We start from the raw sequence: 72089 nt of genomic DNA on the forward strand, positions 1-72089 counted from the left end.
GGCTATGAACGGCTACAGGGCAATAATATCCTGAGCAGCTGGAGCCAGAAAGAGGATTTAGCTGCATTATGAAGGAAATGTGGCTGAGCTATTTATCCACGTAGCGGGAGATCCATTTCCAGCCTGGACCCGGGCAAGAAGTGCGCCTCTCGCAAGTAGCACTGGGTAGAGCATATAGCTCACTGTATAGCAAGAAGCAGCAGATAGATAAAGCAGCCACTTAAATATTCCCATCTTGGTTGTATATATTATATTACATATAATATTTTATAATGTACTCATTTGTTTAAAATTTGAAGTATGCTATAAGCACTTATACTGTATGTTGCATCATGATTTGGTGATTGAAGAAGCTCTGCAAGGATGTACAACAGATGCTGAGACTTTTCTGCCCTCAGAAAGGGGGCTTTGGCCCTGGGGATCTTGGTAGAGATTGTGGATGGATGAGCTCGAGGGGAACACTCAAGGCGGTGCCCGCTGGGAACAGAATGACCAAAGGGCCGGCTGGCCTCCCTCGGAACAGAGCTCGCTTTGTAGAGTTCTGCCTGCCCAAGGCGCTTCACCACCTCCACTGTGAGGACTCAGATGTTGGTGACAGGAGCCTGCCCCCTGTCCTTTGTACATTCCTGCTCACCCTTCTCATTCCTGACATGAGGATGTTGTCATGCTCAACAAATCCTCTTGCTGCCTTCAGAAAGCCCCAAGTTAAAAAGTCTTTTCAGGCCTTATAGATACACACGTGAACCCAAGGCCCCCTTTGACTACTGCAGACGCTGGGGCTCAGGGTTTGCCAGCTATTTTGAAGTTTATCCAGTTCCAGAGGTTTATGTTCTCCAGGTCTTATCCATGAATTTGTTACTATACACACTTGAACACAATAAAATCATAGTTCTTTAAAAATTTTCTGTGACTCAAGTTTTAGTAAGAAAGACTGCTCTTGCTGAACAGTAGTTGGTGTGCTCGGAAGGGGTATTTGTCCGGCTCACGGGAAGGCCCTGGGGAGTCCCGCAACGTCAGACAGCAGTCAGATCTTGGGGTGGGACAGGCTTAAAGACAAGACAGTGCTAGATCAGGACAAAAAATAAACAAACAAAACAAGTAAAGGCAATCCCCTTGGGAAGGAAGGCAGGGACTGAGGGAAAGACAAGAGCATCTATTCAATACTTACTGTGTACCTAGCGCTGTAGACTTGTTATCTACTAGAGTAATTTGTGACAAGTAAAATTTCCTCCACAAAAAATTAACTCTGCCCCTCTTTCCAGAAACATTGCTAGCTTAAGAAAGGACAGAAATGCTGGAAAACTGTGTAATATTATACGGAGTCACTGGCCTTTAGGCTGTATACAAACTTGGTTTGCTCTGTGTTAAGGACTGAATGTTGTATCCCTGAAATTCATGAAGCCCTTGCCCCAGAGTGGCTGTATTTGGAGACAGGGCCTCTAAGCAAGTAATTAAGGTTAAATGACATCATAAGGGAGGGGCACTAATCTGATAGGATTAGTGTCATTGTACAAAGGGACATCAGAGAGTTTGTTCTCCCTGTTCACAGGCACCTAGGAAAGGCCACGTGCGCACACAGGACGAAATAGGCCATCCCCAACCCAGGGGTTGAGCCCTCACCAAGGTGCTTGCTTGCACCTTGATCTTGGACTTCTAGTATCCAGAATTGTGAGAAAATGAACTTATGTTATTTAAGTCACCCAGTATCTGGTATTTTCTTATGGCAACCTTAAACAGCCTGATACACTTAGCAATCTCTATTTCCTAAAGCAGGAGTTGGCAAACTTGTAATGCAAAGGGCCAGATAGCAAATATTTCAGGTGTTGCAGGCCATGCAGTCTCTGTGTCAGCTATTCAACTCTGCTGCCGGAGTGTGAAAGCAGCCATAGATAACACATAGATAGATGTACATGGGGCTGTGTTTCAATAAAACTTTATGGGCATGAACATTTGAATTTCATATAATTTTCCTGAAATGTCCTGAGATATTCTTCTTTTGATATTTAAAAAAACTTTTAAAAATGTAAAAACCAATCTGAGCCTGAAGCCTATACAAAAACACAGGAGCAGGCCGGATTTGGCCAGTGGCTGCAGTTTGCTGACCACTGCCATTAAAAAAAATTCTTTATGCTAAATTATATTAATAGCTGCATATGCCAAATCAAGCCTGAGGAATAATAAGCCTTGAGGGGAGAAAAAGTGAGCTTTAGAATAGAAATCTTTAACCCTAACAACTCTTGATAAACAGATTGTCATCTATAAACCCAAATGTTTATGTACAATTTCCATGCTGGCTGACCTGTTTTCAGAGTATTGAATGGATCAGAAGGTAAGTTAAATAGCTTGTTTTCCAAATCCTAACTCAGAAATTTCAATATATTCAGGATTTTCATGAGCTAGAAAGGTGAACTTGAATCTGTCAGACAGCTGCTGAGACACAGGTCCTAGCAATTACCTTCATTCTTAGCTCGGCCTGCTTCAGACGTAGGAGCTAATAGTAGTAGGAGCTTGTGGCATGTGTGAAAGCTGGCAATAAATTTTTAAGTCATCACATGCACTTCGTGTACTATTTGCATGCAACGTTTCCTTTCTGTGCAGAAACCAAGGCATCCCCCGTGTTGCACTCAATGGGAGAGGCACCCTGAATGGGATTTCCGTCATTAGCCATCTTTTCCATTTAGGAAGCATCTGCCCTCTCAACATCCTGAAAACCAACAGGCTTGAAGAGACTGCAGACTTCACTGTACAGGAGACCGTTAGTAAAAGGAAAAAAACTTAGCGAAGAGAGGTATGGAGGAAGTTGGGGGAGGAAGAAACAAACTTTTGGAGTTTCAGCTTTCATTGAAGGAAAGCATTGAAAATTAAAAGCATTTTGATTTTCTTTGGAAATTAAATTGCCTGGGTGCCCACGTGATATGTGAAAAGCCAGCTCAGGGTTCACCTACCACACCAAACGTTTTGTTTTCCCACCAGCCATCCAATCTTTCTTTGATGTACAGAGCTTTCTCTTAAGTAAACAGTTAAGGCCTAATTGGATCATTGCTGTGGTGTCACAGTAATTAATGCACAGTCTGAGCAGTACCAAGTACTGCCGGGAAATCAGAGAGGGGCCTGTGGGATCCAGCCAGCAAGCCTGCTGCTCAATTGTTCTTGGTGATGAGGAAGAAATAGCAGGAATATCTCCAGGATACATGGTGTATTATACAGAGATTTAAAAAAAAAACCTCAACAATGGCTGACTAGTGATTAGGGCTTTGTCATCATGCTTAGCTAAGAATAGATGACAATGATCCCAAAGAGAAAGCACAATGTTCTTATGATTTTATGTCTTGTTCATTGGCTACGACTGGGATGCAGAAACCAACTTGAGTTAGTTTAAACCTAACAAAGAAATTCACAGTAAAGACGTGGGGGTGTTTTGCTGTAATCCAAGAGCAGAGGTACAGCTAGACTTCTGGAAAGGAATGGCCTCAAAATAGGAAAGCTTGGCGTACTCTCTCCACACTGCCTGTCTCTGTTTTCCACAGAGCCATTGCCACAATTTTTTCCCTTCTCCCTGTAAGTTTTCTCCACTGGTGTTCTAGTGAATGTCTAACACCCAGCTCTCTGGCCATAGAAATGCCTTGATTTGGAGTGGTTGCCGATTTCTGTGGTGTAAATACTTTCACCGTGGCTGATTCAAACGTGAAGGCACAGTTGGATGAGATGTGTCGTAGCACACTATTACATAGTATTCCCATCTTACAGATTTATGGATGTCAATAATCTCAAGAGCATAGATAATAAGAAAATGTAGTAAAATAATTAGAAAGTGATGGGTTTTGAGTTCTTAATGCTTTTGTTTTTAATCTAAGTTTACATAGTTTAATTTTTAATAATGGTTGTGTTAACAACTTTGTTTTGCAAAATTCCTGATAATCTAATAACCAGCCCTTGGGAGCCGGTACATATGAGCTGATTCTAGCACACCACGTTGCATCCCCACTGCAGGGCATAACACAGGCAGCACCGGCTGCCCACAGCTGCCTCTCCCAGAGAGACCCCCTACCAGCCTCGGGCTGAGTCCGCATTCCAAGGAGAGAGAATCTGGTTGGGTGAGGCTGGGTCATGTGTTCTTGTTTGGCCAATCAGCTCTCGCTGGAGGTGGGCTGGAGGCTTTTCTCTCCCGGAAGGGGCAGGGATACCGAATGTGTTGAAAGCATTTCCAGCAGCTTCCATGTTGTTGGGGAATATTTAGAGGGTAGTGTTTGTTCAGGATTTGTTATGTATCAGGTACCTCATAGATGTTTTCTCGTTTTATCCTCAGGATTCTGTGATCTGGGCATTATTGTCCTCATTTTACAGATGAGGAAACTGAGGCCCTTAGTGACTGACATGAAGTCACACTGTTAGTCCTTTGCAGAGCTGAAATTCACATCCCGGCCCATTCATACCCTAAAGCCCTCTTGCCACCGACCGGGTTTTCTCTCTGTCAGAGATAGCAGGCAAAATGGGCTCTTGACCTACAGTAATAAAGTTCCTGAACCTGTAGAGGGGCTGCAACAGTTGGGAGGGAGGAAAGGAGGATAAAGAAGAGCATCTGAATAAGAGAAATGAGAGCAAAAGCTCGCGTGTTATTATTTTTACTCAAAAAACCAATCTCGCAGCAGCTGCCTCTCTTCCTTCTTCTAATCTCTGGGGGTGAGAGGCAGATACCGATTTCATCGTAATTTAGGGTTCTGTTGCAGATCCTGTTGAGTTGAATAGGGGTGTGGATGCTCATTTTTACCTTATTCATTGTTTGCCTTCCCGGTCACTTTTGTGTGCTTCCGCCCCCAGGTATTGGGCTCAGTTAATTCTTCCTGCAATTAGTATTCATGGTCAGCTAAGCAGAACTAATGCAACAACCGTTTTTACTTTGAAGGTTATATTACATGTTTCCAAGGTCCTGTGGAAAAGGCTCTTTATGAGTAAGATATTCTTGACCATCTCTAGGAATTTAATTTTCCCTTTTCTGGATTTTCAAGACCACCTATTGAATTCTTTAATGTGATTTCCCAGGAAGCACCCAGAACCAGACAGACAACAGGATATAGCCAAATTGTTAGTATTTAAAAATGTTTCCTTCTCTGGGGGTGCAAGATCAGAGTACACCCCTGTGTGTCTTAGAGTGGCTCTCTCTTCATTTTACTGGTTCCTCTGTTCTATGTATATCATCACTATAAATTGCTCAGAAAAGAAAAGCCCACTCATTGAAAATAGATACAAGGAGGGGGCTGAGAATTCTGACTTCTCATTATTTTACAACTATATGCAACTATTGCAGGTAACTTCCCATATAGCAGAAGCACCAAGAAATACCCTGTAAAAAAATCCTTTAAATTTTTTTTTAGAAGATCAAAGTGAGACTTTTTCATATTGAATGCATGATACCAATTAATACTTTAAATGGCCCAACATGGTCAGGAAATTCATTTAGCTGCTTTAGAAAAATTCCAATGACTCCAAAATGATGGCATAAATCAGCAAATTTGGAGTCATTTAAATGTGGTTCAACACAGCAAACACATACTTTCCCCTGGTTATTCAGCTTTTAAGATGTACTGACTATACTATTTTGTTCTAGTTTCTTTCTTTTTATCCCCCTTATACTTAAAAATAGCATCAGAGTTTCAACTGATGATCTTCAGAGATTTATATTACATGAAAAAACAAAATTTAGGAAAGAAGTAATATCTTACTTTTTAAAAGATGCCTCTATTTCTTAGTTTCTGAATCATATCAGATTTTTTGTTTACATTTTTTCTTTTCAAATTAAAAGATTTTTTCTTATTTTAAAATTTACATTTTTGAAAACAGTGAGTCTTATGTCCACAAGGTTATGTTTCCCATTTTGCTTTGACCACTAGGGAGCTCTCAGACAAAATTGTGGCTGGCTTGTAGCAATTTATAGGACCCTGTGGTGCTGAACCAGGTGTATAGACCCTCCGCACCACCCTCGCTTACCCTATTCTCTCTTATTTGTTAAAAATTTTGATTATGAATTTCTGTAAGTCACCTACCTTCCTCTTCTACCTTTTAAAAAGATAAGGTAAGATAGAGTGTGATACTAAAAAATTGCTCACTGAGAAAATGGTGAAGGATTCCCTAGACCCTTAAATGTCCTCATTTTTCTGCTGGGTTTGACCCACCCAGGCATCTCTGCTTCATTCACCCCACCCTGGTCTCTCACCTAGAGCCGGATCCTCCAGTGCCTGGAGGGGAGGATGGTAAAAAGACACAGCAGGGATGATGAGGTGGCTGAGGAGTGCTTAGCAAGGAGGCCCAGCAAACTCACTCTCTAAAGAGTTCTTGAACTTTTTTTTTTTTTAACTTTCAAAATATTATGGGTGTACAAATGTTTTTGATTACATGTATCAATCTTGTTATGCTTGAGTCAGGGTCATAAGCATGCCCATCACCCAGGTAGTGTTCATTGTACCCATTAGGCAGGCCCTTGCCCACCCCCTCTCCCTCCTCACCACTGCTTGATTTCCATTGAGTTTTACTTCCCTTGGAGCACTTTGTTTTTCCATTCTTTAAATACTTCACTTAGGATGGTGGTCTCCAGTTCCATCCAAATTGTTGCAAAAGGCCTTAATTCATCCTTCTTCATGGCTGTGTAGTATTCTATAGTATACATATGACACATTTTGTTAATCCACTCATGAATTGATGGGCACTGGGTTGATTCCACATCTTTGCAATTGTGAATTGTGCTGCAATAAACATTGATGTGCAGGTGTCTTTTTGATAAAATGACTTCTTTTCCTTTGGGTAAATACACAGTAGTGGGGTTACTGGATCAAATGGTAGGTCTGCTTTTAGTTCTTCGAGGAATCTTCATAGAGATTGTTTTCCATAGAGGTTGTACTAATTTGCACTCCCACCAACAGTGTATAAATGTTCTTTTCTCTCTTCATACATGCCAGCATCTATTGTTTTTGGACTCTTTAATAAAAGCCATTCTAACTGGAGTAAGATGATATCTCATTATCATGATTTGCATTTCCCTGATGATTAGTGATGTTGAGCATTTTTTCATATGTTTATTGGCCATTTGTCTATCTTCTTTTGAAAAGCTTCTGTTCATGTCTTTTGCCCACTTTTTAATGGGGTTGTTTGTTTTTTTCTTGCTGACTTGCTTGAGTTCTTTGTAGATTCTGGTTATTAGCCCTTTATTGGATATGTGGCTTGTGAATATTTTCTTCCATTCTGAAGGTTGCCTATTTGCTCTGTTGATTATTTCCTTAGCTGTACAGAGGTTTTTAATTTAATTAAGTTCCATTTATTAATTTTTGTTGTTGCTGTGATTGCCATTGGGGTCTTCGTCATAAATTTTTTGCCTAGGCTGATATCTAGAAGAGTTTTTCCAGCATTTTCTTCTAGAGTTCTTATGGTTTCATGCCTTAGATCTAAGTCTTTTATCCATCTTGAATTAATTTCTGTGAGTGGTATGGAGAGATATGGATCCTGTTTCATTCTTCTGCATGTGGCTGTCCAATTTTCCTAGCTCTATTTGTTGAATAGGGCTTCTTTTCTCCAGTGTATATTGTTGTCTGCTTTGTCAAAGATCAGTTGGCTGTATGTAGATGGTTTTATACCTGGGTTCTCTGTTCCATAGGTCTATGTCTCTATTTTTGTGCCAATACCATGCTGTTTTGGTTACTATAGCCTTGTAGTATAGTTTGAAGTCTGGTAATATGATGCCTCCAGATTTGCTCTTTTTGCTTAAGATTGCTTTGGCTAGGGTTCTTGAACTTAATGGGAGGCAGCAATTCTGCCATCTGAGAACGAGGTCTTCCAAGTGTCTTGATTGTGGCCTTGGCAAATGAGACGGGCCTTTCTGGCTGGCAGGTAGGGGTTCTCAACCCAGTTCAGAGGTCAGAGTCTGCAAACCCTCCTGTGATGAAATGTGTACATAGAAATTTAAAAATATCTCTCCCTCCTCCCTCTTTCTTCCCCATCAGTTCTCAGGAGGTGGTTCTCTCCAGAGATCACATCCACTTCAAGGGAATATTGCCAAGTTGTGTCTAGTACCCTTGTCTGGTCCATGCAATACGTTTCCCTCAGGGGAGAAATGTCTTGTTTGAAAATACCCATTTTCCCTAGAGGACTCACTTTAGAAATGAAATAATCGTACAGCTGCTTCTGCAAGAAAAAGTAAAAGGGGAGTTTTCTCTCCTAAAATCTGTTCAGTTAATAAGATTCCTAAACAAACACATACACACATAAAATGCAAGGCCATTGTTTGCTCTGATTAAACATAAAATCCATTCTCTTTCAACATACCAAATGATCATGGCTTTTTTCCCCACTGAGGATGCTGGAGATGTGTAAACCAGTCCACTGACTGTTCATTTCTAAAAAAAAAAAAAAAAAAAAAAAAGTCTGTTGATGAATTTTTTTTTCTCAGAATGTGTGGTTAGGACAGCAGAAATTTCTGACAAGTCAAGTACAGGTGATTAAAGCTTGCAATGTAAATCAGTTAACATCTGTAATTTTCCATGTTCTCCAATGCTATTAGTTATTTCAAGGGTAAAAAAGGATGTTTTACTTAATTTTTTTGAATCTTACTAGGTACCCGTAGCTTAACTTAATGATTTGTATAAGTGATAGTAATTGCTGGGACTACAGTTGAGTATTATTAGCTATAAAATGAACATGGTTATATGTCCAACAGAACTAGCAAGGGACAGAAATGCAGTTGTATCCAAGAGAAAATAATTACAGCAATAATCAGTGTAATTCATGATAATGGCTGAATTGAATTTCACACCATAGCTCCAAGCACTTACATTTAATGAATGTAGTTTGTGCTTGTTTACTAAAAAGGTTTTTAGCAGAAAATCGATAATGTAACTTCAGTGTTTCTAATTGCAAATGCAATTATTTTTTTTAAAGTAGTGGTTCAATAAGGATTTTGTAGAGAAAATTGAGGTATGTGAGTGCTGCAAATGCTGGCGCTTTAATTAGTTACCTGTACATTAGTGCTGTGGTGCCTTAATATCTATTTATTACAACATATTGATTAAAATGGATTTGTATTCAATTTTAAGGCTAGCTAATGTAATGGACATTGAAACTTTTCTGGAAGCATTGGCTGGGATTACAACATGTCACTGGGTAATGAGGCTTTCTTCAAGGGGTGATTTCAGAAATCATTTTACAAACCCAGTGGTGGGACCAAGGAGCGGGGGCCTAGGACACGCACCAGTTTCCATGGAGCCAGTGGCAGGACGAGCGTGGCCTTCAGTAAAACAGGAGCTGTGTATATTAATACAGTCCTTACAGATTCTTGCTTACTTGAGTTAACTTCTGTTTGTATCTTTTCCAAGTCTAAGATGTGCCTAAAATGCTTATTCTGGAGTCGATGATCATCTCCAGAGTAAAACCCTTAACAGACGTCTCTGAGTTTGGGGGTCCACAGTTAGTTCAGCGTGACCCCCTTATTCTGAAGGAGCTGAGGGAAAGTGCGTTGTCTCCGGTCTCAGGCCTTTGAGTAAAGCAGTCAGTGAACTCTGTTTAGGTGCTGCGTGATTCACACTGATGTTAGGTGGACTAGCATTCCTTGCCTAACTGGATCTCTTGCTCAAAACTAACCCTGAGCCTAACCTTCCTTTCCCCGTGCTTACATAGTCATTGTCACCATCACACCAGCGTCACCATCCTCTTCCTTGATGTCTCATCTCCATGGTGTGTGCACTGGATGAAGGATATCGTCTTGTTGAGTATTATGAAAGCTTTATCCCAGCACAGGGGATGAAGATTAGCTCTTGATAAACTGAAAATCCCTTAATAGCCTACACTGTAAATATACATATTCATTGGGCAGAGATTTCTAACCTCACTTTGACGATATCCTGGTGGCATTATCTCAGAACCAAATTAATCCTGAACTTGAGTATTTTGAATAGGGGGGAAGGAGTGGGATTGTGTATTACAAGTTTATAAGCAACACTGATATGCTCTTGAGATCCAGAAGGCTTTGCAAAGAGTCCCCGCTGCCAAGGGCCAGCTGGACACCCACCACCTCCAGGAAGCCTTTTCTGAGAATGCAGGGCCTCTGGGTCACTCCCTCTGCTGGCATGTTATGGTACGTCAAATGGGGGACATGTAATGGGCACTTCCTGTATACCGGGTACTGTGCTAGGTGTGTCATACAAATCATCTCCTACTTTTATAACAACTTTTTGAGCCAGGCAGGGTTGTTACTCCTGTTTTCTAGATGAGGACACGGACGTTCAACGAGGTTAAGCCAATGGCCCCGATACAGACGGCTAGGAAGGCAGTGGAGGAGCTGGGGTTCCAGTGCTCCCCCGCGCACCTCACTGACTCTCCAGCGCCTGTCCTGTATGTTCAGCATCAACCCTACCTCCTTTTGTTAGGTCACACCATCAGATGTATAGTTTTCTCATTTCTGGACTAAAAACTAGATTTCTCTCTGTCCCCCCTTCCTCCCTCAACACCTGGTACCCTGCTCCTAAATCAATAAATGTTGGGTACGTGAGTGATGTCAAGATGCAGGTGAACCTGACTTGGTTATGTCTCTCTTTGCTCAGAGAGGATGCTGCCTTCCATGTGGGGTGTGAACTCCGCACTGTCTCCTGGAGTCTGGAGGCTGAGGCGTGTGGCGCGGAGCTGGTACACATGCCCGTCTCAGCATGTCGAGACAATGTTGGCCGTGGCGTGATAGCACACGTGTGTGACTCTCATCTTCACAGGCACCTCCAGGAGAGTAAGCGAGATGGAGGGCCAGGTGCGCAGCAGGCATTTGTTCAGAGCAGGATGATGGCTGGGAAGAAGGGTCCCAGTCCCACTGACACACCAACCATGTGCCCCCGGGGAGTCCTGCACTTCCTGCAACCCATGTGCACATCTGCGAAGTGGAGCTAACATCCCTGCCCTGACTCCCTCCTGCCCTTGTTGACAAGGCTCACATGGAATCGTTTATTCTTCCTGCATTTTGGAAACTTTAAAGTACTTGAAAAGGGTAGGGGATGCATCTAATTAAGGAGGAGGATAAACAAAAGCCACCAGAGGAATGGGGTTTCTGGTATCTGATTCAGTCCAATCCATAGGAAAATAGCCCACAAATGCCCCATCCTTTGCCACTTCCAATGAGGAAACCACCCAGTCCTTTGACAGCTGGAGTCATTCATCTGTGGATTAAAAAGCGAATGCCTAGCCTGGCTTTCTTCATCCTTTTTGGCACCTGGCATACGGACAATATGGCTCCATGGAGCCAACCAGGAGCCCCTGCCTGGCAGAGCGATCTCTCTGCCAGACTGGAAAAGACACACACTCCAACTATTTGACCAACAAATGTATAGAAAATAGTGGCCGGTAAGGAGCAATTACGTAATAATCTTATCCAAAGAAAATGTGGGCTCAAATTAAGATGATTTCACTGGGAAAACATTAAGGTATACAAAGAGTTCTTAATAAATAGAAATCAATAGTGCAGGGTTTGCGCCATGGTTATTTTGGATGGTTATCTGCCCTTGCCACCGCTGCTCGGGCTGCATTTTCCATGGGGCTCAGCACAGCATTTTGCTCAACGAAAACAACTAGCTCCTTTCCAGCCAATGATTACTTGTAATTATGCTTTCCCCTGCTATTATTCTAATAGACCTGTCATGTTGCTCGGAGGACTCTGGCGTTTGGAATATACGACGGCTTTTATGGATGGACTGCTGGAACACTTAATATAGCTCTATTTTTGAATTATCAAGTTCTATCCTTTTGAAGTCTGTGTTAGTGGAACTCCTATTTATGAGATGTGCTGTGCTTAAAGGTTTGCTATTGATGAAGAGGTCCAACAGAGCCTTTATCGTAAGTACGGCAGCATTCTCCCTGAGAGATAAATAGCTGTGCTAAAAGGTATGGTGTGTACCTAGGCTGCAAATTACTAGCCAAGTACCTCATAACAGTATACTTCAAAAATACCTTTATGTTTCTTGTTTGTTCTCTTTTCCATAGAGATGAATGACATTTCTTAAAACATAGGGGGTGGAAGTATGCTGGTCATTGTTGGTCATCAACATTAATTGGGTTTGAGGAACATATTTGTTCTGGTACAGGGTGTCTGAGTAGATGCACGAATGTGGCTCACATCCCCTGAGCTTGCTGCTTTGAGAATTTGTTTTTCTTTATGTTCCTTAAACCTAAGGTGGACATGGCTGGATTCAAGCACTTTTTAGAAGGGAAAGAGATTTGTGAAAACAGGTAATCCAGGCCGTGGTGCCTGTTCTGGAGAATCCAAAAAATACCGCTGGGGGGAGAGCAAGGGCCTGCAGCTTCAGGCGGTGGTATGTGCAAAGAGTGGGCTGTGATGCTCTGCTCTGGCAGAGATCTTAGAGAGGGGTGGCCTAATGCAGAAGTTGTCATCAGAAGTGGTCCCCAAGGGTCTGATCCTCTGGGCAATTTGATGGCCAGGAGGTTGGGTCGGAGTGTACCTTAGCAACCAGGTTGTTCTGCTGTGAGCCCAAATACTCTAAGCTTCTAGCAAGCATCCCAGAAGCAGACATAACTCCCTTGGCAACCAACATTGCAAACACAGAGGCAGGACCATGGAGCAGCTTTTGACCATGTGGCAAGAATTTATATTGATTCCTAAAGAAGGCAGGCTGTTGCTCCGGAGTGTTTGCCTGGTGTTTTCCATTTGGAAACTTCATGCATCAGAACCTTGACTGCACATTCCCTGTCTAATTCATCTTCACCCATACATTTTACCATTACAGATAGCCTTCCCCCTAAGCTTGTCTATTTACTAGCTGGTGTGACAGATGACAGCAACTCTGAGCCATGTTAGATGGCATTTGTATGGCCCTGGTGCCAGCAGCATTCTAAGCACCGGTGTTGCATATTTATTGATCTCCATATTCCCAATAATCTGATGCCCGTCACATTTGACAACATTATGTGGAGAGGTCAGCTAGATGGGGCTAATGAAACTGTTTCCAAGATGGATGTTGTTTTCCACAACATTACCCTTGCAAATAGCTGTCAGTGGGATATTTCACTGTCGGGCTAGGCATTTGAGAACCTTTCTTTTTTTTTTTTTAATAGTTGACGTTAACATTAAACAAAACCCGAAGCTATTAAATCTTAGTATTTATATACAATAGAAAACATGGAAGCCCTGGCATCTTTCCAAATGAAAATCTTATTAACAGACATGGTGCTTGTGGCAAAGTCCTCAGCAATTGGAAATTGGCTTGGCTGTCTAAAATGTTTGACGAATTAGCCTGAGATGATGTGAAGGACCAAATGGGAAATGGCTGAAGTCTGGAGGATTAAACTGGCAAATAGAAAGGCTGGCTGCAGTCCGGAGGCGCACAGCGTTTGTCTGTTTCCGAGCCTCCACGCTGCCGTGAGCAGCTGGCACAGAATGCAGTTGGGTTTAGATAAAGCTTCATAAGAAAAAAGGAAGGAAGGAAGCAAAGAAGGAAAGGAAGAAAAGGAGGGAGGAGGAAGGAAGGAAGGAAGGTAGGAGGAAAAGAAGAAGGAAGGAAGAAAGAGAGAAAGAGAAAGGATTTGCAAAGGGGATCCAATGTGTTGAAATGCTGCATGTGAATTAAAGACACTGGAAATGCACTGGGAGCAGTACTGAAAACGTTACAGACAGATTTTCCACACCTGAATCCAGGGCCCTTCGAAAACCCTGCAAAGGGGCATTTAGAGACTTCCCCATTGTCTGTCCCAAGGGCTACCATGTTGAACATGGCTGCTTCTCATGAGTCCATCCTGGTTTATTTCCAGGTGGACATTTAATTGGTAAAAATTCATCGAGTAGTTGTGAACACCTATGTGCCAATGCAGTTTTTGAGAACCTTGTTGCATATCTTGATAGGGCCACTGAAGATTTCGAGTCCTTTCAGCAAAGCATAGCAAGTCTTTAGTTTGAAATGCAATATTTTACAAAAGCAAGTCCATTTAATGGGCTTCTTTGCAGCAGTGTTCCTCTTCCAACTCTACCCTAGAGCAGACACAAACAAGAGTACATAATGGGATTAATAATACTTGGCTACTGGCTCATCCAGAACTTCCTCAACAATGAAGTCATTTATCCAGTGCTAGTATTTAGGAACATTAATTCACTGCACTGCTCACAGTCACAAAAATGGAAGAACTTCTTGGCTTGTTTATTTTGTAGGGTTGAAGGAAGGATGTCAGAGAACAGATGATTAACCATTGTGCCTTTTTCTTTAGTGGATCTCAGTACCTCTTCCCATCACGTCCTTTCTCAGGTTATGCCTTTTGCATTGTGTTGAACGAAGAAGTAGAAAGAATCGTTGAGTTCAAGAGCAGTGAAATTCAGTGCTGGGTAGATGCTTATGTTCTTTTCAGATGGAAAACTTGTTTCTCTTTCATTCCTTCCCCACCCCACTCTCATGGGAAAAAATATATATACTATTAAGAAAGTATGTTTTCTTTTTGATGGATACCTAAAAGTAATAAGGGAAACAAAGTCAGGCAAAGGCAAAAGTCAGCTCCAAGTACAGTGGTGGAGTGGCATGGCATATTACCACAATCCAAGAGACAAAATTCTCATTAAAGAAAAACACCATCAAACAGTAATATGTGAGAGATGCAAGTTAAAGTTACCCTAGGTAGCTTTAATTTAGGCATGAGCAAATTATATGGATAGTAGTTGCTATAGTAACTAGTAGACAATATGGTGTTTATGTTGCTATTGAGATATCTTGTACTTTAGCAAAATAAGGAAAAAAAAAAAAAAAGACTTCCAGGAGCACGCCAACACTACATACAGGGAATGCTTCTCATAAACATTTTATTTCTTCCATCTTAGTGTTTATTTATAATGAGATGAGTATCTATAATTATATACAGCCCGTGGGGTGGTTTGGTGTTATTAATATTTTTCCTAACTGAGATGTCCCTGTGAAAGCCCAGTCCCTGTGGCGTAGCTGAGGGCCTGGGCCGCCGTCCGGGCAGTTTCAGGAGGAGAGCTCTGTGGGGTGATCGACATGGGTCTGTTGAAGTCAGATCTGCAGACCGAGAAGGCTGGAGAATTCAGGGCGGGACAGATGCTGCGAGGGGTTGTGATTTGATGCCTTTATGATGTATTTGGTAGTTAGCACAGTTTTGAAAAACGTTTGAGGTCCTTTCTGGAGAGAATTAAGATGTTTCAAAGGCGGTTTGTGCCAAAATGCAGTTGTTTCACATATGAGGCTGCGGCCGAGGGAGCCGCAGTGAAGAACACAGTGAAGCGGGCGATTGACATTTTGCCACAGGAGCTTGGCAGGTGGCCTCACATATCTCAGGCCCCAATTTGGGTTCTGGGGCCTGGCAGTGAATTCCGTAGCAACTCACCCACCGGTTGCTCTGCCTTTCCGCAGCCCTGGAGCAGCAACTCCAAATCTGGTCTGGGCACGCTCAGGGTGCTTCCGCTCCTTTCGCATTCTTGAAGCAAAACTGGTGTATATTAATTTAATTTAAAAATTTATGCCAATTAGGACTTCTTGGATTTGTGATGAAAAAGGGGATTCTTAAGAAAGGGAAATGCAGAGTTGGGGGCCCACCAGCCCTACACGATGGTAGCCATGGAAACAAAGCTCGAATGCACTGAGACATCTTGCTTCTGCACACACCTTTCTTAGCAAAAATTCATATGCAATTTTCTCTCTACTAGGCGACATGGAACAGAGGAGCAAGCATTACTGTAGAGCTAGAAAACCTCAGTTCCAGTCCTAGTTCTGCCATTTCCTAGGTCTGTGGCCTAAAGGAAGCAATCCACTGATATTTCTCATTTGCAGAATGCTCTTGGCTGGGCGTGGTGGCTCAGACCTGTAATCTCAGCACTTTGGGAGGCCAAGGCAGGAGGATCACTTGAGCCCAGGAGTTTGAGGTTGCAGTGAGCTGTGATGATGCCACGGCACTCTAGCTGGCGCAACAGAGCAAGACCCTGTCTCAAAAAAGAAAAAAAAAAAGAAAGAAAGAAAGAAAGAAAGAAAGAAAGAAAGAGAAGAAACGTGTGCAAAGACCTCTGCAGTCTTCATGGTCAAATGCAAATCCCTCTTCTTTTCCCGAATATGGAGAGCTATACAAATGAAAAGTTGGTTTGAAATGAAGTCATGTGTATATTACAGACATGGCTTCTAGAGCTGGTAGAAGCAGAAGACATCATCAATTTGAGCACTTTGCTTTTAGGCTGAAAATGTGTTTTAATAAACAATTGAATGCTTTCCCAGAGTTTGTGACTAATGCAAGGCCTCACGACCCTCCGTGCCTTGGTTGCCTCTACCTGCTGTACGTTTAGACTCCAAGAGAGCTCATAAGAGGGCTGTCCCAAGGAAAACGTCCAAGGGGTGATGCCAGTGAATCTTTTAAATAAACACCGTATCACCAGAGAAGCAGACGGTGGCTGAGAACCTACAGGAGGCAGGGGAGGGCGGGGGAGGGAGAGGGGTCGAATTGCTTGAAGAACATGATTTTGTCACCTGATCCATAATTCCAGCCCGCCTCCGACGCCCTCTGTCCTCGAGACGCTTCAGAGCTTCACCCGTGTGAAACTCATTAGACTGTGAAGTAAGTCAAGTAAGAATCAATTTTTTGTCTAGCCCCAGAAATTCTTTGGAATAATATGTCAACATGGTTATCTTCTGTTGAAATTGGCTTGAAAATATCAGAATTTCTATGGATATTTATGGGATTTCCACGTACTGTCTGGCTCTCTACACGCGAGTGTGACTACACAGATGCCTGGGGAATGCATCAGCAGCCAAGTGTATTTATTCTTACAGAGGGTAATTATACAGTCTCTCTTCCCAGAAAGGAGCCTTTTGTTTTATGTTTTCCGAGAGAACTTGTGAAATATTAAGATATTTTACTGCCTTAATGTTCTGAATTGTTTGCCCCTCTATATTGCAATCTAAAACTCATTAGCAGTTGAACAATTTAATCAGAATGAATCAAGTTGTGAAATGGATACATGGGCAGTTCGCATAGCCATAAAGCACGGCTGAAACTTTTCTGAACAGCTTAATAAAACTTGGAAGGCAGCTAGCAATAAATGATTACCCTGTACGATATCAGGGTAAACAGAACCCGGAGCCATGAACTTGGTAATTGTTCTTCTTCACTCAGCACATTTGCCATGGCTGGGTCTTAATTCATAGGAGGGACCAATGATTATAGGGATTTAAGCTGCCAGTTCTCCTGAAAATATTTCCCTTTATAATGGGCACGATCAGGGCAGCAAAGTGAAAGTAGGTCCCTTATGCCTGACTTTAATTCCAGGGGTTCCTCCACTAAAGCAGCCCCCAGGGATGCTGGGAGGCTCTTGGGGAAGACTTCAATTTCAAGAGTGTCCTTTTCATTGTGCTTTAAAAATAGTATTTATCCCAGAATTCTCTCTGCAGAGGCAGTTAAGTGTGTTTTGTGAAAGTGAGTTCCAGTTTCATTTGGGCTGTGCACACATCAAATACTCCAAATTCTCCAGCAGACTCAGCTGTATTATGTGTTTGAATTCAAGGCCACCAGTAGGGCCACCAACTTGGATTGTGCAGAGTCTGTTTTAGCACTGAAAGTCCTATGTCCTAGGAACCCACTGATCTCAGGCAAATGGGATGATTGCCTGAGAAAAGTCCCATGGCCCAAATATTTCCAGGCTCAGCTCCTTCCCAGAGCAAGAATTTTGCTTACAACTTCTTAAGCAGTTTATATAATATCCACAATAATAATCCAGAATTATTATATATTTCTTTGTTCATAATTTTTATCCCATCTTCCTCTGAGAATGAATTGAGGCATCTATTTAGATTTACGGCATATGCTTGGGTATTTGAGGTTTCCTTATCTCTATATGGTCCATGAGATATTAATTCTTAATTTCTTAATATTATAAATTCCACTTGCACCTCCTATACCATACCCCTTAGTTATTTTTGTAATTTGCACCAGCAAAGCACCATTCCTATCCTGCACGGGCTCAGGTAGCTCCAGACTGAGAAACTCTACAGTCTTGTCACTTGCGTTTCTCTCTTGTAATCGAGATTTGCCTTCATGATTGGGTTTGTTCAGACAGACAAAGGCTTCTCAACACCCGCGCTTCCTCTTTTGACTATTCAATGAGCTCCATCCTAACCTCACCACCTCCTCACTGTGTCTTGGAAGGCAAACACAGTTTCCTCATTCATGAAGTGGCAATGGGAAGACTGATGCTATAGGGCTGCCATATGGGTAGCCATAGGCACAGCCCCTAGGAGTTAAGTGCTTTGTTGTTTGAGAACACGCCTGGCCATGGGCAAGGGCCCATTACCTACTGATCAGAACATGCTGATTCTAGCGTCAACACAAACTCTTAATCCATGATTTCAGGGGTACCTCATGGCTCATGGCCAAAGAGGCACCACCAGAGAGAGGACCAGCTGAGTTCTTTATGAATTATTGCCGGGCTATGGAATGTTTCAAGTTCAAAGTCAAGTTGATTGTTGTATAACAGTTTGTATGTAGAATAATTTCTTGATTACCTTGCCCGAGATTCTGGTCTACCTGGGTTTACTTCTGATACCTTTTCTAACTGCCCTATGTTGGATTAATCAAAATTTGGAAGTGATATGTGTTATTTGTTTGTTTAGTGGCTACTCTTAACATTTTAACATGTATACTTATATTAACAAATAAAATTTCTCAGTTCCTTTATCCTTCTTCTAAACAATATGAGGTTATTAGAATGTTACAGATCAGCCAGCAGTAATAATTAACATTATTGTAATGTTATTTCATCCACCTCTCTCATTGTTACTATTATTACTGTTGCTGTTATTATTATTATGGAATATTTTATATCAAATCCCAGATATCATATCTTTCCACCTAGAAATACTTTAGCCAACAAGAACTTTTTCGCCCTTAATATAACTACTATGCCATTATCATAGTGAACAAAATTAACAATTTTTAATATGATCTCCTAGCCACTTGATGTTTAAATTTCCCCACTTGTCTCAAAAATCTCTTTTACAGAGGGCTTGTTTGAATAACTACGCAAATAAGTTTCACATATCACGAGTGATATTTTCCTAAGTACATTCGACTCTCCTTCCTCATTTTTAAAAAGCCACTCATATTTTGAAGAAAATGTAAAATGACCATGGTCTGAATTTTGCTGGTTACTTCTACTTTGTGTCCTATAGCTTATTCTTCTATGCCCTGAGGATATTGTAAACCCGTGTTTAAATTCAGGACTCTTTGGGTAATAACACTTTGGAGATGTTGCCCTGTACTGACTACACCACATTGAGAGGCACAGAAATGTCTGTTGTTCCACTTTTGCTGATCAGTCGGGGTTTGGTGGTATCAGCTGAATCCCTCATTCTGAAGTCAAAACTTCCACTTAATGCTTTCTTATTGTAAAATATACATGAATATATATAAAATATACATTACATAAAATTTACCATTGTAACCATTTTTAAGTGGATAGTTTAGTGGCTTTAAGCATATACACAATGTTGTGCAACCACCACCACCATCCAACTCCAGAGCTTTTTCATTACCCCTGCTATGGCTCGAATGGGTCTCCTCCAAAATGCAGATGGCGTTGCTAATGTGATAGCACTGGGAGATGAGGTGATTAGGTCCTTAGGGCTCCTCCCTGTGGATGGGATTAAGGCTTTTGTAAAAGAGGCGTCACACAGCACTAGGCTCCCTTGCCTTTCTGCCCTGTGAGGACACAGCACGCCTCCCCTCGGAGCATGCAGCAGCAAGGGGCCATCTTGAAAGCAGAGAGCAACCCTCACCAGATAATTGAACCTGCTCTGCTTTGATCTTGGATTTCCCAGCCTCTACAATTGTGAGAGAATAAATCTCTGTTCTTTATAATTTACCCAGTCGCAAGTATCTTGTTATAGCAGCACAAATGGACTAAGACAATCCACAACTGAAACTCCATACCCATTAAATAACTCTCCATTCCCTCCTCCCCGCCAGCCCCTGGCAGCCACGATGGTACTTTTCATCTATATACATTTGACTACTCCAGGCACCTCGTGTGAGTGGAATCATATAGTATTTGTCCTTCTGTGACTGGCTTATTTCATGTAGCATATCTTCAAGGTTTATCCATGTTGTTGCCTATGACAGGATTTCCTTATTTGTTAAGGCTGTATAATACTCCATTGTATGTATATACCACATTTTGTTTATCCATTCATTTATTGATGGACACTTGGGTTGCTTCTACCTTTTTACTATTGTGATTAATGCTGCTATCAACAGGGGTATACTCAACCTAATGCTTTTATAATTCACTGATATTTGTCTAGATCCATTATTTCATTATGAGTTGCAAAATGGTGATTTTCTAATATTTTCTCTTTATCAGTTTTCAGAACAATAAGTTGATGTACCAGCATTCTCAAAGGTGACCTAGGAGGTGCTTTTTTTCTTGGTTAGGTTTCTTTCTTTTTTTTTTTTTTTTTTACCAACTTTCTTTATAACTCTTCAGGTTGATTCCTATGTCGTTTGACACAACTCCAGTAGCCTTTATCACTATTTTATTTCTGGCATAAAAAGGTATCCCAGATTAATCTTGTACATTTTCTACCCATGTCTGAAATCAGCCATTTTTCCAACGAGACCTGATTCCTTTGGGACATGGTATTTAGAGACTACAATCTGGGCACTCGGTGTGCTCATTATTAGTGGATTGTCATTATTTCTAGGCTTTTCAGTAAACCGAGCTAAAATGTGTATTTTTTTAAAGAGAAAACATTATAAAGTCATACTGATATTTTAAATTCAAATTTAGTATCACAGTGTTTCTACTTCTTTGATTTTATATTGTCCCTCTTTTATAATGAAAATCTTGATTCTGTTAGAGTAACATAATTATTTTATTCTAGGCGTTATCACTAGTGGCTTCAAAAGAACCATAGCAATATTTATATGATAAATAAGCTATTGAACATAGTTTAAGATTTCAGTTCTTTTTGTCTTTAGGTTATATTCCATTAGGCTTATACGGTCAAAACATTGTGTTTTAAAGTCAATTAAATTGCTTTGTGTGTCTATTCCACACACAATTTTTCTTTTTAAAATTATTTTTAACCATGGAAAATATGCCTATGGCTCTAAAGTGAAAACCAAAACCAAAAACCTCAAACTATATAATAGGGTCCATACACAGAGTCTTGTTTCCATTTTTTTCTTCTCTATTTTGTTTCTTCCTTCACACACACTTTGTCATTTCTTAGACAAAAGACAGCACACTTTTTAGTGTTCATGGTACTGCACTGTGATACCACTCTGCGTGTTGAGCATTTGAGTTATTTGTACCATTTAGCTGTTATAATCAATCCCAAAATCAATAGCCTTGTGATTACATGGCTTTGTATTTTTGCCAGTGTATCTTTGGGATAGATTCTTAGAAATGGGATTGCTGGGTTAGGTGGTAACGCAGGGTGACTTCTGTAGAGCTAGTTCCCCTCTGCAGTGGCTGTCTCGCTTGCACCTCCCAGCCCCCCCGCCCACCCGCCTGTTTTCCCACATCACCGTCATCATCACCAGAGTATAATGTGGCACTTCTGTAGCTACTGGAACGGTGACAACATTAATTGTTTTGTCTTTAGATTCCTGTACCATGTGGACAGTACAAATCTGCACACCTCAGCTATGCATGCTTGGAGTTTTGATTTCTTAGAGGATGGGGGATGTTTTTCCCCACCCAGAGTCTCCTTGGATGACATTACTTCTTTGCTGTTTCCTGAGGTGGGAATTTTCTGGTCCTATTCTGATGGAGGGGGCAGCCTTTTTAGGGCTCCCCCGCCATGCTGTGTTCCAGGGTTCCTTTCGGTGTGGGCCCAGGCCAGACTCCTGTCCCACCTGGATATCCTGCCCTCCCCTGAGCTGTGGAACCCAAGTCCGGATCCGAGGCCCTCCTGGCCCGAGCTGCCTGCTCCGGTGCTGGCCATTCTGGTGTGGAGTGACCTGTCATTCCCAGCACCTGGGCATTTCCCTTGCTTTCTTTCCAGCGTATCTGTGTTTACATTTTTGGGAGGTTACATTTATTCAGCATTTCTATGTATGATCAAGGGGAGGAAGTTTTTCAGAATCTTGTTGTCTTCTTCTTAGAAGAAATGTGACCCAGATCTCCAAAAGTTATACAAAAAGGGGGAAGTAACATGGGAATCAAGAGTGATTATTTGCTATGCAAAGGCTTCCTGTAAGGAAGCACTTCTCCAAGAGTGTGAAACAAAAATTTTTCTTTAACCAAAATTGTGTTTGTTAAGTATTGCACAAAATGGAGTATTCCTGTTTTGCGAAGGGGCCGTCTCTGACCCGGACGTGAGGCGTCTGGGCCGTGGGCATACACATGTCTGCATTGTAGGCTGTGGAGAGAAACGTCAATCACTAAATTATCCTTTTGGCCTCATTCCAAAGTTCAAACTCCAAACACACCACAAACGTACCATACGAGATAGGCCTCTGGGAGGAATAGATCATGAAGAGAAAAGAAACCAGGATTATCCCTAATGGGATAATTAGGAAAATCCTTTAGTCAATACTGTTTAATTTCCTTTCAAATTCCTAGTTGCCCTATTAACAATATAATCAGCGCCTTCTTATATTTTCTAACACGACCTAGAATTGACCTTTCCCCTTTCAAAGTCTTTGGTTTTCTAAAACCCCAGATATTTCTAAATGGTGGGCTGCTGGCTATGGTTTTGTGCCAGAAAGCACTTTGGTCTGGAATTGCCCCGCCTGGTGGAGGATGGATTATAATGTTGAGGTTTGCTGTGGTCCAGGATTAGCTCAGCTGAGCCTTGTACGCTGCCGAGGGTAGCAGCTTGTTGATGATTCATTTTATAAGCAGAACAGGTTTTGGTGTTACCTGTTGTTGCTCTGTCCCCCTTCACACCTGCCAGGGTGTGCTCTGTTGGCATGGAACTTTTAAACTTGGCTTCCAAAGAAGAGTTTTTGGAAATCACCTCTAGCCTAAATGACTCTGAATTGGTTTTCCTTCCTTTGATTTCTCCCATTTTTACAACATCCTAAATGAACAGGTCAAAATGAAAACTCAAAGTTTTCTAAACAGAGACCCTATTTCATCACTCCTCTGCCTAAAACCCTGAGTCCTCTGAAGAGTTGGGTCTAATCCCTGGCCTGGCACTCAAGGCCTCTGAATGGGCTGGATGTCTCCTCCTCTTCCGGCCCCCATCCCTGCCCACAGCTGGCAGCCCACATGCCCCACGCTCTCTCATTCCTCCCAGGCTTGGTCTATGGCTCTTCCCTGGGCTGTGACACCCTTCCGATCAGAGACCATGCAGTCAAGCCTTGACATGTGAGACCACACAGGGAACAAGGACAGCTGTCCCAGGACTCCTGACCCACTGGTTTTGAGCTTTACCCTGTGGTGACTGTGACTTTACCTCCCATTTGTACAGACCTGCTTAGCTTTTCCAGCTTGACTTGACTCTCTGCTAGGATTGGACCTTTCTTCCTTTCTTTGCTGTGATGGTTAAGTTTATGTGTCAACTTGACTGGTACGGGGCACCCAGATATTTAGCTAAACATTATTTCTGGGTGTGTCTGGGAGGATGTTTCTGGATGAGATTTGCACTTGAATTGGTGGACTCAATGGAGCAGATGACCCTGCCCAATGTGTGTGGGCTCCATCTAGGTCACTGAGGGCTTGAATAGGACAAAGGTGGAGGAAGGGAGAATTCGTCCCTTCTGCCTATTGAACAGGGACATTGGTGTTCTCCCCTCAGACTGGAATTTACACCATCAGCACCCCTGGTTCTCAGGCCTGCGGATTAGACTGAATTACATCACTGGCTTTCCTGGGTCTCCAATTTGCAGATGGCGGATTGTGGGACTTCTCAGTCTCTAGGCACCAATCGGTATAATAAATCCCTTCTATATATCTCTACATAGTTGGCCCTCCATCTGTGTGGGTTCCACATCCGTGGGGTCAGCCAACGGTGCAATCAAATATACAGTATTGGAGGGCTGGGGAACCCGCAGGTATGGGGGGCTGAACTATCATAGCTGCCGGGTCCACAGGGCTGATGCCCAACTTCAGCATCAGCGGTTTATTACCCTCACCCTGGCCTGCTTTGCCAAGGAAGTTAGGCTGGTTTCCTAGACTAGAAGTATCAGAGGGTGGAGACTGGAACCTCTCAGTGTTCCAGAGGGGCATTTTTTCCTATCAGAGAAGATGCTGAGTGAGCTGATGAAGGGATCAATAAGAGTGTGTGAAGGGACCAAAGAAAATCCCTTAACATGATAAAAAAAATAATCTATGGGAACCTCTGGAAAGGATCTTAGGACGTCCATGAACACAACGGGCAACACAAGATTATTCCATTCTTTGAAAAGAGGTTGAGCTGAGCTATGTGTGCAAAAGGGACAACTGTAGGCTGAGTGAAAGAGGAATGGAATTAAGAGGCCTGGGTTTTGCTACATTGTGACTTTAGGCCATTTGTATCCAACTGTATAGCTGCCCATCTGTCTATCCATCCATCCGTCTATGCAACCATTTATCTACCCAGTCATCCATCTATCTTTCCAGCAGTTCATCTGTCCATCTGTCTATTCATCCATCTACCCCCCCCCCCGTCCATCCATTCATCCATCCTTACCAAACACCCACAGTATACTAGGGATTGGAAACCCAAATGTGACAGACTCTGTTGCTACCTCCCTGGAACGCAGTGTGTAATGGAAAGAATGTCATCCAAACAATCACTGTGTAATAAGATAATGACTCCAGAGGAGCACTCTCTCCTCTGTGCTGTGAGTGGGAGCACTTACATTTGCCTAGAGTCAGAAAAGGCTTCCCAGAGGTGATGGTGTTTGAGCCCAGACCTGAGCAAGGGAAGGGGGCCTTGTTACCTTGGGCCTCAAGTTCTATACTTCACCTGTGCAAGGCAGCGATGGGGCCAAATGACATCCATCTAAAAATGTCTGTAATGTCATGAGTGGTAGATTCGGATTCCATATGGGTCACCAACAAGATGTATGGAGGGCTGGTGGGGAGGCAGAGCTAGTAAAAAAAAACTAGGCTGGGCTTGGGAGCCCTCACCTTTGAGGGGCCCCCATTCCCTGTACAAGAACTGCCTGTTGCCCACAGGAGCTGGAGGAAAACTGCTGCCCCCAGTTACTTGTTTCCTGGGACAAGAAGTGGGCTTTCCAGGCCTGTTCAGGGCCCAGGCCCATTGTCTGTAGTGTGACAGGAGCCCCATGAATTTTAATAGCTTCCATTCAGAGTTATTAAAACCTTAATGAAATTTAATTATCTTGATGTTAAGCGTTTTGTGTTAAGTTATTGCATTCTGACCACTCATTGTTCCCTGCAAGCTCAGGGCAGCTAACCCTACCTCTACCTTAATGGAAAGGAAAGTTGAATATATTTAAATGAAATTTCCCCCAAAGTAATTGCCTTCAATGAAACACCAAGTAGGCGTCAGGATTGCATTTATAAATCGGACGGCCGTGGATGGGAGCGACCACATTTGCAACGGTTCTCATTAATCCAGGGGCTCCAGAAGGAGCGATGTGAAAAGTTCAGACTGTAAGTGACAGGTGTTTATGGTTCGCAATTGCATTAAACAGGCTCTTAAATGCAGGTTAAAGGCCTCTGTGAAATATAGAATATACCTTAAAACGTGGCCTAAATTTTTGCCATTTTGGGCTTTGCATTACTTACCCACAGAATTAGTAGCGCTTTCGGTTCATCAACTGTCAGCGTAAATTGCATCTGAGCGAAATGCTTATAAATACCGGCAAGCGCCGTTCGCTTTGGCCTGTTGCTTTGTTTTTTTTTTTTTTTTTTTTCCCTCCTTCTTCCCCTGGGCCTTCCGAAGGCCTTCAGCTGATGGAGAGCTTTTAATTTCACATTTTGGCCCCCACCGCAGGTGATAAACAAAGGTTTCCCCGCTGCTCCGGCTGGGGTCAGTTATCCGGCCTCCCGTCAATCCCACTCCCCGTAATTACACACAAAAGGTGCCCGAGCTCCGCAGCTAATTTGCGGCCTCTGTTTAGCAGAATTTAATAGCAGGTATTACTGCTGCCTCGGTAATTAAGGACCTTTGTCAATAAGACGGAATGGATGGCCACACTTGGCTGTAATCAGTGGGCTCTCGGCGCCCCAGGAGCGGAAGGGGGAGAAGCCATCCATTCCGCCAACGGCGCCCCCTCCCTCCCAGGGCGGGCGACGGAATAATAATTCCCCAGGCAATGCAAGTACAGGAATAAAAGTACTTACCCTCCAGCCGGTGATTTTTTTTTTGACTTTTTATTTACTCTACTGAGCTTTCTTATTTGCTCCAGGCTGCATTTGATGAAGTATTGTTTAAACAGCACAGAGCAAAATGGATGGAGGGAGCTGGGGAGAGGAGGAGGAATTTTAACCAGGTGGCGAGGGAGGCGCCCTCCTTGAAGGTGGATGGCCGTTCGGTTTATCAATTATTTCTCTGGGATACAAAAAAAAAAAAAAAAAATGACAAAACCAAGTGGCTTCATGAAGAGGTGGAGGGTGTCATTTAGCGCCGTCTCTGAACATAGTCATTCAGCTCTAAATGGGTCGCCGGTAACAAGCGAGAAGTGAGCTGGGCCCCCGGCCTCCCCCCTAATGCACAGCTGAATGGCCCGCAGAGGCCGGGAGGGGCAGGGCTGGCGGCCACAATTCAAAGACACCATCAAGGTGTGTGCCCCTCGCTGTAATTGGAGAGGAAGCTGCCTTTCCCTCGCCAATTCCCTGCCTTTTTACTGGTTTTAACAAGCATGATGCTTTTAATAGCGCTTTGAGTACCATCTCTTTACATGCCTCTCCCTTTTTAAAGCAGCTTTAACTATACTCTTTCTGTCACTAATGTCTGAAAAACTTCTACCTTTAATCATTCTCGGATGCGGCGGCAAACAAGCAGCCCTTTCCTTTTGCAATTATGTGCTGGGTAGTCGCTGCCTGGCTGGAGAGGAGGGGGGGGGGCGGGAAAGGAGCAGGGGAGCTGGGAACGTGTGGACCGTGTGGCCCTGACGGCAGCCTGCAGCCTGCAGCCTGGGGACAGGACAGGGGACTCTGGTTAGGGGAAGGCTGGAGGTCAATTTTAAATGCCCGAGCCTACAAGGTATAAGACAAAAATCCATTTGTCCACTATTAGCAATGAACCTGGATTTGGTTAATTAACAATAGATTGAAATTAGGTTTGTGGCCATTCCAAGCCCCCACGTCCAACACACATAGTTGCTTCCTTCCCGAGCCAACCCCAAGCTGGGCTGATGGGTGCATCTTTGGTCTTTCAGTAAGATGAGCTTCGAGAGTTTGACATCCCCCTTTCCGGCTGGGTGGGCTGGCTCCAACTGTAGTTTCAAAAATAAAAGTGGAGGAGGAGGGGCTTATTCCATCCCCTGAGGACCAGTGTGCACACAGCGTCTCGTCCCTAAAAGGGTGGCAGGGGTGAGGCTGGGAGCTTTGCTGCCTCTAGGATGGTTCCTGGCTCAATGGAGACTCATACAGGAGGGCCATGGGAGTCACTGGCACTGTCCCTGTTTCTTCATCCATCCCATTCTTGGCTTCTGAAAACAGACCCCTCTTTCTGGGAGTATTTGTCAAATTAAAGTTCAGTAGATGTTCCAGAGGTACAGTCCTTCCCAGACCGTGGCTCTGAGGGGAGAGGAGGGAGAAGGATTTCTTTAGAGCTTCTCGGCATCCCTTCTCCAAAGGGAAAGGAAAACATTCCTTTGATCCATGTCTCCCCACATGCATTGGGGTTCAAGTCTCAACTCCGGGGCACTCTAGTTCAGCTTGGTTAGCCAGTTTTCTTATCTGTACAATACGGTAAGAATAGCTCTTGCTGCACAGGGGAGGGTGAGGTACTCATAAGGTGGTGCTGGTCCAACACCCTGCGCGCTCTCAGGCAGCCCGTTCATATTTCATGTTGCTTTTCCTCTGGGATCTGAAGGTCCTTTTGATTCCTCTTAATTATCCAGAGGATGGGGTTGGGCTGCAGCTTGATTCTGGGGCTCAGAACAGCAAACCACGGGATAGATTGCAATGAGTGTTGGGTTGGAACTGCGCCAGTAATTATAACACCAAAACATGCACTTGATTAACATCACTTAGGAAAGTTTCACTTTGCACAAAACCACTGGGAAGAAGTGAGTGCAGAGGTGGCTGGGCAGAGGGAGAGGAAACATCTTCCCCAGGTCTGCCCTCCTCAGGGCCTGAAAGGAGGGATGCTGTAGCAGGCTGAACAATGCCCTCCCCCAACCCCGAAGATACTAGGTCCTAAGCCTTGGAAGCTGAGTGGCGTTACTTTCTAAGTAAAAAGGGTCTTTCCAGATGTGATTTAAGTTAAGGATCTTGAGATGAGAGATTGTCCTCGGTTATCCAGGTGGGTCTTAAATGCAATCATAAATGTCTTCATTAGAGAGAGGCAGAGGGAGATCTGACACAGACAGAAGAGGAGGAGGCCATGTGAAGATGGAGGCAGAGACTGGGGTGACGCGTCCGCAAGCCGGGAAATGCTGGCAGCCACCAGGATCTAGAAGAGGCAAAGCTATTGATTCCCTAAAGCTCCAGGGGGAGCACAGCCCTTCCCACACCTTGATTTTGACCTAGTGACGCTGCTTTCTGCCTTCTGGCCTTCAGAACTGTGAGAAGATAAATTTCTTTTGTTTTAAACCACCCAGTTTGTGGCAATTTATTACAGCAGTTGCAGGACATTAGCACAGTGGAAGGTCTTTTCCCATAAATTGGGTAAGTGAGCACTTGAGGAGGAGAGAAGGTTCTGGTCGCATGTCCTGGCCTGGAGGGCAAGGCGGCTGGGCTCTTCGTGTGCAGCAGGTGTCCCGATGCTGGTGGAAGTTTGCACTGGGGTCACTCTGAGCATTGACTACAGGTGTGCTGTGTTCCAGCCCTTGGGGAAGGGGTGTCGGCCAGGCATAAGTGGGGAGGGGGCACCAACGTGACTCTAGGGCTCCCAAGTCAGGGTCTGACACTGGAGTGATGCTGTGGGCCGTGGTCTGAGGTCCCCACAGCTGGCAGAGCTGACAGGCAGGGGTGACTCTCCCTCACCCACTTGGGTGAAAAGAACATATTTAGGAAACACAAAAAAGTATATAACAATCTCTCAGTGGGCAATTGCTTATGCACAGACAAGTATATTTTCCCATGTCATAGAAAGAAATTTTCTCAAAGATCTGTTTAGTACCAGTTTTTTATGCCTTATTATTTTACACAACAGCCTTAATACTGTGCAATACATTTTTTGGCTAAGGGGTAGATTGTTTCCGTTATGTCAGTTGTAAGCTCTACTTTTCATATTTGGATAGTGATTCTAATTCATAGCATAATGGAATTTAGAGTTTAGAAATAGGGTATATTCTTGATTGGTTTTTTTGGTTAATGTTTATTGGGCACTTGATAAGTGTTACGAGGATGAAATGAGAGACTGTGGCTTAGAAGAGACAGGAAACTTGCCCAGGTCACCCAGTGGTGGTGGCCCCGTGCCGTGAATGCAGCCATCCGGCTTCAGAGCTTAGCTCTCAACTCCCACGCTCCTGGAAGCCAAGGACAAGAATCACCTCTGGTGCAGCGATGTTTTACTGGGAGACCTAGTGGCGCCCTCTGCAGATGGCGCCCCCTCCAGAGCTGCACCCAAGGCCCAGCCCCGTCTCCCTGGTCGGGTCTGTGCAGAGGGCATGCCACGAGGGCCCTCAGGGAGGTTTGCTGTTTTGTGTTGAATTACTAGTGGGGATTAAACAGGCTTCGGAGCATTCATGCTAAATGGGATCTCTTCGAAAGGCATCTCTAAATCTAAACAGAAAACAAGTCGGGCAGAAATGACTCACAGACAGCATAGACACAAAACGCATTTTTTTTTAAGTTCCTATAAGGAGAACTAGTTGTTAATTTGTCCTAGAAGCATAGTAATTAAAGGAAATTATCTACCAAGTGAACATTTTGGTTTATAGCAGTTACATCAACATCCATAGCAAACCTGATCTTCATTTTCAGAATAGAGAGATTATTTTCCGTTGTTTGGAGGCAGCCTGTTACGGCAGCCTGTTAGAGCAGCCTGTTACAGCTGGACGTCGCAGCCCTAACACACCATGCCCCAGCCTCCCCCTGGTGCCTTTGCTCCACGGCTGGCTCCTAACCCGGAAGACTTGCTGCTGTCCTGCAAGTGCACAGAAGAGGAGCAGGTCCGGCCTGGAGGCCAGAGCAATCTACTGTCAGAATACATGTGCACTCTGCTCAGAACACTGGATGGGGCATGGCTGTGTTTGTATGAAGTGCAAACCCCGAGCCGTCTCTGCCTGGTGAGGGACTGTAGAGTCTGCAGGGCTGTGTGATTGGAGCACTGTACAGCAGGGAGGTCACGGGTCAGATGGCTGGGCTAGTCCTGGCTCTGTGACCCAGGGCGAGTGTCTTCACTGCTCTGTGCTGCAGTTTCTACGTGGGAAAATGAGGAAAATAATCTATCTGTCTTATAGGGTTGTTGAGAAGGTTAATTAGGATAAAATTCACGCAGTGTCTGGAATGGTGTCTGGTACTGGGGGTGCTATTCCAGAGGGGTTGCTGCTCTTATTAACTTAGGGAGAGTAGCACTCAAGGAGTTGACGCATCTGGGACACACTCTCTTCTTGACACTTGCAAGGGAGCCTCGGTTTCCTCATCTGTAAACTGTGAAATGTAATGAGGCCTAGCCTGAGGGGCAATTAGGAAGATTAAGTGGGACAATTTGCAGACAGCACCTCACTCACATGACTTCTAAACACAGAGTAGCTTCCTCTCTTCTATCTATGGCTTTTACTTCTTAAGGAATTTTGCAGTTGTAGCAGATTCTTCTTTATCTCCAACCTAGATCTTTGGGCAGCCATTTAAGTCCATGGATGTCATCTGCCAGGGTGATTCACAGACATTGATCTCCGGAGAGCCAGCTCTGTGTGCAGCACTGCTCTGGTTGCTATAGGATGGGGAAGAGAGATGCCTCAGACTTTGTCTCTGTCTCCAAGAAATGTTCCCTCTTAGTGTTGCCAGGTAAAATACAGGATGCCCAGTTAAATTTGAATTTCAGATACTCAATGAAAAAATTTTTTTAATATAAGTATATCCCAAACACTGTATGGGACATACTTATACTAAAAATTATTCACTATCTGTTTGAATTAAAATGTAGCTGGCTGTCCTGAATTTTTATTTGTGGAATCTGCAACCCAATGGCCCCTCATCCTCCATAAAAATTCAAAACTTGGGGTCTCTGTCCATTGGTGTGGAGTCCCTCTGAGACTGTCATTACCCAGGATATGACTTTGCTGTCTTTCCTTGGTTATGAGACCCTGGGAAAGTCCTCTCCTCCCTCTTTCTGTGCCTCAGTTTCTTCCTCTGCACTGGCCTCTCTCTCAGGGATCCTTTCTGGTTCCCTCTCATTCACTTCAGTTGCTGGAAGACATCTGGCCACCCTGGCATTTTGGTATCGTTCAGGCAGAATAACCCACTGGCTTGATTGCATCTTTCACTTTTCAAATGCTTGTTTTGGCTTCATGCAGACACAATCCAAATGCTCTGACCTGTGCTTTCAGTCCCAATTCTCAGCACTTGTAAGGAAAAGTCTCCGTGTAACACAGCCCGATTCCCCTAGCTGGGTCTCTGAAGGGCATTTTGAAGCCCTTTTAATTTCCAATCCATTAAAAAAATAAATCTTCAGAGGGTTTGCTTCCTACATAGCAGCATGCTTTTGGCTTGACAGCTGTCAAACTGAAAAACATTCCATGAATTCTCCAAGTAATTTAAAAGTTGCTTGGACTGAAATACGGGGTGATGTCTGCTGAGCTGAAAGGGTGCCATTTCTACCTGGGTAATTCAATTCACTTGATTTTTTTTTCCAGGGAATTACTTTCATAAGGAAAAGGAGAAGGAGTACATTTTACTTAATTATGAAATGGGCGTTTGATCTAACTTACGACTCTATTTCTAATCAGTTCTACCTTTCACTCACCTCTGGGAAGGCTGATCTCTTAAACCATCACTTGTTCTTTGGCAATAATTACTTTTGGATGAGAACTAAAAGTGCATTTTGGGAGCTATGTTCTATGACATCTGTGTGTATACATATAAAATCCTTTTAGGATCTAAGCCTCTTGCTCACATAGAAGTTTCTTTCTCTTTAGAGATTAAAATGCTGCAACCATCATTTGTTTTGAGCAAACACAGTAGTGTGAAGTCCTGTAGTGGCTTGTTGGGCATTCGGAGCCACAGATTTTCTATTAATCTTGCCAGCACCTTAGAAGGGACCGGTGCCTCCCAAATGCATAAACGTTATGCTCAGTCTCTCTGATTTCTCAGCCACTCGCGCTGCTGCCTCGAGTCATGGTTCTGCCACCTTCCTCTTCTCCCTTTCTCATCTCTCTCTTCTCCCTTCCTCCTTTTTTCCCTTCTTTTCTCCCTTCGTGAATTTGCACTTTTTAGTCTCAATAAAAGGACCTGATGTCTGCCATTGGGAAACCCTACTTCCATTTTTTCTCCCAGAAAAATGGAACAGGTTTCTTTTAACTAGTGCAAGGCTCTCCTCTCTAAAAGGTTTTTATTATTGAGTGCCTGGGGTCCTTAGTTTCCGACATTTATCTTCCAGCTAAGCAGGAACAAAAGAGGGAGGCAGCCTTCTGCACCCCGAGTTTCTGAGTAATCACCCAGCGGTTAAATTGAAGCGGCCACAACATCTTCTTCATTGTGTCACTTTGGGCCTGCTCGTTAATTTATGAGCCTCAACTGTCAAAATAGTTTGTGCAACGGACCCTAAAAATGGTGATGGGTCATATCAATCAATCGAGTTTTATAGCCCTGGTTTCCCTCGCAGCAGCTCGGTAAGAGGAAAGCTGTGTACACAATGGATGTGCCCAAAATGAATGCTTAATACCAAACAGTGTGTCCCTTCATGTAGGGCTCCGGGACGCTTAATGCAGCAAAGATGCTCCACCTCTGGGGTCCTCATGATGGCAGCTGGAAGCTGTCACGTCTGTTGGGAGGGATGTCCTTCCCCTGGAGCGTCCCCTTATTTCATGGGTACCGTCTCTCATGACCATAGCTAGGCAGTCTCAAGGGGGTGCCTTCAGACACCTTTGGACCAGCCTGCGGTGATGACATGTGGGATGTGGGCAGGGCAGGGGGCAAAATTTAGCTCTGATGAGATGAAAATTTTCCTTAATCTTTGTAACTGTAGACTCTAAATAGACCCCCAGTAACTCATAGAACCTACTTGCAGATTTAAAGTTCGTCTTCAGATACCCGCCTACTTTCCTGAGCACGTTGATCAGAGGTGGACCCCTTGATAATATAGGGGCTGCTTTATGTACGTTTTCTGTTTTCCTCTGAATTCCAGGGCCTGGGTAGAGTTTGTTTATTATGCAGATTTTTTTCACTCTGTGTTTCTGATCACAAATACAAGTTCATTATTCAAAACTTGGAAAATGTGGAGTACGGAGAAGAGAAAAACTGGCTGGGTGCGGTGGCGCACACCTGTAGTCCCAGCTACTAGGGAGGCTGAGGCTGGAGGATCGCTTGAGCCTGGGAGCTTGAGGCTGCTGTGAGGCAACTCTTCCTAGGGTGCCCTTTTCTAACCTTCACTGTGTAGCCAATGAACTCCTATTCATACTTAAAGACCCAGTTGAAGCAAGCCAATCCTCTGTGAGTTCTGAATTCTCTCCCTCAGTGGAGTTGACCCCACCCTTCTTTGTGTTGACAGCTACGTTAGTTGTCAGTGGGATCACTGCATGGCATTTAGCCATCTCTCTGGTGTCACTTTGCTGATTCTTAGAGGCATATCTAGGTCTGAGCTACAGTCATCAGCCTGGATGACTGGCCAAGCTAGGCTGCCCAGGGCCACCTGGTGTGCATGGAACCTCTGGTTTTCGGATCTGTGCCTGGCATACTCACAGAAAAATGAGATATTTATGGTTCAGGTGTTTGGGGATTGAAATAAAACAACACTAAAAAACCTTTTCAAGCTCCAAAGATTCTTCCCTGATTTCCACTTTGGTCATGAGGACATTTCCCCCCAGTGTCCCTGTTGTTGATAGACATTGTCAGAGTTCATGATGGCATTTGCACTGAGAACTTCTAATTTAATATTTCTCTTGTCAATTTAATGAGTAGGAAAAAGTGTCATTCAGAGCTAGTTTTCTTTTTGTGCTTTGAAAAATGAAATGCACATAGTTATCTGTAAATGAGATAATTACCTTCCTACTTTGCTAAAGGCTCCTACTAGTGATTTTTTTAGCTTGTTTCACTTAATGAAAGCTTTACAAAATGGGGAGCCCAGAGCTGTTAATAGACTTGTTGTAATAGTCTCTGAGAAAAAGGGAAATAAAAACCAGTTGTTTCAAACCAGTCACAGAAATAGCCTGATGAAATGGCTGGCAGCTCAGACATAAATTTAAGCCTTGGTTGCATTTAGAGCAAATGTAATAATAGCTGCAACCAATATTTTTAATATTACTGATCTTTCAACAATAATTACCTAGAACTTTTAATGTCTGCAATTAGAACGCTAGCAATTCAGTGGCACAGACCAGTGGTGAACGGCATGAAATTGGATACTTGCTATAATTGGTAATTAATCACTTTTCATTACCAGGAAGGGATGTTGCAGTTATGCTGAATAGATACATCATGCTAATTAGAGGCAAACACAAACCTACATATTTGAATTTAGAGCTTTTAGGAAAATAAGCAACCCATGCCAATATTCTATAGCAGAGAGGAGATTAGCCCACGCAATTAAACAAAGAAGAAAAGGCCGTGTATATTTTGACAAGAACACACCAGGGCAAGAGGTTCCCTTTTCCTAAGGGACTTGATCACATTTCCATTTATTTCTGTGGGTAATTTAAATTCTCGTCCCTTATGCACATTTGGAAGTGGTTCCAAATAAATATTTGCAAGCGTGTCTCCCTAAGTAAGCTCTCACGATGGCAGCCGCCATCAGCGCCTGTTTGTGTGTAGCTGGCACAGCCATGGCTCCTGCCTGGACTTTTCACTCGGGCGCAGGTCTCTCCCGGTGTCGGCCAGCATCGCGTGTTTCTGCAGGCTTCCTCCCCTCCGCGGTGCTGTTCTGCCTTTGCCCAGACTTGATGCTTCGGTCGTTTCTCTGGGGTCCCACAACCTTGTCCCACAGCTGCCTCATCCGTTACGGGGCCTCGCTGCTTCTGCCTTCACTGAGGTCACTGCCACCTCTGCAGCCCCTTCTCTGCTCGTTGTAGGGGCTCCGTATCATCTGTCAGGGCCACATCCCAGGAAAACGCAACCTACGGAGAAAGGACTTATAAAGGGAAAATACGACAAGGAGAATTAATGTGGAAAATCTCAGTCCACACCTGGGTCCCTGCCCTCGATTATTAATACTTTCCTCGCCACAGTCAATAGCGTACCATGTGCCTTACACAGAAATGAAAGACTCTTGGTGACAACTAAGCTCCCACCAAAGCTCTGGCCACGAGTGGATCCCTGAGGTGGAGTGACAGGGATCGGGGGAGATTGTTTCCACTTAACTGTGTCACCTTCACACTTGCATCTGGAAGCCCAAGTCCAGACGGAGGGCAAAAATTAAGGGTTTGTCAAGGGCCTCAGAGCCCTGCGTCCTTTGTGTTCTTGACACAGTAAAGAAGGAGTAAGTGTTGACCGCTTTCCCTTGTGACTGTTCCCGTCCTCGATAGGCCTGCTCTCTCCTGGCCAGAGCTGCCCGCGCCCTACCGAGACTACCGCTTCAAAATTGGATCATGGCCGAGGAATGGGGCCCCCGTGAGTAACGACTTGTAGGCAGAATGGTGGGTAAAGAAGCCCGTGGAAGCCACTGAGCCCCACACCGCTCACGCAGGCCCTCGTGGACCTCCGGAGCCTCCCACCTGTTCTTCCGGCACAAGGGGATTTCGCAGTGTCTCTGGGCCACGGCGGCTGTAGTTCTGCTCTGGTTACCGACGTCCATGCGCAGGGAGGGCTGGCTTTGGTTTACGTTTGGAGGATCCCTCTCTCCGGGCAGGAGAAATCAAACTCCTCCTGGGCACATGCACAGAGAGAGACTGACTCTGAAGTGGAGGTGGTGGAGCTGGCCTGCTCTTCAGCTGCGGGAACGGACCCCTCACCCCTTCTGCCCTCCTGGCCAGTCGCCTTCAAGGACAGGCTTGCCAATGGCTCACTTCACCCAAATTAATATACGGATAGAATTTGAAAAATTATATTTGAAATGAAAGCCCTCCTGAGACAGCACAACCTCCTCATTCCATTTCCCTCAACACGGCCCCTTACACAGAGCGAATTCAGCCGAATTCCATTTTGTTCCCCGTTTCATCATCGCCAGCGTCCCTGAATTGGCTCGTCACCCCATAGCGAGGTTTCAGCCCAGGTCTCTTCCCTCTGCCTCTGTCACAGAGCTGAGTAATGATGTGACAACATGTGATTGGGTGACTGATGTCAAATGTTAGCAGCAACATTCATTTTCCCCTGAAATGGACAAAGAAGAGTAGGAGTCATTTAGAAATTTCGTCTAGAAGCCGCACCTCACGAGTGATATTCCAAAATTGAATTGGTCTGAAATTTAAAGTGGCTTTTAAGTTCTTCTCCTTTGATTTTCCCTCAGCTCGGGCAGAGTTGTGAAAGGCCAAGGGAGCAAGTCAGCGACGGGAACTGCAGATGTCATTTGTTAGCGCCTTGACTCCTCTGCAGAAATTTATTCCTCTGGTGACAGGATGTTCCTGAGGCCTCATGTCACATAGAGCAAAATCCATGGGCTTTGGAATCGCAGATCTGGGCTCCAGGCTTGGCTCCATCACTTACTGCTTGTTCTTACTCTGTGAGCCCCAGTTTCCCCATCTGTGAAATGGGGTTAGTAATGCACACGTTGCCGACAGCTGAGATGAGAGGTGAGGTCTGTGAGTACATGTAGCGCAGAGCCTGGCCCCGGTGCCGATGGCTGTCTGTGTCTTCCTTTTCCTTTTCGTGTAACTTCTTAAGGATTATCTAATTTAATCTCACAAAGTGTGGATTAGTATAATCGTCAGTTTGCAGATAAGAAAATGAAGGTTTAGAGAGGTGAACAAGAAGGGTCCCAAATGGCAGAGCGAGTGAAAGGCCGGGTGCATCCATCTCTGGACCCACCGGGTCCCCAGCTCTCACTCTGAACCAAGGATGCCTTGTCCTGCCCTCCAGCCCCACCAGGAGAGGCCTGGGCTTTTCACCCCCCCCCCCCCCATGTGAATGGCCATCGTCCCACCAGGCTCCCTTCAGACCCTCCCCCAAAATAACTAACCGATGTGTGTCTGGCCAGAGACAGGGCTCCCCCAGCATGCCCCAAAGACCAGTCTAATAGAAGCCCAAGTGTCCCTGGATAATGAGAGCTTAAAATTTCTGCTCTCTGTGATCAGCATTTTTCATGAAAAACAAAAACAAACCAAAAAACCACGCACTGGGCTGTGCTAGTTATTTAACATCTGGGAAGGCTCTTGCTCTCTCTGAGCCCTCCATGCGCTGCAAAGTTCCGGATACCATTGTTGGAAGTGGTTTCCACCTACGGCTCTGATTCATGGTCTGGTTATAATTGTGATTCATGGCCTGTGAAGAAGCAGCGTGTTACCTAAAAGCACCCGCCTGGCAGGTTCGCTGTGCCTAGGAATAGGATCACGGACGCGATGCAGTCAGATATGCTAATTAGATCAATGCAATGTTATATTAAAAAATCCAAACTCATTTGCAAATGAATGTTAATAAGGAGAAAAAGCTCAGCTGAGCCTGGACCAGAATCAATGGTGTGACTAGTTCTTCCTCAGTTAAGTAATGTAATTTGTTCAATTTGTTTTATGTCAGTAAGTGAAGAACCTTTTACTCACTTTGATTCATGGAAGGAGGTTAGAAAATGGTACAGTAGAAAGGAAATTAACATTTAACCTGCCTGCCTGGATTTCCTAACGGATGTCTCAATACGACTGGGCTGTGGCGTAAATTCTCCTGATAAACCAGAATGAAACAGCAGCTATTTAAATCCCAAAGAAAATCTGGATGGCAGATATTACAGTGCAACACGAGACCAGTGTACGCTGAATGAGGAATTGGAAGGCCCAAATGCCAGTCTCATCACTTACTTGCCTCGTGACTTTGACTCACAAACTCCTAGACCTCAGTCCTTGCCTCTGTAAGATATTGTGAATGATGCCGGCTGCAAAGGGTAGTTGTGAGTTCACAAACTATAACATACCAATTAAACATACACTATGTCAATTGCTCTAACAATTTTTGGAGCACTCACTACACGCTAGTTGCTGGAGACACAGTGGTGAAGAGAATTGTCAGGGCCCCGACCTAAAGGAAATCACAGGCAGATGAGGCATCCTTTAAACATTTTTTGTTATGGAAAATGTCAAACTCACAAAAGCGGGCAGAATATTATAATGAACTTTCCATATACCAATCACTCAGATTCAGGCCCAAATAAGATTCTGCCATGTTTGTTTGACCTATCCCCATGCTTTTGGCTGAATTATTATAAAGTGAATCATAGACACTGGATTAGCTTTCTATGGCTATGTAATAAATTGCCACATATTTAGCTGCTCAAACAGCACTCATATGTTATCTCGCAGTTTCCGTGGTCCAGGAGCCTGGGCAGAGCGTGGTTGGAGCCTCTGCTCAGGTTCACAAAGACACAGTCAAGGCATTGGCCGGGCTGGGGCCTCCTCTGCCGAGCTCACGTGGTTGTTGGCAGAGTTCAGTTCCTAGGGGTTGCAGGGTTGAGGTCCTCAGCCTCTGGAGGCCACCCCTCTCCACAGACAGTTCACACGATGGCTGTTCACTTCTCCTTGGAGGCTGGCAGGAGAATCCCCTGGAATCGCCTTGGTGAGGGGCTCACCTGCTTGGGTCAGGCCCACCTGGGGTAAGGTCCCTTTTAATTAAGGGAGCTCAGAGTCAACTGATTATCAGTTGGGAGTAATGGCCCGTCTTATTCACAGGTCTTCCCCTACTTATGGGGAGAGGATTGATTGTATAGGACAGGTATAGTAGTGGGTAGAAATTTGCCGACCACAGCCATTTCATCTCTACAGCATTCAATACGCACTTCTACGAGTTGCGGGCATTTTTTTACATAACTATTATACAATTTCACTTTAATATCCAAAATTGGTTGTTATATTCATCACCTTAGGCCACATTATGCTGTCAATAACACATGACTCCCAAATCTCTGTGGCTTCCGACCACCAAGATTTCTTCTTCAGCTCATGTTCTGTGTCCATCCTGGGTTGGCTTTAACTCTTTATCCTGGGACCCAGGTTGGAGGCACAGTCCGTTTCCGGGAAAGAGATGAAGGAGCTGAAAGGCTTTCCAAGGTTCAGCTGGGAAGTGGCTGTGTCGCTGCTTCTCACCCTCACTTGCTCATCCCCCTCCAGGCGCTGGAAGTGCAGTGCTTCAGTAGGGAGGGCCATCGCAGGAGGGCGCCGCCACAGGGGGCTGGATGTATGTTTTTAAGCAAATAATAGAATCTCCCAATTATCTCTTAAATATCTTTTATTCTAGGAGAGTCTCACCCACACACCTTTTTCCCACATGCCCCTGTGAATTTGCCTGTTTGCTTCCTTACAGTGTCATTTCACTTGTACCTTTATGCTCTGTGTTTCTTGTATGCTAAAATTTAGCTCTAATTAACTTATCGTGGGCAAGAATATTCATATGGGGGGTTGATACTTCATATTTTATCACATCAAAAAGCACGTGATGTTTGGTGAGACAATTTTCCAAAAACTTCATATTTTTTATGCAAAATTCTTAGTATTCTGCCCTCACATTCATTTACTGGACATTTATTCCTGATCAGGTCCTGAACCAGGCCCAGGGAAATGAGGAAATGAATATGACAAATCTCTGTCTCAAGTATTTCTTGGTTTAGTTGGAGGTGACAGACTTCAAGATAATGCAATGAGAACAATTAGGCAAGAAAAGGTTATCCAAATAGGAAAGAAGTAAAACTATATTTGCAGATGACATAATCTTGTATATGGAAAATCATAAGGAATCCACATACACACATAAAACTATTAGAGCTAATAAAAGAGTTTAATAAGGTTGCAGGATGCAAAGTTAATATACAAAAATCAATTGTCTTTCTGTATACTAGCAAAGAGCAACCCAAAAATGAAATTAAGAGGACAATCTGTGTATAATAGCATCAAAAGAGTGAAATGCTTAGGAATAAATTTAGAAAAAGAATTATAAGGCTTGTACACAGAAAACTACAAAATATCATTGTAAGAAATTGAAGAAGACTTAAATTAATGGAAGGACACCCTGTGTTCCTGAGTTAGAAGACTTAATATTGTTAAGATGGCAATATTCTCCATATTGTTCTGTAGATCCAACACAATCTCTAGCAAAATCCAAGCTGGCTTTTTTTTTTTTTTTTTGCAGAAATTGGTAGGCTGATTTTAACTTCATATGAAATTGCAAGAGACCCAGAATAGCCAAAAAAATCTTGAAAAAGAAGAAAAAAGTTGAAGGACTCACATTTCCCAACTTCAAACCTTACTGCCAAGCAACAGTAACCAAGATAGAGGTAATACAGAAGGATAGACATGTAGACCAATGGAGTAGAATTAAGTCCAGAAATAAACTCATACCTTCATAATTAATTGACGTTTGACAAGAGTGCCAAGACCATTCAATGGAGAAAGAATAGTCTTTTCAACAGATGAGAATGAAGTTGGACCTTAACCTCACACCATATAGAAAATTAACTTAAAATCAAAGACCTAAATATAGGAACTAAAACTATAAAAGAGGTGTAAATCTTTGTGACTTTGGAATAAGAAATTTTTTTTGAGATATAAAAACAAAGGCACAAACAACTAAAGAAAAAATAAATTGGACTCCATTGAAATCAGAAACTTTTTTGCTTCAAAAGACTATTAAAAAATTTAAAACACAGCCATGGGAGAAATATTTGCAAATCATAGGTCTAATAAGGGTCTAGTATCCAGAATATATAAAGAATGCCTACCACTCAATAACAAGAAAACAACCTGATTAAAAAATGGGCAAAGGACTTGAATAGACATTTCTTCAAAGAAGATATACTGATGGCCACAAGCACATGAAAAGATGCTCAATGTCACTAATCATTAGGGAAATGCAAATACAAACCACAATGAGATACCACCTAATACCCATTAGAATGGCTACTATCAAAACAAGCGAAAAATAACGAGTATTGGCAAGGATGTGGAGAAACTAGAACTCTTGTGCACTGTGGGTAGGAATATAAAATAGTGCAGCCACTTTGGAAAGCAGCTTCTCAAGTGTTAAACATGGAGTAACCATATGATCCAGCAATTGTCTGGTAGGTATATACCCAAAAGAATTGAAAGCAAAAATACACACAAACATATGTTCATGAATGGTTCTGATGTCCAAAAAGTGGAAACAACCCAGATATCCATGAACTGATGAATGGATTAAAAAATGTGGCTTATCCATACAATGGAATATTATTTGGCAATAAAAAGGAACGGAGATACTGATGCATGCCACAATACCAATGACCTTGAAAAGGACTCACTCTGCTTGGTAGTCAAAGGAGGGGTTAAATAGAGGGGCCCCCTAAAGGATGAGAAGGAGTTCCCAGGAGCTTGGACAACCAGGCAGCAGGTAGAGCTGCAAGATCTGGACCAATAAATGAATTTACTAGAACTTGGGCTCCCCAGAGCTGCGCCCTGAGGAGCTGATGGGGGTTGGGGGTTGGGGAATTGTCAGCCTTGTGGCCCCCACTCCTTCTTGAACCAAAGCAGCTCTGCTCCTACCTGTTTCACATGGGGAACCTCTAGGTAGGACTTTGTTTAAATAAAGAATTCTGGTGGAAAACTCCTGACTTGAATGAACACTCCTCGGTGATGTTACTTGCACTATTAGGGTATTAATGAGTCTGCATCTAATAAGGAAGAACATGATGACCTTGGCAATTACCATCACCCACCGTTGTAGCCACTGTTTACAGGGCAGTAAATATATGCTGGGCCCTGTCTTAGGCATGCTGTATTGGATATCTCACTTTTCCTGAAAACTCTGATGCAGTAAGTGTTCTTATCTTCATTTCGCAGATGAAGAGCTGAGGCGCACGGAGGTATCTTGATCAAGTTCACACAATTGGGCGTGTTGATCTGTGAACTCAGATCTTTTTAGTTTGGAAGCTGGTGCCCTCCCTTTGTACTTGAACAGTGCTTTACAGTTTGCAAAAACCCCTTCGTGAGCTGCTGCTCTGTTGACAACTGTGGCAGCCTGTGAGGGGCACGCTGCTAGCGCCCCCACCCTGCAGTTGAAGAGAACGGGGCTCCGACTGCTGTTCCAGGGTGTGCAATGGAGATACGGGACCAGTGGTCTGGGCTACGATGTGTCTGCCCCCTTCCCTCGGTGGTTACCAACCACAGAGGAGCCCACCAGGGCACGAAGATTCGGCCAGTGCTCTGGCCACTCCTCCCTGGCCATCCTTCTCAGGATACATGAGATGCTCAAATTATGATGTTTTATTCTAATGACAAAGAATATAACAAGCACAGGAAATGGCCTGGCATTAATCTCCACTCCATCTTGTGGCAGTGACTGCAATGAAAATGAGAAATAGTTTAAGCTTAACCCATTCTCATTACAATCATAATTACATTTTGTGGTCATTCTTAGTTTCTGGCAGACCCCAACTGCTCTCCATGTCAATTTGAAAGATACAGACAGCCCTTAATTTTTCTCCAGCGTTCATTTGCCCAGCCATCTGCCGAGGACTGATCCTTGAGAAGCTGAAAATTAGGCTTAAGGAACTTATCTGTTTTATGTTTTAAATGGTTTGGCACGGACCTGCTAAACATCTGGATAAATGCAATTTGCATCCATGTGCCTCAAAACACACTGAATTGAGCAACTAATTTATCTTTCTACTAATATGTTTAATAGGATGCTCAAATTTGGGCCCTGATAATACAGCCAGTGGCATTGAGGACCGACCAAGAAGCATGCTGGGTGGCAGGAGGGGAGGTGCCGGGGACCGGACCTTCTAAGGACAGTCCCCTCAATTCACAAGTACTGAGGGGCATGTCCCCACCTACATGGTATGGTGGTATTCTCCAGAACAACTGCACAGTTCCCGGTGCTGCAGTATTCTTTTGTGGCTGTTGTAGAACAAATCCATTTACCAATAACCATCTTTACCAATGGTTCATTCACTCTTTTTGCAAATATTAATTGAGCACCTACAATATGCTAGGTGTTTTCCAGGAGCTATGGATGCAGACAAAGGAAGCTGAGCCCCTGCTTTTGGGGGTCCACTTTCTGGCAGTCACCCAGAGAGTACAGCACAGCACGGAAGGCTGTGGGGTGCGGAGGAGGCCCGGCCCTGGGGCGGGTGGTGGGTAGGCCAAGCCTTGCAGCATCCCAGCATGGTCTCCACTAGTTGTGGGTGGTGGGTAGGTCAGCCAGCATCTCTGGGTCTCAGCTTCTCCATCCTTAAACACATCTACCTGGGGGCTAAGGAGCGTGGAAGGAGACAGTCTATAAAGTGGTTGGTAGAGCTCCTGGTGCCTACTAAGTGCCCACTTAGTGGAGGGGACACACAGGCTTCCTGGAGGGGCCTTGGTGGGTCAGGTGGCCAGGGCTTTACTAGGGGACGTGGCAGGATGTGTGCCCCATGGCAAAGGCTCAGCCTGTGCTGAGGTCTAGGGCCTTGAGAGAACCCCCAGTGTGGCTGGCCACAGCGGGGAGGGGAACAGCAGCTGAGGCCCCATTCTGGAGCATCCCGTGTGCAGGGTTGAGGAAATCATGCTTCGCCCCAGTGCCATGGGAGCCTTTCTGCAGAGGAGGCAGCGGAGAGTGAGATGATCAGATTTCCACTTTAGAAACATGGTTCTGGCTACCGAGTGGAGAATGAGTCCCCCACACTCAGGGCAAGGCTAGGGGCTGAGAGGCTGGGGCATTAATTCCAAAGAGAACCTCGGTGGTGGTATGTTTTCATGGATTTTATTTTATTATGGATGATATTTTGCATAGTCTTGTTTGAGTGAGCTTTCAGAGAATTTTAATTCTTGGACTGGACTATTTCAGAATGCTCCCCATATTAGAGCCTTTGGCCCAACCTGGTGGACAGAGAGCTGGGCTGGATTTTAAGTGCAAGAAGCCACTTTGGGCAAGGAGTAGGGTGGCACCATGGAGTTTGGCAGTGAGGGCTGTGGCCTGGCATGGCTTCAAAGTCTCGGGGCTGGAGGGTCCTGCCCTTCCCCGAGGGGCATGTCTGAGGAGCCTCCCTCGTCTGGTGATATGGAGCTGTAGATACACGGTGTGGTGCTGGGGCAGGGGCCAGGCTGTGGACCTGTCTTACTGGCCGTGTGATCCGGGCACTTGCCTGATTTCTTTAGGCCTCCCTTTCCTAATGCTAAGCCAGACAACAGAGCCGTGGAAGTGTTTGCTGGAGGGGCAGATTTCACAGTCGCATCTCCCGGTGTCTCTTTCTGACTTACGGACTGATTTCCTCCATTAGCTTGGGGTCCAGCAGATCAACATCCACTTGCATGTCAACCTGCCTCCGTGCTACACGCAGTATCAAGTTTCCAGTGGGCTTATTTCTCTATTGGAAAGAAAGACCAAGTGCCCTGGACATTCCAGAAATGGCTTTTGTATTTTTGGTTGGTGTTTTGAAATGTAATGTTAGGTCTCGTAACACTGTTTAAAAATAAATCCACAGATATAGACAGGGCAGTTGGCAAAGGACGTAGAGAAAGTAGATACACACCGAAGCGGACAACACTGTGACAAAACTGGAAAAACAAATTAGACGCTTGCCGTTAGACCTGGCCAGAAAATGAGACCAGCACTAATTGATACAGTAGACCTTTGCACAAGCCCACAGCGACGCAGGGAGAGCCCTGCTCCTTTCTCATCCAGCTGTCCTTTTTCCCAGTCCTGAGTCATCCTCCGCTGGCCCCGAGCTGCAGCCTCGGGTTGGCAGCTCATAATAGGCAGTGGAATTAGATCTGACCTTTGCAATTGTGGCTTTTTTTAAAAAAAAATTATTAAATTTAAAAATGGTTAAATCTCAAATGAGCTGAAATCTTTTGTACAAAGAACCCGTCTATCTTTGCTTTTGTCCATAAATATATTTAACCTCAACCACGTAATTAAAGCCAGTGAATCTACCAGGCTGGTTGGGTTTATTATGTGCACAGAGAGCTCAGCCGTTCTCATCTGAAAAGGATGGTGCCGGTCCCCTCGCGGGCATTTTCTTGAGTTGCTTGGCAAAGCTATAGGCAGGCAGTTGAATCTTGTCTAAAATAGCTTCCACTTTACCTCCTCGCCCCTCCTCCACCCACAATCCAGGTTGAGCAGAAAATGCTTCACAATTAGAGAGAAATGTCCAACAAAGGGTAGTTAGCCAGGCCAACAGCACGTTCTGGGGGAGAATGTGCATAATGGGCAGGGATTCAGAGCATCCATGTCAGCATCATGCAACTCTCGAGCTGAGCCCCGGCCTCAGATACCCAGCTGCAGCTTCCAAGCAGGGCAGAGAGGGGTCTGTGAAGTCCAGTGGCATGTAAAATAGAGATTGTAAACATGATTCTGGGAATCTAGGCTTCCCTGATGCAACTGTGGGAGCACTGTCTTGAGAGTCCAATAGACTTGAGTTAGGGTTTGCATCTCTGATGCTCATTTGGTGTGTGAATTTGGCAAGTCATTAAACCATTCTGAGCCCCAGTTTTCTTATGTATAAAATAGTAGTAAAAAAAACTCTCCCATTGCATTTAAGTTTTCCCAAAAACAAACAAACAAAAACTCCACCTTTCAAGGTTATTGCTATTGAAATGAGATAATGTGTGTCAGATGTTTAGCACAGTGCCTGGCACTAGACATCAGCTACCATTCTTCTTTTCCTTTTCTTCTTCTTCCTTCTATTTCCTCTCAGCAAACAACCGTGAAAATAGCCAAATAAATTGTGTTTGCAGGGAAAGGGGGATGCCTGCTCTATTAAACACCAAGACAGATTATAAAGCTATAGTCGTCGTAATAGTGTGGCCCAACAATAGATGAAAGTGTAATGGAACAAAATAGAGGACCCAGAAACAGACCATGCATCAATTGTGCTGTAGTCCATGGCGCGGGGTGGGGAAGCATGGACTACTGAATAACAAATGCTGGGAACATTGGTTAACCATGTGGGAGAAACGAAATGGGATCCCTACCTCACACCATACACAAAACCGATCCCAGATGGATTAAATTTGAAAGGCAAAATTTGAACATTTTAAGAAGAAAATAGAGAAGACTACTTTATGACCTCAGGATAGGACAGAATTTCTTAAGCAAAACACAAAATAATTGATAAGTCAGACTAGATTAAAACTTAGAACTTCTTTCAACAAAAACTTGGACAAGATATTTGCAAGATATCTAACAAAAGATTAGTATCCAGAATATTGGCAAATGGAAAATAACCAATAAGGAAAAAAAAAATTCAACCCAATAGAAACAAGGGCAAAAGATGTGAATAGACATTTTATGGAAGAGTAAATTGCAATGGCCAATTAACATATGAAAAGACACTCAACTTCATTTGTAATCAGGAAAATTAAAACCACAGTGGTCTACCAATTTACACTTGCCAGGTTGACAAAAGTTAAGACGTCTGACAATACCATGCACAGGTGAGGATGTGGAGAATGGGAACTCATGTATATTGCTGGTGAGACAGTATATTGGAAAACCACTTTGAAAAACAAATAACTTTTTTTTTGTAAACAAATATTTATAGTAGATTTATTTGTTTTTTTTAATTTTAATTTTAATTTTTTGTTTGTTTTTCAGCTCATTAGCTCATTATGGGGGTACAAAAGATCAGGCTATATACATTGCCCATGCCTCCCCATCACCCCGAGTCTGAGCTTCAGTTGTGTCCATTCCCTAGACAGTGCACATCACACTCATCATGTAGGTGTGCACCCCTCCCCTCCCCCCCACCCTATCCCCCCAGTCAGAACTTCAAGCGTGACCATTCCCCAGGCAGTGCGCATCGCACTCAACAAGTAGGTATACACCCATCCCTTCCACCCAGCCCCAACCTCTGTCCGATACCCAATTGGTGTTATTCCCAAATGTGCACTCAGGGAAACCAGTTTGCTGGTGAGTACATGTGGTGCTTATTTTTCCATTCTTGGGATACTTCACTTAATAGAATGGGTTCCAGCTCTCTCCAGGAGAAAAACAACTCTTTAACATAGAAAATAAAGCTGCTGTGGCAGGGGCATGGCTATGAGCTTGGGCCTTCAGTGTTTATCTGGCTGTAAGGATAGGAGCTGTAGAAAAGAACCACCAGAATGTTCTATCATGTAAAGGAGTGGGGACAGTGTGTTTGAGGCACAGACAAAAACAGTCAGTGGGAGGGAGCTGGTCTTTTGAAATATCCATAGTTCAAGAACATTTTTAATGAATTAAAATAAAATTAAAATGTAGACTATTCTTTCAATTTTAGGGCACCCTGTGGTGACATTAGGACCAGGTGCCAGTGGGGAAAAGTGGGATGATTTTTTCTACTGCTCCCACCCCAACCCTTCTGCACCGTCTTCTTCAGGGCGTATTAAAGATGGCTGCCCCTCGCTGTGATGGACCTGAAGGAATGTGGCTAGTCCATTATTTCCATAGAACATGGATTAACACTCCCGAAATATGCGTCACTGGCTGACAGTAATGCCTTTTGTGGACCCCGTACGGCATTGTAATGACCTGGAAATAATGGGTCAATGAAAACCTTTGGAGTTCAGTGCGTTGTTTTCTTATTTGTTTATGCAGAAAAATCTCAGTTTGGTTTCTGTTCCTGGTCATTTAGCAAAGGTCCCCACTTTGATCCACTGTCTTTTATGACACAGATGTAAAGGGGTTACATGGCCAGAGAAGGCTACTCTGCTGGGAGCCTTGGTTTTCTGCTTACGCAACAGTGTTGAAACCGCTTTTTAAAATGTCATCCTATGGAAGTCACCAACAGGGTTTACAAGGTGCAGGAGGAGCTTATTGCCAGATATCTTAATTTAATCAGTGTCAGGGATTTTACTTATTATTGTGACGTTAAAACAGGATTCTGCTGCTTCCTTCTATTATTTCCTCATCATCTTCTCTATTTAAGATTGGCTAAAAATCTCTGCCCAAAATTGATCTGAGCAGGGCTCGAGGAAAGACGACGATCTCCAGCTAACAGCAGGTGCATTTTAATTGCAAGGCCTGATTTGATCACGCATGGCTTCCCTGTGCTTTACAGGGAAGATTTTTAAATGCGTATAACATTGGAATATGGAAAGCCTTGGCCATTCTACCCTCCTCCCCCCATGAAAACGTATATTTCCCCAATGCTTAGAATATGGAAATGGTAACAATTAACATTGTGCTCCTAGTATGCGTGGTGGCTCTAAATAGCTTATGGCCTCTGTGTACGTCTAGAAGCAATAAAGTCATGATATTATTGCATTAAATAAAAGAAGCATCTTGAATCATTAAATATGAAGATGTCTTTTCCTGTGGCCAGCAGAGCCATGGGCAAGACCTGTTTTTCCTTCCCTTCACAGCCGTCTTGAGATCCGGGAGGACAGGCAGAGAAGCCTGGAAAACCCGTCGGCTTCTAATTGTGTCTTTACAGCCAACTAGGCTACCAAAATGATTATCTTTTTCTCTCCGAGCCTTACTGACCTGTGGCTAATGAGATTTGTGCTTCGATTAGTTGTAGAACATAAATTAGCTAATCAATGACGATGGATTCACATTATTTCTCATGCATGAGTTCCGCTGCAGTGATCTGTATTTAATATTCAAATCAATTTCGAATGCTCAGGATGACTCCGTTAATGTGGCATGCTGGAAGCTGGCGGCATCTGTAGCCTCCTGGCCTATGAGGACGAGGCCAGGCCCGGATGACACACCTGCCTCTCACCGGCTTCCGGAGTTTTGCAAATGGCCTTGCCTTCCGTTACACGGGGCGAGGGGCAGATGGAAAGGGGCAGAAAGCTCCGTGGAAGAAGCAAGAGAAAATCCCAGAGAATACACAGCCCAACGTGGCCTCTTTCTGGAAAAAGAAATAAAAAAATGAGGCAAGTTAATTTCAGGTTTTTGATGTGGAAACTTTGCAAAGAGCGAGGTCCTCCATTGTCGTCTTCACTTTTTAGCACCGAGAAGCATTTCTTCGCACTTTGCCGTAATTGTCTCGTCTGTACAATTAACTGGCATCTTGGCATAAAATGTGGAAATTTGTACAGTCTTCTAGGCATCTGTGGGCTTTATGGTACAAGTTCTGTTAGTACTGAAGCCACAGAAAATTAAATGTTCCCCAAAGAACTTCCAGATGTGCTTTATTCTAATAGGGTCATTATACAGTAAATTAAAAAGCAGGGTAAATGGAACTGTAAAATTTAAATTACTCTAAAACCACATCTCTTTGCTTTGAGCATTCATTTGTGGGGTTGCATTTGCAATAAATGTGAATTAGGCAGCTGCAATAACTGTTAATCATATATTTATAAAATAGTAATGAGGAAATGAATAGCAGAGTAAGACAGCTGCACATTTCTCTAATAGTGTGTCAACTGTGAGCATAATAAGATGTGGAACATTGTTTGGTGCTGCCTGATAATACAGCTGGATGTAAGAGATCGCTCCAGCCTCTTAACTTTACATGAAATTATACATAAAATCCATAAAAGCCCATAATAATGCATTATGCCTCTGAATTGTATTCAATATTTTTCTTTGCTTTGATTTTCTGAAATGAGCTCTACTTTCACCAAAGTCATCTTCCAGGGATCGGTGAGGCTTTTGTTTCAGGCGGTGTCGGGCTTCTAAGATTGCAATTGGATTTAAAGAAACCAGCGCTGATACAGGCAAGGAGTTAATGGTGGTGCTTTGTTTTGTTTTTCTCTGAGTTGCCTTATGTGGCCAGAGGCGTGCTTCCTCCTGGGCTGAGGACGTGGCGTGTGCAGGCCTTGGCCTTCCCAGCTGCTTCCTTCCGCGTACTGGGATTGTGGAGAGAGGCCACTCGCTGTCCACCAGGGGCCCTGGGCTGCAGATTCGGCCCGATGGGAACAAGAGCATCACCTTCAGCCACTTCCAGACAAATATCTTCTCGGGGGGGCCTAGGCCGAGGGCTCAAGGAGGGTCTAGGAAAGGTGGTGAGAATTCTATGGACCAATATTTGGGAAGGACGGTTTTCCTTCCAGCACTCATTCCAGCCTGACTCCGGCCGTTTCAGGGATTGGTGGTGGCGGGTGCTGGGCTGGCGATGATCGCGTCCAGGTTGGGGAGAAGGATGACACCTGATTCAGGCTTAGCAAGGCAAGGGATGGGAAATGGGGGCAGCTCTTCTGTGGAGCTCTAGTGGCTTGGAAACCTCCTTGGCCTAGTCAGGCCTGGTCTCCAGACAGACCCCTCTGCAGTGCCCACTGGAAATGGGGGCTCTGGGCTGGATTTCTGCCTGTGCAGCGCAGGAGCAGGAAAGGGGATGGTGAAGTGGAGTGTTCACATGGAGGGCTGGTCCCGGGCCTATCTTGTCATGTCATTCCACTTCATAGCATCTCTGGGAAAGAGCAGACGCTCTTTAGAATGGCATTCAGGGCTCTGCATGGGCGGCCGGGTCACATCTCCCTCCACTCCCAGCACTTAACACCCGCAGGGTCCTAGGTAGGCCATGGTCTTGAGTTTTGTGGCTTTGAGTACACTGTTCACTTGGTCTGGAATGTTCTTCCCTGCTTGAAAACTCCGGTTGCTCTTGGGCTTCCCCCTCATGAAGCCTCCCAGCCTCCTGGACACCTTTTCTTATCCCCCATTACAGAAACGATCTCACTGCATCTTGGGACTCTGTAATATAGAGTCAGCCGCTCGCTCAGGCTAAGGCCTCTGGGAATGTGTTTGAATTTTGGTGCTTGATACATCTCGTTTTGGAGAATGAATGCGTGAGTGCAGTCACTGGATGTTGGCATAAGTTCAGAGAAAATGGCCTGGAAGAGTCTGCCTTGAACTCTCTTGATGGTCCTAAAACTGATAGGCCCCACCTTTTCTACAGGCAGCCTCCAGCTCCTCAGATGAAAGGGGGCTGTCTGCGGGGGACTAGAGAAGGAGCGATGCGAGCGCAAAGTATGCCCCTGAGATGCTCAACACGGGATGTTTCCAAATGGAGCCTCGGGGGTCCGTGGCCGCACTGCCCATCACACAGCACTTCGGTGGCGCCCTCACCGAGGGGGCAGAGGGTGCCTATCACTGCACTCTCCCTGGGAAGAAGGCAGGGAGGGAGGGGCTGGGAGAGAGGAAAGGAGATGGGGAGAGAAGGAGAGAGAAGAAGAGAGGAGGCAGAGAAGAGGAAGAAGAGGAAGAGGAAGAGGGAGGAGGAGGAGGAGGAAGAAGAGGAGGAGGAGACCGTTGTATACACACACACTGAACATTCTGTATCTCCTAAGCCATGTTCACTTCCCAATATTTCAGTATTGAATTTTTTTAACATTGAATTTTTTCAACCAACAAATTTTTACTGCAAAAGTACTATATGATCATTATAGAAAATGTGGAAAATAGAGACAAGTACAAAGAAGAAAATAACTGTTCCTCATAACCACCTCTTTCCCAAAGATAACTCCTGTTAATATTTGATGCACTTTCTTCCAGTCTGTTTTATTTGCATGCATACCTATGAATCCAAATATATCAAACTATGCTTAATATTTTGAAACTATTTTTATTCGATATGTTATGAATATTTTCCATATCATCAAATGTTCTTCTGCCTCATAATATGTCATTTAATTGGACTTCATAGAATGTCTAATTAAAGAATTCCATAATTCATTCAACCCTTCTCTTATTTGTTTAAAAATTCCATAGTTTATTTAACCATTCTTTATATGTTTAGTACCATTCTCTTGTTTCTTTAACCATTCTTTTATTTGTCTAATATTTATGAATTTTTTATCTTTTAAATCATTTTATCAAAGTCCTTAGAAACCTTTGCCAATTTCATAAGTAAAGTATGATGCCTTCCTGTAATTTTAATTTTGGTTTATTTTATCTCTAGCAAAGTAAAAATTTTTCATTTTGTTTTTTGCTTACTTATATTAATATGTATATTTTTTTCTTTTGAGATGATTAAGTACAGCCATCATTAATTGAGAGAACAATTGGAAGCACCGAGTGTTTTCTCGGATGCATCAGTTCATTTAGTCCTCACGGTAACCCTGCAAGTAGATGCTGTGCCTCACATTTAATAAGGGATCTGAGGCTTGGTGAGGTTGGGGATCCTGCCCGGAGACACACAGGGCATGAGTGAGTGCCGCAATGCAGTGCACGCCCCATCATTTGTCTGCTGGGGTTCTGATAGCTTTCTTTTGCATTTGTTGCGGATCGGGCTGCCAGATAAAATATGGAATTCCCAGTTAGAGCTGAATTTCAGATAAACAACCAATACTAAAATTACTAAGAATAGTAAACATACAAGTAAACAAACAAAAAAGCAAAAAACAAAAAGCCACATGCAACATTTGGGATATACTTACATTAAAAAATTATTTGCTTATCTGGGGAGTCCTGTGTTTTTATTTGCTGCAGCTCACAGCTCTAAGTGGGGAAAGCCTGACATGATGCACTAATTGAAATGACATATCGAGTGCAGGGTCAGAGGGACCGAAGGATAAACGATGGGCTGACTGGCCTAGTTCACTTTTGTTTTTAAACTTTGCTCTCGTTCCTTTCCCTAAGTTGCGTTACACTGGGTAACGCGAGGTTAAGGCCTGGAACCCACCCTGTCATCCCCGTTTTGATGTTTGGGTGTCAAAGATAACTCCTTTGGGTAATCCTTGCGGTTAGGGTTAGGGTTAGGGTTGGGAGCCGTGGAGGAGGCTCCTTACCGGTCTCCGCAGCAGCCCTGCACTTCTGCAGCTGCCTGATGCTTCCTGATCCTTCTCGTGGTGGTGGCGGGGGAGGGGGGTTACTAGTGCAGGGGGAGGGGGTCGCATGGCAGGAGCCAGCATGGCTACTATATGGTTATCCTCTTAAAAAGCAGCACACAAAATCCCACTTTCTCTTCTGACTAAAAAAGTAATCATGAGAGTAGGCAGAGATGTCCTGCCAAAACGCCTATTTGTAATGATCATTGTGGAAAACTTAGGAACAAGAAAAAGAAGAAAATTCAGTCACCCAGAATCTCACCACTCAGAGAAAAGTGCCATTAGCATTTAGTATATTTTCTTCCAGTCTTTTCTCTGTGTTCCCTTTATTCTTGCAAGTATGAAGTCTGGAAGCCCAGGTGAAAGTGGCCCCCTTTGCAGAGGCGCGGAGGCGCTGGGGTTTGCAAGGGAGCTCAGTGGGTTTTGTGGTACAGTGGACTGAGCCAAGCTCTCCCAGGGAGCCCAGGGAGGGAAAGGGGAGGCATTGTCACCTTTTGGCCCATATCGGGGGGGTGGCACTGGCCCTCCTCTCTCAGGAGCCTTTTGGTCTTTTTCAAATACAATTTTATTGGGAATCCTAACGTACGTAACAGATAAAAAGGGCATTTTAGCAGTATAAGTTCATTGTAGAATTTCAAACAAACAATATTTTAAAGTTTTTTACGGATACTTCACGGATCTGTAAAGTATTTTAAGGATTAATGAGAACCGAGAGACTGTTCTGAATTTGGGTTCATGAGTTACCTTTGCAGCCTTTAACAGCCTCGGCATCCAATTCAGATGAGATTATTATTTTCATACCAGTGAATAAGTCCTGCTTGCAAATGGTAATTTTAGAAAATAGCTTACCTTGAAATTTAAGGGTACTCATTAATTAAACAGGAATAAAGGAGAAAATCGTTCTAAGACATGCTCCAAAACCAGTTGCAGCACTAGTTAATGCACTGGAGCGTCTCTAATGTGTTCAGTTTTGGAAGACACATAGTTATGATAAAAAAAATTGTGCACAGTAAAGGATTAGTTTGAATCAAATATTTGAAGACTCCCTGAGTACCCAGAAGAGCCCCAAGATTTTAGAGAAAACCTTGAGGAAGCTGCCCCTGTTCACAGCTCCCTGGACAGCAAGACTGTGCTGTGAGGTTGGGCTGGCAACAGCTCAATGCAAAATTGTTGGTGGTCTGGGGATCAAGAGGCTCTTGCTGGAGGCTGAGCCCATGGCTTGGCATGAGAGCATCACCGCTGGCCCCAGGTATGGACCTTGTACCCCACAGGAGCCTGTAGGTACTAGATGGTGGTGGGTAATGGCTATACTTTTACTTAGTGTCCACGAAGTGCCAGGCCTTGTGTGGTTGCTTTACAACATTAGAAATGTCCTGTAATGGAGAAGTGAAGAGCACTCACACTGCTCCTGGGCAGAGGAGTAAATGTGGCTCGAGGGAACATTCTAGAAAGCCTCTTGGTCAATTCTAAATGATGATAGCCAAAGGGCCTTCTGGAAGGATAGGGTTGGTAAACTACATGGCCTTGGTTTTGGTGAGTGGGCTGTTCCACTGCAGGGTGGGACTCTTTCCTCTCCTCTGAGTAAGACAGGACATGGCTGCAATGTCACTCGGGGAATATTTTCCCACATGGTGCATGTGGGCACCAGCGAGACTCCCTGGGAAGACCCAGCTCCCCACCAGCCTCAGCCACGCTGGCTTGAGTTCCATTAGTAATGTCTGGCTGCAACAAAGAAGGTGGGTAAAGAGTTTGCCATAGGTCCTTTGTGGAGAACTGCTAATCTCCCCAAATTACTGCCCATTGAGTCTCTACTGTAGCCAGCTTTCTTTTTGTATATTGGCTCTATTTAAAGCGATTAAAGTGGAGATCCGATTGGATGAGTTCATCCAAATTCTGTAAATGCCACTTCCGCACAAATGAACGCTGGCGATCGATTTAATTTTTCAAATAAAATGATTAAATTGCTATTATTGTAGGATCATTTTTTTTATTAAGAAAACCTTTTAAAATGTTAATTATTAGGCCCCTTGAAACACTTTCATCTTTCCCGACTTTGCTCTTGAGCAGAAAGTGTCCGGTTATTCCTGACACCAACCGCGGGGAATTGCAGACTTCCCTTTCTTACACCTGCAACTACTCTCCTTAGCTCTAATATTTATGTGAATTTAACTTTAATTTTTCTGCCTTTCATCTTCTGAATTAGTCATATAATGCACAGATCACTCCTTCACTGCTTCTTTCCTGTTTATTTGCCTTAACAATAGATTCATTAACTAGATTTAGGTGCTCAAGCCATGCGACCACATCCATTTCAAAGGAAGATTTAATGGCATTTCATATTTTTCTACATTAAGGAAGATTAAAGTATATTACAATACCCTTTACTGCCCTATTTTCTTCATTTTAAAAGTGGTCAGTTTTAAAATTTTTTTCCCTCTCTTTCTTTCATCTGCAGTGTTCGATAAATTGTCCAGGCCTTTCAGATGATGGTCCCAGCAAATTGAGTTCTATATTACAACTCGGACGCATTGTTTAGCCCATCAGCAGTCAGATAAAGCACCCCTATTCACAAAGGACATCAAAAGAACAAATATATATTCGAAGTGGGTAAAAAGAAGACTGAGACTCAGATATTTCATTTTCTTAATTGTTAGTGATTATTTGGCTAGTTTCAGGGTGATCATTTTGCTGACTCTGAACCTAGACTTACTTGCCTGATGCAAGAGTGGTGCGAAATTCATATCTATATCTGTGTAGACCTAGATATATATTCGTGACCACAAATTACACCATTGGCAGACAGGGCAGGTGCATCATCTTTTAATAGCCCAAAGGATCATCATCCTAACATTTTAATAGCGGATAGTGATGTAAAATGCAAGATCCAGACTTATGCCTTCTTACTTCAGCCGTGCACCATCTCGCAAAATGGTCAGGGGACTTTAAGGCATTCTCAGGCTAGAGCAAGGGAGATGTTAAGATGTAAGCTTTTTTATTTTTATTTTTTGTAAGGCAGAAGGGGTCGAGGCTATCGGTACCCATTGGGCTGAAGTTTGTTTGGGGTGTGCCATCCATCAGCCCAGTTCACGGGGGAGCCCTCCCCCACCTCAATAAATGCAGTATAACCTTGCCTGACACCGAGTCTAAACAAAGTTTGGGGCTGTTGGTAAGATGTGGAAGGAAAGGGCAGAAGACAGATTTTACGACAGTACAATCATGGGGTGTAGGTTTTAGGCAATAAGCAGGTAGCCTAGTTTTCTCAAAAGAAAAAAGAAAATAATGGAAAAGTGTAACATTCATTCGGAGGCCTCAAAGGCATAAAAAACCCAATTCCAACTGTTATAGGTCCCTGCAGGAGTCTACAAAAGAACTAAGCTTTTTAAGTAAGAAAACTAGATTCTGGCCCACAGGGCCCTGTCATTGCTGCTTAATGGATGAAACTCTTTGGATATAAATATGCTGTTTACTTCTCAGCTTCAGCTTTCATAAAATATAACCTTTTTATGATTTACGACCCACAGAAAAACTGGAGGATGGATTTTTAGCTCTGAATTGCTTGGATGTCAACAAGAAAAATATAGATAACATATCGAAGTAGCAGGGTGTTAATGCCACACAAAATGATGAAATTATTTTTGTTTAGAAAAGTTAAGTTTGTTCTTAAAGTTGCTGGTGGATGGTGGTTGTGAGAGGTAGGGCTGATGAAAACCCAGGAAACGCCGTTCATTTTTACGTCCTTGTCCGGTGGCTTACGAGTTTGGGCATATTGACTTCAGTTCTCAAGCAGCTATGTCTTGTTGCAAAGTTTGGGCTAACCACAGATTCTTCAAAAACGGAATGGCCATTCTTTGTCTAAATCACTCTGGGTTTTCGAGTGCTGTATTTGGTCACATCTTCCAACATCAGGCAGGAGATGATAGAACAAGTCTTTTTTGCACAAAGATAATTCGAAAAAATGAAAAGCAAAAGCTAAATATGCAAAAAATAAAATCCCCAAATACGCGAGTAAGCATACAAAAAAAGCAACACCCCCAAATCAAAGCACCACGAACTCCCCCCACCACACACTCACAAAACCTGATCCAGTCTTGGATGTTGGGTTGGAAAAGATCCTTTGTCCTAGTAATTTCTCATTCAGGATCTGTGTATACATATTTCCTCATTCAGGTGGTCTTTTGTTCATGTTGCTCGTGCCTTTTTAAAAACTAGAATATCAAAAATAAAGTTGACATTTTTTGATGCTTGGGTCAAGAGCCTGATCCCGGACGAAATCAGAAAGTCTGCAAATAGTTTGATTGGATGAGGTTGTCAAAACTGAAAAGATCCTCCCTTTTGACTCTTCCAAGCACTGAAGGAGGGGAATGTACTCTGTGTTTTGAAAGCTGCACTCAGCAAATTAAAATCTCCTGCTCTGGAGGTTGGACGAGTCATGTTTCAGTCTTTCTATAAGCTAGAAAGAGCGGCGCTATGAGGCTGTGCCTTGGGCAGCTGTCTCGTGGTGGCCAGAATGGTCCTTGCCACCCATTGCTCTTCTGGTTTCAGACAAAAGTGTCACCGAGAACACCAGTGTACCCACCTCCTTGGGTGGCCTGCAGAGCCTGTTTCTGGGAGAGAGACATGTGGCCCCAGAAGGTGGAGCCGCCATGTGGTTTATGGAGAAAAAAGACATTGTCAGAATTTGCTGTGGGAACCTATTCTTGTTTGGTGTCAGCATCCACCTTCAGGAGATCTCGACACTCTCGTGATCTTCAATCAACCATGTTTCAGGAGGAAACCGCAGGAAGACCTGTTGGCTTTCTGTTTTACTTTTCAGTGCAATGGCGGGGTGGATATTCACATGATTTATCTTTGCTTAGAAGCCCCCAGGGTGGAGACGGGGGTGTGTATCCTCAGCCAGGACCACTCAGTCAAGGCAGCGTTGGGACGAGGCCAGTGCCCTCTGGCACAGACACGTCAGGAACAAGGGCTGTGCAAGTGTTTGGGGCTTGGAGGCACGGAGCTGGGGCCTGGCACTCGGGCATGGCCGGCTCTGTGCTTTTCCAATTTAAATGAAATAAATCACCGCCTTGCAGAGAAGAATGTGGCAACCTCCAGAGCTGCTCTAGATGAGACAGCTGCCCCTGGTTTCTCTGGGTCAGAGAGAAGCATCTGTCCAAGGGAGTGGCCATGGCTGCAGAGCTGGGAGTGCTGAAATCTCTGCCACCTCCTGGGCCTAGTCTGGAAATTTCGGAAAGTCAAGGACGAGTGGAGCAGGCTTGACTCAGGCTCGGAAGTGGTTAGGCCTGGGCTCGGGGCTCCTCCAGAGGAGTCTCTTCTCTAGAATCCTGGCAGCAGTGCCGCTGAAGCACCTGTCCCCCAGCCCGGGCCAATGAGCCCTGCCGGACAGCCTCATAGCACCGAGAGCTCAGCGTGGTCTTGCAGGGAGGTTTGCAGGCCTGCCCTGGGGGTGCCTGTGAATGGGTGGGGTACCTCCCTCACTGTTGGGGGCCTTTGGGCCTTGGGGTGCTGGGAGCCGAGAAGGGCTTTCCCTTGCATATGCCATGCTGGCAGGCAGTCTGGAATACCGGGAATCTGAACCCTCTCCTGCCCTTGGGAAGGGAGGAGCGGGGTGGGAGGGTGTGTTGGGCATTTCTGCCCCAGGTGAAAGGTCATATAATGCAGTCTGGGAGCCTGGGAGGCAGCAGCCTGCGAATCACCATGTGCAGGGGCTCAAAGACCACACAGGGACAGAGGAGACAGTTCCTCTGAGTCCAGGGGGAAGGTGGCCTCTTTCAACTGGGGTGGACAGGAAGGCTCTCTGGAAGAGGCAGGGGACAGCTTGGCCACAAGTAAGGGCTTGTGGGAGGTGGGGGTAATGGAAACAACAGCAGTGGTAGTGACCAGTGACAGCCAACCTGGACTGACCTAGCCGGAGGGAAAGCCAGTCGGAGGGGGGGTCTCTCCAAACCTCTCTGTCCTCATCTGCACACGGGCTCACACACAGCAGTCAGGATGGGAGTTGTTTTCTTCCTTGGTTGCAATAGATCTTGTTTTGTTTTTATTCTTACCAGCGTGTATTTCTGAACAAGAGCCTTAGGGTACTCAGTAAATATTATTTGTTAAACTCTTGAATAGGGGAGCAGGGCGCGGGAGTATATTATAAGGAGGGATCAGGATGCCCTGCAGGCCAGAGCCTGGACGTGAGATGACAGCTGGAGTCGTGGGCTTCAGCCAGAGAAGGAGGCGAGACGGGCTGAGCTCTTTTCCTGTCCCACCAGTGTTTGGGGGTGACTTTGGGCAAGTTCCTGAGCCGATTTCCTTGACTAGAAAGGAGGACATTGGCCAGACGGTCGGCAGAAGGCACTTCCAACTCCAATGTAAGCGTGTGATTGATGCCGTACTGCTGTTGCCTGAGAAACTGCCCCTTGCCAGACCCTGTCACCCAGGCCATGGCACTGTGAGAAAGGTGTGTCCCAATTCTACAGATGTGGAGCCTGAGACCCAGGGTGCAGAGCTGGCTGTCTTCAAATCCCGCACTGGGGCCTGCTCTCCCATGTCAGAGGTCCCAGCTGCATTGGCCAAAGAGGTGCCGCTGTGCAGTTACAGACTGGCACCTCGGGAGGGGCCACAGGGCAGGTCCCACCCCTCGCCATATAACAGGTTTCCATTAACCATCAGCCTGGTGCCAAGGGCGTTGTGCCAACAGCCTTACAAGATGCAGAAAGAAGAGGGGCTTGTGGGGTGTGGGTCTTCCTGGGCCAGAGGACCACTGGGCCGGGTGATCCCGCCTCTGCTCATTCCAGGGCGGGGTTGGTCTTAGGGAGATGCTTGTCATAGCTTAGATCTGCTCAAAGGCAAGGCCCCAGGCACATGCAAAAAATCAGGCAAATTGTCTCAAAAATCTTACGTTCTTTCTCTTTTCCTCCTGGAATTCTTTCATCTTGGTTTAGAGGGGAGTCTTTTGAAGGTGGGAGTGCAAACTCCTGTCTGGTATGGCTTCTTTGGTTCAACTTTGGGAAAATCCATTCCCGTTGTTTCTGACCTTCAGTTGTCTTCAGCATTCCAGACCCGCTTTCCAGGCTGGTTCTGACACCTTGAGCTAATACCCAAAAGGAACAATCGGTAGGGAAAAAAAAATGCTTGGTGCTTTAATTAAAAATCCATGTTTGGCTTGTGTTCAGGGGCATATTTTTGCATCTTAAAATGTTTCTTTTCTCTTTGTAGCTGGGTTTTACTTATAAACAGAGCTGGCTTGGAGTCACATTAATTTATTTTTATCTGTGATCCACATCACATTAATAGAATGCTATTAATTTGGATTTGACTGCCAGCAGAAAACAACATTCGCTAATATCCACTTTTTAGCTAGGTAATCGTGTAGTAATTAGGATGCGTGTTGTACATAATCTTGATTTAAATAATCCTCGCTTAGTTTTTTGTTCGCATAGATAAAAAAGCTATTTTGTCAGTATTTTGGAAGTAGGAAATCATCTTGATTATTTTAATCAAAATCAGCATTTGTGAATTGTGGCATTCTTTTAGGAACAATTAATCTACAAGGCAGAGATTTGTCTCTCTGCCCTGTGTTGTAGATCCATCGAGAATGCATTAAGATAGAGCAGAAGTGCTAGTCTCCGGGTCCCAAACACACACCCTTCTGGCCCAATCTGTATGTCTCTGTGGCCTGAGAGTTAGCTTTTGAGGCAGTTCTGTGTGATCTCAAATCCTAGGTCTGCCACTCAGGAGTTGGGACCTTGGGCAAGTACTTAAAATGATTGTACCCAGTTTCCTCATTTGCAAATGGAAAGGTTGCTGCCTCCATGGGGATTAGATGTGATGATGCATTGTCGAGCGTGTCACACGCCTCCCACTGTTATTTCTTTGTCTTCGTCACCAAGAGACAGAGTCTCACAGTGATTTAGATCACAGGTCAGCAAGTTTTTTCTGTAAAGAGCCAGATAATAAATATTTTAGGCTTTGTGGGCTGTATGTTCTCTGTTTGCAACTACTCAGCTCTGCCTCTGTAGCTCAAAAGCAACATGGAGGATGCAGAGATGAACAGGCGTTGGTTTGGCCCAAGCTCTGACCTCGTGCAAGGCTTTGGAATCAGACTAGTGCAACTGGAATCTGGTCTGACCCTCCACTATCATATATGGCCTGGGACTAAGTATATAACTTCTCATTTTTCCACATCAGCCCACAAGGGCAGAGTGGGGATTAGGTGAAGTAATAGAGGAAGGTCTTGCAGCACAGAACCAGGCACGTGACTCCGTGAGTGGGCACTGTCATTCTTACCTTTGACTGCCGGTTTCCTGAGCACAGGGGCCAGAATCCGACTCTGTACTGGCCAAGATCCTGTACACCTATAACGCTTAGAAGCTTCAGGATCCAATGACCACTAGAAAGCTGGGGCGAGATGTGTGACTCAGGTCAGTAGGATGGGAAATACAATAGTTAACCTAGTTAACTTAGGTAACTCCAAGTGCCTTGGTGATTGTTTCCATAGACTTTGCTCCAAAGAGAGTTTCTTGCACTGTATCTGTTGTAATTTAGTTCTACACTTTCTTTTAATGAACTGTTTTGACAGATCCTAATATTCTAGCCTATGTCCTTCCAATTTCTATAGCAAGATTACTTAATAAAAAGTAATGATGCCAGAAAGTAAGAAGGCACTACAGCAAAACCGAAACCAACTCCTACCCCACCAAAAAACCCAAAAAACAAACAAACAAAAAAGCTCCACGGTGGTGGAAATGTGTCAAAGAACGCGGAAGCAAACTGAAAGAGCACCCCTTGGCCACAGCTGGGACGATTTGAGCAGCAAAATAAATAAAATAGAATTGGATGAAAACCCAAAGGATAAAATAAATACTCATGAGTCCATCCTTACATAAATAAATAATTTAATAAATAAATGAGGGAGAAAATACAAATTTCAGAAGTGTGTGGGCTGCACAGCGTGACTTCCTTCCAAGGAGTACAGTGTGGAAAGGGGGAAGATGAGTCACTGAAGAGCAGAGACACCTGCCAGACACAACCTCGGCCAGGTGGTCATGGTCGCCATCAACCGTGCTGTCACAGCCGCAGTGTGTACTCTCCATATGGGGTGAGGAGAACGGCGCTGTACCCCTGTGGGTTTCCTCCCCAAAACCCATAACCCCAGGCTCTAATCGTGAGAAAAACACCAGGCGAACCCAGAGTGAGGAACATTCTACCAAATGTTCCAGCACTCCTCAAAACCGTTAAGCTCATCAGCAACAAGGACAGTCTGAGAAAGTGTCAGAGCTGAGGGCAGGGAGCAGCTGCCCCGAGCTCCGTGGTGACAAGCCCAGGAATGAGAGGCACGTGCAGGTGGCAGAGCGGAAAGACAGAAGGAGTCTGGGACAGTGGTGGCTTCTGATCACCCCCACTCTGGCCCTGAACGGCCCCTCCCACTCCTGACACACGGTCCCAGCTCCCCGGGTCTGCCCAGCACAGCTTTACAGCGGGTTCTGTATTAAGCAGATAGTTGATTCTAGTAACTAGACTCTCGCCTTATTTCTAAGGGACTCCCGTTCCTGGTCTTGTCTCTCGGTGCCTCAGAAGTTCACCAAGTTCTGGGAATGTCTGCAGCACAGGGTGAGGATCCTGGGCTGGGGAGGCAGTATCAGGTAGTGGGTACATGTAGGCTTTTGAGTTAGACAACTGAGGTCGCATTTTACCTCTGACTTTTGCATGCTGGGAGGTTCGGGGCGAGTTACGCAGCCTCTTTAAGTCTTGGTTTCCTCTTCTGTGAAGTGGCTTCGAAGGGCTATTGAGAGGATTGGGTGCTTAGCATGGTGCCTGGGCACCGTGGGTACTCTGTATGTGTTGTCACATCATTGTCATCGTCATCTAGAGAAGGCAGTATGGAGTAGCGGCACATGCAAAGTGCCACATAAACGTTAGTTACTGTTCTCATGATTCTGTTTTCTGCTCTCTGTCCCTTGTGGGAGAGACACCCAGACCCTCTTGAAACTGTGGTCCTCTCAACTGCCATTGTCTTCACACTGTCCCTGATGCTTCTGCTGATTCACATTGTCATCTGTCAGCAAGTCCGGTCATCTAGGTCCAGAGCCTGAGCCCCGGTTCTGTGAAAGTTTGGTTCCTCTGCATCTGGTTCTGGCGCCGTGTGGACCAGGTGCGGATCTCTCCAGCCCTAGGGGCTCGTCCACACTAGAGACACACCGTCACCCCTCGTGGATAGTTCCCAGGGAGTCTCAGCCTCCTCAGCCTAATGGTATCGATGGTCCTGTGTCTCAGTCCCAGGCCTCCCACTGTTCTCTTAAATGTTGGAGAATAGCAACACTTGAGAGGTAACCAGGGGAAGAGGAGCCCACACAAGAGTGGAGCAGGAACATCAGCACATAAACTCCAGGAGGACACAGAGCTCAAGCAAAGGATTGGAGGATTTTAAGAAGGGAGTGATCAACGGCAAAGGTGGTCCAGGGAACCGCCAGGATAAGCTCTGAAGAAATCTGTTGGATTTGGAAACTATGGTATTTAACGATTCTGTATTTGCAAATTTACCTACTTACTAAAATGTATTTGTAATCAATGTTCACAATGCTCTCATGATCATCTGGAGACATATGCAGAGCGATGAAAAATTTGAGTCACCCACTGTGCACGTTTCTAGCTGAGGTTGAACCAGGTGATGCTCTGCCTTCCTGTTTCTGTTTTTATTATGCTGTAAACAACTCTCCTTTTTTTGTAGTCTATTTAGCATCACATTTTCACACTTTGTGCTTTTTGTTGTTGATTTTGCTAGGTAAAAGAGACCTCAAGTGTAATGCTGACATGCTGGGTGGTGTTTCTAAGCAGAAGGCTATGATGTGCCTTACAGGAAAATATGTGTGTTAGGTGAGTTTCATTCAGACATGAGTTATAATGCTGTTCGCTGTGAATCAAATGTTAATGCATAAACAATATAAATTAAAAAGGTATCTTTAAACAAATGCACATATAAAAGAAGGTTACATATTTACTGGTTTTTGAAATGTTGTGTCCAGAAGCTTGTAGGAACCTAACCCTGCATTTCCCATAGGAGCAATGGTTTAATACTTGCTAATTCAGTGTGGGCAACAACTTTGCAGAATATAACTAGTCCAATAATGAGAATCAACTGTACTAGGTCATTGTATAACTTAGCAAGAATAGATCTGGTTGTACAATAAGAGTAGGAACCAGATTATGGCGTTTTGAGTATTGAGTGGGAGATGAGGATGTATAGAGCAAGTGTAGACATGTCCTTCAAGATGTTTAACTGGGAAGAGAAAGGCTAGAGAGACTGCTTTTACACATGGTGGGTGCTCTAACATCATTTTTTCATTGAATTGAGGGAGAAACCTGAAATTTAAGTTTCTTAATGGATTCTTATATGGTATGTTAGCCAGACTCTCTTTGTCATGTTGGAGAATCTTTAACTTGATTAAATAATTAAATTCCTATCAAGAATTACCCTGAAGCATATTACGTAGAGTTGCCCATTTGAGAAGCAATTTGATTACAAAGTGACACCTGCAATTTGAAGCATGTACCCTTGTGGCTTTCGATTTGGGGCTTATGTTTGAATGTTTTATTTTTGAAAACTCTCTGTTTGGTTAAGGTTGCCAGATAAAATATGGAATGCCCAGTTAAATTTAAATTTCAGAGAAGCAACATATACTTTTTATATTTTAAGTATGTTCTGTGCTCTACTTGCTGGATCCGTAAATGTACATATGTACTTGACCCCTTGGCTTGGTGTCACTCTGGCATCTTGTGGAACTCCTGCTTCAGTGGACAGAGGGATTCCTCCAGGCAGCCCTTCCCTGGGTGAATTTCAGTCCCACACAGAGGCCGTCTACTAAGACAGACCACTGCAGGTGAGACGGCAGTCAGACGCCCTGCAGGCAGCGAGGACAGGGGTCAGAAGGAGAAGGCCACAGGATAAGAAAGTCACAAGAATGGGAATATGCTCAACTAAGATAAATATAACCAATAGGAACCCTTTAGTTATTTTACTTTAGCCACGACATCTTTATCTAAGGTAAAAGGGGGGAGTCCTTTAATTGGGGCCTGCGCACAGCTGAGGCGACAGTGTCCCTAAATAAACCACCCACATTAACATAGTGAAAACCATACCCACCAGTGCTGTGACAGTTTACAAATGCCACAGCAACTCCCGGAAGTTAACCTGTAAGGTCAAGAGAGGGGAGGGTTCTTAGTTTTTGGAACTCTCCACCCTTTTCCCAGAAAACCCATGAATATTCCACCCCCAGCTTAGCATGGTATCAGGGATTAGCATAAAAGGACAGACCCTAACCCTGGGGTGGCACTGTTCCTCTCTGGAGCAGTCCGCTCTTTTCTTCTCTGTAAGAGTGTACTTTGCCTTCAGTAAACCTCCTTGCTTTTCCTCTTATCTTGTGTCTGCACTCTTTCACTCATGCCTCTGAGCTTGAATTCCTTTCTGAGCAGAGGGCGAGAACCCTCTCTGCGGGCACAGGCAGCTGTCCGTGCTGGTATCACAAACACACCCTCCCCATTTGGCAAAAGTCCACCTATTGCCAATTGCAGGTGATGTATAATACTAACCCTCAGAAAGAAACCTAATTTCATTCTCATTCCCATGGTACTTTTTTCTGGCAGCACAATAAGGAATGAAGCACAGTGATTGTGGCTCTAGAGTCCTGCGGTTTATCTCAGCTTTGTCCCTGACTTGCTGTGTGACCTTGGGAAGGTCACTTCACCCTTCTGAGCCCTCGTTCTTCTGATCTGAAAGTCAAGGCATTGAGTGAGGTGGTCTTCAAGGCCCTTTCCAGCTCTAAAACACACAGAAACATTGAAATGTTTGCAGTTATGATGGTCTTAATTTAAAAACCCAGAATTTTTCCATCTGGAGGGGAACTTAGCTATGATTAAGGAGAAAAGATGCATTATATTTGTTTCCTAAATGCTTAAAAACTTGATTGATTATAAGAAAGAAAATCCCCACACCCTTAAGGAAACATTGCATTTTACAGTGTATCCTCTTTTCCAGTGAGGAAACACTGCAATCTGTTTAGGGCAATGTCTGAAGCATTACCAGGACTCTGCACCGGAGGCAGGAATTTTCTCCTGCTAAAGAATGCCTGGGACAGACGGCTGCTGCTCCCGGGCCCGGGCAGCCTCGCAAATGGATCCTGCCAAGGTGAGGCTGAGGCCCAGGGCCACATGGCACGTATAATAACCACGGAGACAGTGACCAAGAAGCTTCTTTGTGCCCAATGCTTACTTTTGACCCAGGCCCTATTCCGGGCACTTCCTGTACATACAGGTGCAGGACCCACAACCACGGCCCTGGACCACCCTCCATGTGACACCATCCTGGATCTCTCTCTCACTCCTCGTGGGAAAGGGGAGCTGGGTGTTCAGGGAAGTGAAGAATGGCTCATAGGCGAAGGCTGTAGGAGAGAGAAAAAATGATAATGATTTTGTTTTATTGATGAGGAAACCTCTCTCCTGGAAGGGCCGCCTCCCGTACCACGCAGGGCCTTTGCACAGGTCGGTCCCCCTGCCTGGCCGGCTCTGCTGTCAGGGCGCACACCCAGACATTCGTGGGCAGGAAGGGCTGAGCCTGAGCAGAGGCGGGTGTCGTCTCCGACCCTGGTGGCATGAGCTGGATCCCCTCTTCCTCCTCACTGGAAAGGGGAGCTGACCTGGAACTGGGGCTCAGCCTAAGACACAGCGTGGCTTCTGTTTGCTGCATTGCTCTTATTGATTCTTCCTTGTGACGTTGGAGGAGGCAAGAGCATTTTCCTATTGTTGACTCCTGAGAGCCGGGGCAGTGGTGGTCAGAAGCTTCTAGGCTTCCTCTCCCACAGGTAAGCCCAGCTTCCGTGTTCGAGGTGGGGTGAGAGACAGGAGCATCCGGGGGAAGTGAAGGGATGGTGAAGACTCTGAGTGCCTGGAAACATGGAGGGTGTTCAGTTTGGAGAAGACTCGAGGTGGTTGAGCACAATTATTCTCTGCAAGCACATAAAGGGGTACTGTGTGGAAGGGAGAGTTGGTTTGTTTGTTGGTTTCTTTTTTTTTTTTCTTTTGCAACAACCCCTTCCAAATGAGGTTTGTTTCTTAATGACTGTGGGAGAGTGATGTGCAACTGCCTGGTAGAGCAGGGGAGCCTGGAGTAACCTCCCACGTCAGCCATTCTGTGACTGCGGCCCTCGAACCCCCCAGCCCTCCCTTTAATTACTCTGAGCGTCCTCTTCAGACTCTCTTGCCCCATGGAGACAAAAATGAATCTTCATACTCTAATGTCTGATTTAAACTAAACTAAAATAACCAGAGATACTATTATAACTGGCACAGGAGCTACAAGACAGCACAATTCAACTCCTTCATTTTCCTAATAATGAATAAAATCACACCAGCAATTTCCCCTTGAATACATTTGTCAATCAAAGACCCAACACTTAGAGAGATCCCCCATTGCGTCCTCCAGGTACCATCCGCCAGCGAGAGGAAGCGCACTGCCCAGCATTGTCAGAACTGGAGCAAATGGGCTGAGAGCTTGTTTAATTTTTTAAAAGAGGGTTCTCCAGCTTTTGGCTGGTCTAATGAAAACTGGTCTGTGTCTACTTTGGCCGAATCCTTTGCACAATGACACCGTCCCTGTTCCATAATTTCTGCTAATTGCCACTTGAACAAAAGCCACATTGTATAGCTTTTCGGCTGCTCCACAGCCTCAGAGTGGAACCAGCCAGAATGTCTAAAGCTTTCTCATCGTGAAATCTTCTTCCCCAGCACCGGCTGTATTTGTCGATGCTGCAGAGGCTGAAAGCATATTTTCAAAGGGGGTCTGAGTATGTTCCATAAAACCAGAATTTAAGCAGAGACCATGAGCTGGCAACGCAAATATCTGCACACCGACGATGCCAACTTTTTGTAGAGTAAGAATAGGTATGACTTAATATGTCATACCTTATTCAAGAATTTCTGCTTCCCCCAATTGTCTGAATATTTTGAAAGGACTTCATTTGCTTTAGGAACTTAAGAGATTGCACTGGAGTTTGGAGTGTTCTGGGATGGTCCTGGGTCAAATGTGACCTTAGAGGGATCTGGTGCGAATCTCGTGTACACTCCTGATTTGCCAGTGACCTTAGGAATGTTCTCTGTTTGTCCAGGGTCCCCCTAAGTGGGCTTAGACAATTATGTATGCCTGGAGAACCTTTCCTGCTTGGGGTCTCAAGAACACAGAGGCCTGGAATTGTCAGGTTGGGAAGGGGCCTTGAGGTCATTTCAGGTCGATCTCTCAACCATCCATTATAAAAACCTACTTTCAACATCCTCAGACTAAATCAGAGTTTGGCCATGTTTGAGGATCTGATAAGAACTATGCACACTGTGTTCCTGGTGTTCAGTGGGGTAAGGATAGCTGTGAAAAATGGTGCTGGAACAACTTGATATCCACGTGGAAAAAAAATGAACTTCGACACTGACCTCATGCCCCACACAAATATTAACGCAAAATAGATCATAGGCCTAAACGTAGAAGTTAAAACTATAGAACTTCTAGAAAAAAAATAGGAAAAAATCTTTGTGATTTGAGGGTAGCTAAGATTTCTTAGGCTGCACACACATACACACCGCAAAGCTATAAACATAATGTATATATTTTATGTCATTATATGTTTGTATATATATTACAGTCTTATATTCATAGACAAAGTTCTCATTCAGAATTACAAAGTGCTCTCACAGCTCAACAATAAGAAGACAACTTAATTTTCAAAATATTTGAAAAGACATTTGACAAAAGAAGATATATGAATAGCCAATAAGTATATGAGAAGCCGCTCAACATCATGGTAGTCACCATGGAAATGCAAATTAAAATCAAAATGATGTACTCATGCACCAGAGTGACTAAAATTAAAAAGACTTATAATAGTAAGTGTTGGTAAGAATGTGGAAGCCACTGAAATTCACGCATTGCTGGTGGGAGTGAAAAATTGTGCAACCACTTTATAAAGCATCTTGGCAGTTTCTTCATAAGTTAAACAGATTTACCGTATGAACCCAAATTCCACTCCTGGGTGTTTATGCAAAGGGAATGAAAGCATTTGCCCACAAGAGGACTAGAACAAGAATATTTGTAGAAGCTTTATTCATATAGCCTCAAATGTCCCTGAAAGGTTGATGGATAACCAGGTCATGCTATATCCGCACACGGGAATGCTGTGCAGCAATGACAGGGAGCGAACTACTGACGCAACATGGATGGTGCTGAACAAAAGCCAACACAGGAGCACCTAACGTGTGAGTCCATTTATATGAAGTTCTAGGATAGGCAAAACTAATCGATAGCGGCAGGCTACTGATCGGTTGCCGTTTGGGGCTCTGGGCTGAAGGAGGCACTAACTGCAAAGTGACTTAGGGAACTTTTCGGAGATGATGAAAATGTTCCATATTTTGATTTTGATGGTGATTATAAGGGTGTATATATTTATAGAAATTCTTTCAACAGTACACTTAATACGGGTATATTTTATTACGTGTAAATTATACCTTGATAAAGATGCAAAGAGCCTTTATGTCCCATGTCTCATTCCCTCTGGGCTCTTGTTCTGGGAGAGAGTGGGGAATGGGAATGGTTAACTCATTCGATCAATCGCTTAATAGGAGACTTGACAGACACAGTGGGCAGAGGTTCAGGAACCGTCTCTGGCCTTGCAGGAACTGTGACTGCTACTAGGGTGGGCACAGTCTCGGTCAGCCTAGGGCCGTCCCCTTTCGCACCAGTTGCTTCTGCTTTCATATTAATAGCACGTTGTTTGGATGATAAGGTACTTGGCTGCCTGATTGTCTAGACCCCTTACTCGAGGTGCTGAGAAATTAGGTCCTCACGGGTGTGGTGATGAGCTCGTGGGCTCGTGGGCTGCTGACAAACTTCTGAACACCCTTGTTCAGAGACCTAGAACTGCTGTCCTTCCTGACAGCTAAGCTTCACTGAGTGCTGACCAGATAGCAGGTGCACACGTGCTAAGAGCTTCACAGGGGTTGAAATTAGTCCTCAACTCAGTCCTCTGAGGTAGTGAGTCACCCCCATGTCATAGATGGGGATTTGAAGTTTAGAGAGGCCAAATAAGCAAGCCCCATCGCCACACAGCTAGCGTGTGAGTGTGATTGTGTGTGCGTGCACCCTCCCCACTGCTCTGCCTGTATGTAGACAGACATGCACTTTGATTTGCTGAAATTGTAAGAATATTTTTTAAGCAAAATCATCTGGTCCAGCATAGTGATGACGGTGACATCATAACGACCTCTGGGTAGAACTCCTCAGCGTCAACCCTGATTCCTGAAGCATCCTTGGGTCAGGATTTAGTGATCAGTGCGCTGGGCTGCGGGGGCCCAGGCAAGGAGGAGTGTGGATTTGGGGCCGCGGGAGACACAGGATCAAAGAGTTGAGGCATGGTTTATCAAGCAAGGTTTTGAAGCCCACTGGGCAGTCTGCTCCTAAAGTGAGAAGTAGGGAATCTTCAGAGTGTTTCTTTTCTTTTCCTTTTTAAATGTTTTTTACTTAATTTTGTTTGCTTGTTTGTTTCCCAGTATGTTTGTTTGCATTTTCCTAGTTGGGCTACCACTTTTACTCCCTCCCTGTGTGACTCCCCATGCGAAATGGTCTGGGCTGTCTGCTGGAAAGCCTGCAGTACTCCTGGGGAGGCCCTGGCCTTGCTGACAGCACTTTCACTGCATTGCGTGGCGGCCTTGCATCTCCCTCCTCCCGTGGGAGGACAACCTCCCCTCTGGGCTAGAAATCCGGCATTCTGACTGGAGAGAGGAAGGATGACCTGTTTGTTCTGCTCTGGTGAGAACAGTCAGTCTTGGATGCCCGGGTGCGCCAGACAGATGGACCCACGCTCCAAATGGGCCCCGCGGAGAGTGGGGACGGGAGCGGATTTTAGGAGAAAAAAAATCCACATTCCAGGATAAGCCAAGATTGGTACAGGTCCACCCCAAACCTGGGCATATTCTAAGGACATAAAGTGGGAATGGAAGGTGTGTAGACAGACCTGGATTAGAATCCTGGCACTGCCACCATCAAGCTGTGCAAACCTGGGCAGGTTTTTCCACTGGAACCCAGTGTCTGCAAATGTAAACAGGCTCATGTACCTTTCCTCCCAGGGCTTTGGATGATTGAGTCAAACAGTGTTCATTACATGAATAAAACCAAGGCTGGCACATGCAGGCATTCAATAAACAAGAGCTTAAAAAAAAAATTTCCAGATCCAGGATTTTGTGGTATTAATAAGAGTGACGAACGGGAGAGATGGTAAATGTTGAAGTGTGTTCTGAATTATTGAGAAGCAGGAGCCCATTGTACCTTTGGTAGTTTCAGTGTAAATATCTTTATTGTATTTCAATACTTGAACAAATTGGTGGGACACTGACGTTAAAATTTTATATTCTCAGGAGCATTCAGTTTCCCCGTCACTGATGAAAGTCGGCATTTCAATATTTACTACAAATCCACTGGAGTTTTTAGGAGATGGTTTGTCACTAAGTGAGAGTAACAGCATTTAGTTTTCTTGAAACCCAAGAATAAATTGCTTTTCTAAAATCTTGTCTTTTACTTAATAGTGCAATAGACCAAAGCCACACCGGTAAGTCGCTTGTGTGAGCGGCTGGGTCCTGGTGAGTGGACTTGGTCTCTCCGACTCGCCATATCCGCCCCTGCTCAACACAGACTCGTACTTCCTGGTAACTCACTGAGGTCCGGATAGCAGAAGGGGCATCTATCTGGTGAGCAAGAGCCACCGTAGTGCTCAGGGCTGAGCAAGAGGGCTGAGCAAGAGCCACCGTAGTGCTCAGGGACTGAGGGGAGGCCGTCTGGGCAGTGTTGAAATTTGGTGGATGTGCCAACCGTAGCCTCCAAAGAGCCCCTGCCCCCCGGGTTGCTTTCCTTCCCATCCAGAATGCAAAAGAATGGAAACAGCTGAGGACGGACCACCTGCATGCTTCAGCAGCTGGAAAGACTACAAGGAAGAAGGACGTGGTGTCTGGAGGGAGAAGGGGGTTTAGTTTCTAGTGACCATTTGTGTGTGTGTGGATGGGTTGAGACAGAGTATGTCCCCTGAAGAGCTGGGCCACAGTGGAAGAAAATG

This window comes from Eulemur rufifrons, chromosome 28 (assembly GCF_041146395.1).
Source record: "Eulemur rufifrons isolate Redbay chromosome 28, OSU_ERuf_1, whole genome shotgun sequence".
Lineage (NCBI taxonomy): Eukaryota > Metazoa > Chordata > Mammalia > Primates > Lemuridae > Eulemur > Eulemur rufifrons.